This window comes from Coffea arabica, chromosome 2c (genome assembly GCF_036785885.1).
Source record: "Coffea arabica cultivar ET-39 chromosome 2c, Coffea Arabica ET-39 HiFi, whole genome shotgun sequence".
Lineage (NCBI taxonomy): Eukaryota > Viridiplantae > Streptophyta > Magnoliopsida > Gentianales > Rubiaceae > Coffea > Coffea arabica.
In genome coordinates this window covers 20,082,589-20,134,498 of record NC_092312.1, presented here as the reverse complement: position 1 = coordinate 20,134,498, position 51,910 = coordinate 20,082,589, and the positions used below count along the sequence as shown (strand labels likewise).

At 36.2% G+C, this 51,910-nt stretch overlaps 4 protein-coding genes and 1 long non-coding RNA gene across 18 annotated transcripts; 3 read left to right on the top strand and 2 right to left on the bottom strand.

The window, feature by feature from the left end:
* Positions 1-5,029: 5,029 nt before the first annotated feature.
* Positions 5,030-9,200, bottom strand: LOC140035179 (uncharacterized). 2 transcript variants are annotated; one of them, XM_072075078.1, is made up of 3 exons: positions 7,078-9,200; positions 5,560-5,721; positions 5,030-5,467 (listed from the first exon to the last, which is right to left on the bottom strand). In XM_072075078.1, exon 1 carries the CDS (start codon positions 8,857-8,859, stop codon positions 7,207-7,209), a length of 1,653 nt encoding a protein of 550 aa, XP_071931179.1. In that variant the 5' UTR covers positions 8,860-9,200; the 3' UTR covers positions 5,030-5,467; positions 5,560-5,721; positions 7,078-7,206. The 2 variants fall into 2 exon arrangements, with proteins under 2 accessions (XP_071931179.1, XP_071931178.1); XM_072075077.1 differs by having other exon boundaries at positions 5,601-5,721.
* Positions 9,201-10,204: 1,004 nt separating this feature from the next.
* Positions 10,205-18,177, top strand: LOC113726708 (probable helicase MAGATAMA 3). Of its 6 annotated transcripts, none has more exons than XM_027250568.2 (20): positions 10,208-10,455; positions 10,572-10,725; positions 11,097-11,224; positions 11,407-11,604; positions 12,179-12,370; positions 12,719-12,754; positions 13,040-13,128; positions 13,291-13,341; positions 13,927-14,038; positions 14,114-14,219; positions 14,886-14,983; positions 15,064-15,177; positions 15,247-15,339; positions 15,660-15,713; positions 16,074-16,132; positions 16,201-16,285; positions 16,414-16,782; positions 16,960-17,082; positions 17,195-17,281; positions 17,633-18,177. In XM_027250568.2, exons 1-20 carry the CDS (start codon positions 10,354-10,356, stop codon positions 17,852-17,854), a joined length of 2,472 nt encoding a protein of 823 aa, XP_027106369.2. In that variant the 5' UTR covers positions 10,208-10,353; the 3' UTR covers positions 17,855-18,177. The 6 variants fall into 6 exon arrangements, with proteins under 6 accessions (XP_071931176.1, XP_027106369.2, XP_071931174.1 ...); XM_072075071.1 differs by having other exon boundaries at positions 10,210-10,458; XM_072075075.1 differs by lacking the exon at positions 17,633-18,177 and having other exon boundaries at positions 10,205-10,458; positions 17,199-17,268.
* Positions 18,178-25,134: 6,957 nt separating this feature from the next.
* LOC113726707 (uncharacterized) lies at positions 25,135-29,949 on the top strand. Of its 6 annotated transcripts, none has more exons than XR_011839175.1 (7): positions 25,136-25,473; positions 25,551-25,606; positions 26,113-26,236; positions 26,837-26,902; positions 27,272-27,350; positions 29,295-29,396; positions 29,477-29,949. It is a non-coding gene; the product is annotated as an uncharacterized lncRNA (long non-coding RNA). The 6 variants fall into 6 exon arrangements; XR_011839173.1 differs by having other exon boundaries at positions 26,837-26,949; XR_011839171.1 differs by having other exon boundaries at positions 25,135-25,473; positions 26,118-26,236; positions 26,837-27,350.
* Positions 29,950-32,182: 2,233 nt separating this feature from the next.
* LOC113726706 (bZIP transcription factor 12) lies at positions 32,183-37,275 on the top strand. 3 transcript variants are annotated; one of them, XM_072075069.1, is made up of 6 exons: positions 32,183-33,721; positions 33,820-33,891; positions 34,621-34,650; positions 36,581-36,658; positions 36,815-36,891; positions 36,968-37,275. In XM_072075069.1, exons 1-6 carry the CDS (start codon positions 32,849-32,851, stop codon positions 37,008-37,010), a joined length of 1,173 nt encoding a protein of 390 aa, XP_071931170.1. In that variant the 5' UTR covers positions 32,183-32,848; the 3' UTR covers positions 37,011-37,275. The 3 variants fall into 3 exon arrangements, with proteins under 3 accessions (XP_071931170.1, XP_027106368.1, XP_071931171.1); XM_027250567.2 differs by lacking the exon at positions 36,581-36,658 and having other exon boundaries at positions 32,186-33,721; XM_072075070.1 differs by lacking the exon at positions 36,581-36,658 and having other exon boundaries at positions 32,189-33,721; positions 36,815-37,275.
* A 4,532-nt stretch (positions 37,276-41,807) lies between these two features.
* LOC140035178 (protein ROH1D-like) lies at positions 41,808-44,074 on the bottom strand. The gene is made up of 2 exons (XM_072075068.1): positions 43,934-44,074; positions 41,808-43,830 (listed from the first exon to the last, which is right to left on the bottom strand). The coding sequence occupies exon 2, from the start codon at positions 43,236-43,238 to the stop codon at positions 42,063-42,065; it is 1,176 nt and encodes a 391-aa protein (XP_071931169.1). The 5' UTR covers positions 43,239-43,830; positions 43,934-44,074; the 3' UTR covers positions 41,808-42,062.
* Between the last annotated feature and the right edge of the window lie 7,836 nt (positions 44,075-51,910).

Sequence of the window (51,910 nt, the reverse complement as noted above, 5' to 3'; positions counted from 1 at the left end):
GTGTCCATATTTTACATCTCATTTACTTTTGACACTGTAGAAAACTTGCTCTACGGCACCGAAGAGATTACCTTCATTCTCCTAAGGTCAATTAATATGAGATCCTAATAATAAGCAGCTAACAAATTGATCCCTTATTAAGTACCTCTATTTTACCAAATATGGAAGGCATTTAGAGGCAAAGGTTGCAAGGGTTCTAAGCGTTATAGTAGTTGATAAGCCAAGCTATACACCTTTTAACCAATTACTCCACAAGGAATAAACCATGTTAATTCTTGCCCAAATGAGAAGTAGCAAAGCTCCTGATCATACTATAAAAGATGGTTTGTAAATGATAATTGCATGTCTTAGTGCTAATCTTTCGCCCATTATCCAATATGTCCAATGCTGCTCTTTTTTTTTTTTTTTGTCAGCAATAATACATTTATATAATTTACTTTATCCTAATCTAGGGGGAAGGGGAGTCTAAGGAGGCTGTGGCAGAGAGCTAGTGGATATACATGTTTTTTCGGTCATTGTGTATTAGAGCTTATACAACACCAAGGAAGGTAGCAAAACTGTCAATCACTTGTCCCGATGGATAGTACTAATTAAATAAAAACCACTAATCACGAATACCATATCTAAAGGGCTCCACAGGCAAATGAACGGCGAAGAAAAGGCATTGACGCTTTCAACAACTCTCCCCAACATATATATGAATCTTATTCTTGATCATATACATTCGGGAAAATTTTCTCTATGTTTCTATGAAAGCCTGTGAATGTATAATACTCTTTCCATTCCAATATTAGAGTTGTTTTTTAGGAATTCAACTTTTTATATAGACACAGTAATCATTATATCTAGATGAGATGACATTGACAAATTTACACTTGTACTTTTGAATTCTTAATATTCTCTTGATAAATGTATATTGAGATTTTAAAAAATGTATTTTTTTTCAAATTACAAGATTGGAAAGTATGTATTAAATTTGAAATGGTGATTTTTATTTTGAGACGTCAATAAAGTGAAATATGACAATAACAACAGGACGGAGAGAGTAAAATTATAGCTTTGCGTCAAGTCAAATGTTATTATTGCTTCTTCTGGCCAACTCATGACTAGGACTACCGCTAATTGTACTTGATTAATATACTAGTCGTCTTTCCCTAAAAGATACTACAAGTACAAATTAAACGATCACTCCAAAACAGGGCTTGTGAGTTATCAAGAAACTTGACTGCCCGAATGATTTAGGGCATCAGTTTGTATATCATTGGCAAGTAATAAAACCAATAAAGGGGTCTTGGATCCTGACTTGATTGATGTTGCATAGGCTACTTCTTCATGCATAGTATAACCAGCCGCCCAATATTCTCGAAATATTCTGTTCAAACTTCAATTGTAGGATTCAATGATGCCCTGCAGAGATTATGTGGACAATTTGACCGAAATATCAAGTACTACTAATTACAAAGCAATCTACCGGGAGGGGGGAAAAAGGGGGGAAGAAAAGGGAAGAGGACATGTTGAAGACGTGATTGGAGTGTACGTCACAGGAATGCGGACGAAGTCTTTCATAGTGGATTATGGTGCTCTTCATCACATCAGCCCTAGCCCTTAGCATGCGGGAGATTGAAATTGTGCAACTAGCTACTCGGCCTGTTCCATTAATACTGAAGATTAACAAATTCTGTAGCAATGTTCAAAATTTAATTCTGTGGTTCATTATCGTTTGGAACGATATTTTCTTCCCCCCCCCCACCCCCCACCCCAAACCTTTTTTTTTTTTTTGATAAAAAACAAATTTCATTAATCAATTGCTGGAAAATCGTCTAACACAATAATATGATTTACATCGCTGCCTGCCTTAACAGGAGGTTAGACATGACGGAACTGGTTAAACATTTTCTTCCTCTCTAGTTGGTTGTATAAGGTTGTGTTTGGATTGCATTTTTCGTCATTTTTTATGGAAAAATTACTGTAATGATTTGATATATGTGAGGAAAACAGGTGATAGAAAAATGTGATCACGGAAAACGACAATATTTTTCAACGGAAACAAGCAATCCAGGCAAGGCCTAAGGATGGGATTCTGCACCCAATAATCATGGCCCATCCCAAAACAAGTAGAAAGAGCAACAATGGATTATAAATATTAATTTGAATCCACATTGATATGATTTCAGTCAGATTATGACACTGGAGTTTGGGATTGAAATATAAAGACACTAATTATATATATATATATATATATAGATATACTTTATAACCTTTTCCTAATAAAAATCTACCAGTAGTATACAAACAATTACAGAAATCGTTTACATGAATGGATGGACGGACAAACCAAAAAAGAAGGCTGCATACGATACATCTCTAATTCATTCAACAATAACAACGAATCGAAGACGTCCTAGCTGGCCGCTTTCTTGACCAGATTAGGCTTGGTATTGGCATAGAGATCAGCAATGGAACGAAACTTCCTCTTCCTCTTCCTCTTCCTCTCCATCACGAATGAGCAAGAAGCATCTATTTCTTCCCAAACAGCAAAGTTTTCTCCTGTCTTGATGGCAGAACAGGAACTGGAGGAAGAAGATGACGACGACGGGGAGGACGATGATGATGATGTGGAGGCTACGTCTTGATCATGAATCGCTTCGGCACTGCACTTAGCAGTCATGTCCGCTCCATAGCTTTCTACGGCAAGATCACTAGGCGCCACCATCATAATTACCAGATCATCATCAAAAGTACCACTACTAATAGTACTGCTGCCGTCTTTGCTGCTGCTGCTGCTATGACCATCTCCGCTGAGTTGAATCAGCTGGTAAGCCGCCTCCAATTCCGGCCCCGTCAGCCAGCTGCTGCTGCTGCTCATCATCATCATCATCTGGGCCGCGCCTTTCACTCCTTCGTGTCCTCCGCCAGCTGGTGTCAATTTCTTTATCATCGGAGACAATTTCTAGAGAAGAAGATAATTGGGAAGTAAGATTTCGATTTTGTGACGGAGGGATCACGAAATCTATTACCATACGTTTGAGAGAGAGAGAGAGAGAGAGCGGGCTGCAAAGGCGAACCAAAATATTATATATGTGGTTCTTTTCAGCTACGCTACTTAATAGTATAAAGTCTTGACCACGTCGCTTTGGTTTTTTATAGTATTTAGAACTCACCGCCTTAGTCCTTCCTTACTAGCACTAGCAGTGGTGGTGACTGCCCTCAAAGGATGCAGCACAAGAAACGAGGACCGACCTTGGCTCGCCACCCTCCAGATTTATTACTACTTTAAAATTCATCCCCAGTAGATATATGTAATAAAAAAAAATACCCTTTTATTTTTTCTTTCTTTGTGGTGAGGGCTTTGCTTTATTTCACAATCCCTCCTATTAGCATTCCATTCTATCCTCCTACTCAATAAGAGATGGAGAATTGTACAAGGGATTAGAGAGAAAGCAAGTCCATTTAGACCAAATGCATGCATGCATGCATGCTTTAGTACAATCCTTGAATTCATCTGTTTAGGTGTAAATCGAACTTGTAAAATAGGTTATGCAAAATGTTATCGTTGCTAACAGAAAGGAAAAAAAAAATCTCACTTGCAATCTTGACAGATTTTTAAATCTCAAAAACTTTTAGAGGCCAACTTCCCTAACATTATGGCTCATAAAATAAAAAAAAATAAAAAAAAAAGAGTCAAGCCGGTTAAATGTTATTGGGCTACGTCTTCCACGCCTGACCTACTCTTGCTTTTCTTGTGCCCATCACTACTGTTATTCTCTATTTCTGGCGATTCCAGTTTTTTATTATTTCTTATTTCTATATTTTCTGTCAAATCACACTTGCATAGCCTCTAAGATTTGTTTAAATTGCACAAACCAATCATTTGTTTCCTGAATTAGAGTCTTATTTTTGTCTGCTATTCTATTCTATGGTTTTTTTTTTTTTTTTTCACTCTGGCACTCGTTATGCATAACAGGACACTTTAGATTAATGACCTAATAAGTCATAGCAAATTGTTGTGGAGCTTGAGTTTTGACCAAAAGCAACCCATTCCTGTTCATTTGCAGAGGATGCACTGCACTCCTCCATTTAAGTTTAACAGGTAATTGACGACCAGTTTTCCAATCAAGCAGCCAACAACACCACCAAAGAAGGCCTCCATTGAAGTTTACTTCTCTATTTTTTTATCATCTGATTCGTAGTATAGCTTTATCCTAATCTAATCCCGTCTTGGCTTTCAGGCCCCCTCCCTCCCTCCCTCCTCAGTAGAACCTCTCCTCTATAAATACACTTACCACTACTATTTGCAGGATATAATAGCTTTTACAACATCACAGCTTCCAGGCCCTGAAAGGAAATATTCCATTCTGCCGGGTGCAGAGTAGATAAATTCCCCGTCTTTCGATGATAACAGCCAAAAGATCCCGGCATGCGCCAGTGCAGACTTCGATTATATTATATGGAGTTGACTGACCACACTACTAGATGCGTCAAATAATCTTTTGTGCGTACCTTCACGACAATACCTACTACTCCCTCAAAAGGGAACTCAACCGTGTACAAGTAACTGCAACTCTTCTGGTACAAGGAATTAAATCATAAAAAGAATTTTATGATGCAGGAACCCATGTTTAGTTACCAGTATCTCATACTTTTCAAGTTCCGTTCTGCATTGCTAAACTGATCCTCTTTTTGTTTATTATTATTATTTTTTAAAGAGTCGAGCTAACCTTGCTAAACAAAACTGAATGAGAAAAGGCCGGAAAGTCATTTGAGGTACGGTCCAACCTGTCTTCTTCCCCAGAAGAGAACCTTTGCCTCGGTAAGGTCCATTTTTAAAAAAAAAAAAAAAAAATGCAGGGCCTTTGGACTGCCATTGCAATCTGGCTGGCATGGTGTTAATATGGTCTAATCACTGGTGATTGATTAAAGTCGAAGAGGTGCAGGTCGGAGACGTATATATTAATGGGAAATGCAATTGTAGGGCTGAACCAGCTTGCTCATCGCCTTTAGCAGATATTTGAGAAGGTGCAATTCCTCCTGGCAACTGAAACTTTAGTTATCACTTCAGATTACTTCCACACCCCACCAACGTCCAATCGGGCCACAACTACTAGAGAGCTCAATGAACAAGAAGAACAGAAATATCAGAAGCAAGTGCTTTACTAGAAGCTACCAGAAGGTGCAGCTATGGGGGTTTTTATCAATGTTGAACCAATTTCATATGCTCGAGGATGACTGACCAAACCAACCGGTGCCAGCTTAACAGTTCTGGCCATATTTTTTGGCCCTTTGGACCAGACCCGACCAAAGCTTGAGTTTACTTTAGCAGACGTATCAAACCACATCATTGACGTCGACCATCCTCGGTCCAACAAATGTTTTTGACGAAATTGCAATTTCTGCCTCAAAATTGGCACGCTTACCCGACCAGGGACCCTTGACTACCGCAGAAGGAAGCACTGAAATCTGTTCTTACCTGAAAAAAGAATTCAAAGTATTGGCATATATCAATAACAAACAAAAAGCACCTCAGGTAAAAGGAAAGCCAAAACAGCACTTTCAACGTACCCAGAAGACCAGTGAGAAGAAAAGTGAAATGGGATGCTGACCTTCAGGAAACAGCCTTCGAGAATTAAACTTCACAGGTAGGTCAACAAGGCTATCAGAATAGCTGTATATCGGGCTAATGCCATTCTTGTCCATGCCCCTACCCATTCTTCAACATGATGACTGTAACAAAAGATGTTGGAGATTATTACCAGCAGTGAAGAAATGAAGTCTTGATTGAACATTGGGAATGGGAAGACAGCCGACAATAGTCAAGTATATACTTCAACAGCTAAGCATCAGAGGCTTGGCCAGCCTTTACCTGACCAACTACCTAATACTACGCCGTTTCACCGAGACATTCCCGAGTATATTAAACCGAACTAAACAATAGATCTTGCCAAAAGGGTAAGCTAATTTAGCTAAACACAAAGTAAATGCAAACTCACAACTTTCAGTTTACAAAGCAAAAAATAGCCACATGCCAAAAGGGTTATTTAGCCATGTTTCTGTGAATGAGGGTGGTACCATATGAGAAGGAAATTTGGAAGTATTTCGCAACCAACCCAATTGCTTTAATTGCAGATACTATAACTGTATGAAGAGAGAAGATATATGTTAAAGAGGTAATTTTCCAGTCAGAATTTCAACAGCTAAGGAGTTTGAATGGATTGCTTACCTACAAACTTGGAATTATTTGCCACCTATTAACCTATATCAACCTTTGGTAACCAAAGAATTCTAATGGCCAGTTGTAAAGGACCTAGAGATGAATTCTGAATCTAATGCAGCAAGACAATTTCACGAGCTTCTTTAGTACTTGCACCAGTAAGTCATAATAAGCTGATGAAAACTAAAATACATTTTTCATGATGCCTAAATGAAACTGATAGGGCACAACAGCATGCGCAAGTCAACAGGTATGAGTACATTAAAGTGATGGACCAGATAAGACTACAGATGCTTCTGTATAAACTAAAGAGAGATTTAAGAAACATGCTATAAAAATTTTGCCCATTAAATATTAGCATATAAGATGGAAGTTTCCGATGGATTCTAAAAGCCAACTTCAGTCATTCAGGCATCCTGTAAAATACTGTTACGAACTTTTGTGCACAATGTATGTTCTCTAAGTGGACATTTACACACATCCTCTCAGCAATACAGCTAGCCATAAAAATCCTCACGTATCACTAAGCTTTGGTAGATGTTATCCGAGAGCAAGAACCTAAACTGTCCTCCCAATTTCCCGCCTTTGGACTATGAGCATCCCACAATAACTAACAATTAAAGTTTCAGGAGAGTAAAATTGCTACAGATGTTGCCAGCACAATATCATTGGAAGATAGGGAGCTTATAGTTTTCATACTGCAAGTTTAAACAAAACTGCAAACCCAGAGATGTTACAAGAAGAATTACTTAGATCTTTGAAGATTGAATTACAACTCGATGAAGAAATATTCTTGGCATGTCATATTTAGTAGTTAGAGCTGATATTTCTTTAAAAACATGAACAAAGTGAATAAAGATTATGCTCACCCCCAGCTGATTTATCACTCTAGGATTCTGAAACTATATTCCTGAAGATTGAAGCATGATGGAGAATGAAAAATATAGGCAGCCAAACTGCTTCCAAGGGCAGGAGCAGGCCATTGTAACAAACTTCACTTATAAAGCCACTGGGATACCCATATTTTCCCTGATAGGCTCAGGCTGCTTGGAAGATGTAAATCCTGACTGCAATTGCTCAGATGCAGCTTTCTTTATCCTGTAAGCCTCATTCACCATCCCTGCCTTCAGAAGGCAAGATACCAAAGAGTTTACAGTGATCTGATCAGGAGTGCAACCTACGATTAACATCTTATTGAAGATGTTAATAGCTTCATACATTCTTCCTTTCATACAATGCCCTAAAATGAGAATGGTAAATGTGTATTTATCTGGAACGCATTTTTTTGCATCCATTTCTGCAACAATTGAATTTGCCTCATCAACATTACCCGCCTTGCAAAAACCATCAATCACAGGGTTGTAAATGAAAGCTTTGGGGACAATATCATCTCTCCAAAATAACTGCCTTAACAGATCACGAGCCTCATTTAATCTATTCTCCTTGCATAGAGCACTGATAACAACAGAGAAAGTATATACATTGGGAAACAACCTTTTTGAATTCATTTCATCCCAAAGCTTCAAGCCCTGGTCTAGCTCTCCAATCTGACAATGACCACTGATGAGAGATGTGAAAGTAACTAAATCAGGTTCACAATTGAGGGTATGCATCTTGTCAAGCATCTTAAATGCCAAAACCATCTCACCTGACTTGCCAAATCCATCAATAAGAACATTAAAAGTAATTAAATTCGGTCTTATCCCACATTGCACCATCTCATCCAGAAGACTAGCAGCCTCCTCCATCTTTCCTGACTTGCATAAACCAGAAATAATCGAAGTATATGTGACGACGTCAGGTGCAACCCCAACTTGTGATTGGATATCTCTCAGTAAGCATAATGCTCTATCCAAATTACCAACTGTGCACAACCCGTTTATAAGCGAATTGTATGTTATCATATCAGGCGAACAACCAAAACTTCCCATATCGTAGAATAACTGAAAGGCCTTATCAACTTGGCCTCCCTTACACAATCCTCGAATCACAATATTAAAGCTACAAGTATCTGGACAAAAGCCCCTTAATATAAGAATATGATCTTGAAAAAATTGAACAGCTTCATCTACTCTATTTCGCTTCACTAGCATACTTAAAAGAATGTTATGTGCAAAAGAACTAACAACCTCTTCTTTCTCACTGCTTAAATTAGCCTGAGAAATCAAAACTTCTTTACATATCCTAAACTTGCCTGCATTCGCAAAACAAGATACCAGAAATTCTACTACTGAACCGTCAAGTAAGAGTCCATCAGTAATAGTATAGTCAAGCATTAATTGAGCCAAATCAAAAAAGCCAATTTGACAAAGTGACATCAAAAGCAAATTAAAAGTTGAAACGGAATGAACGAGACTCAAATTCAGCCGTGTGAATTGGAAAAATTCAAATGCTAATCTGGGGTTGCTGAAATGGTTATTAATGTGTTGAATAACAAAGAAAGCAATGGACGGATTCAAATGCTCCCGAAAATAATCTGAGCTGAAAACAGATAACTTTTCACAAACAGATAGAGTACATACTACTTTGATGAACCAAATAGTTTCAGCTTTGGGAAGGTGCGATTCAAATTGTGCAGGGGTACCATGAAAACAACGAGTAATGGATTTCAAGGCAATTTTTTTGGACGCCCTTTGGATCCACAAGGGCATTATTCCAAGAGATGGGCCACTGCAAATGGGGTTTGTCGTAAACTTGATATTATATTTTTTTTGTGGAACACCAGAGTTTTTTAGGCCATAGTTTGTAATATCAGGGAAGGGGGTTTAGGGTTTAAGAAGTGAGAGATTTAGGAAACGAAGGTGGGGTCAACTGATATACAGACATGAAAGTGGAGAAGGCAGTTAGAGGAAGAAGAACAGTGAGATGTATTGTTAGGGTTGGGGAGCAAGAAAGAGGAGAAGACATCCCAGACCCAGTCTCCTCGGCGTTGGTAAATGGTTCGCAATAGCATTAGCGGAACCAGGCGAACCAAAACCGAGGACAGACGGACGCTGAGGGTAAACACGAGATTTCACGGGTGTTTGTGTGTTACTCTCTGATTAGTACACGGAAATGTTATTTACACTCCTTTTTTTTTATTATTTGTTCTCTCATTATTATTTTTATTATATAATTTTCTGTATTAGATTATATAATATAACAAATGGTGGGAGTGTAAATAACAAAATATGAAATGCAAATAATATTTTTTTCTTAGTGCAACAATAATAATTACTTTGCGCTTTTGTTTTCTTTTTCTTTAAATCTTTTCTTTTTTTTCTTTTTTTTTTAAGAAAAAAATCTTGTTGTTATAACAGCAATTGATAATTTATGAGTTAGTTTATTATAGAACAATGACTAATCAATGAAACGTTTTGTTTATTCAACTTGGTCAAGGAAACCCTCAAAATGTGCCACAATTTCCTTGAATATCTTGCTTTTTGGAATTAATCTTAGATGGAAGTAAGTACTTGATCACAACAACAAAAAATTAAAATGAGATATTCATGAAAATTATATGACAAATTAATGAAGGTCGAAATGAAGAATAGCGTACAAAACATGATAGGAGATCCTTACTCCTATTTAATTTAACAATCCATTAATATTAGAAAGATTTCTATATTCTATTAACATTTCACAATCAAACAATGAATTCTTGGTAGTGATCTATATTTCAATCATTGTTTATATTTTTTAAATTTGTTTATATATTTTAAATTATTGAAATTACGATAATTTAATTATTATATAATTAAAAACATCTATTTTTTTCGATATGAGGGTACGTAGTAAATTAAGATTCTTCAATTTTGACAATATTTCATGTTAACCCCACAAATTAGATGTTTTGGGTTATAATCCTCTCCCTGTTTTTTAAATCTCATTCATCTATTGCTAAATTATTTTTTAACAAATATTTATTTATTTTAACCCTTGATTATATTCTCTTTAATTAAGAATTTTGACGATCTATTTTGATGTTTTTACAATCCACACCCTCTAACACAGTGGAAGATGAAACGTGCATTTAAAGCCCCACGATCTCTCATTGTCTAAACCCCCACTTTGCCAAATCAAAAGGTTAAAACCCTCCATTTTCTTTACCTTTTTCTCCCCGCTTTTCATAGGGGTGAGAGACTGAAGAATTGAGGAGGAAACAAATGGCTTTGGACAAGAACAAACTGGAAGAAGAAGCTTGTATTCTTCGCTTCTACAAAATTGTCCTTAGCTGGGACTATATTCGCATTCTCAAAGAATCCCAAGTAGTTAGTTATTTTCTCTCTTTCTTGATTTCTTTCTTTCTTCCTCCATATTTCCATGTGTTTTGGCATTGATGAATGAATTATTCCTTTTTTTTTTTTAATTTATCTTGGAACAGAAGGACAAGAATAATAGAGGGGATGGGAGCAGCCAGGGTCTACAGAAAGTGAAGGACACATACAAAGATATCGAAGAATACCTTGCAACATTTGAGCCTCTTCTTTTTGAAGAGGTAAAAGCACAGATTGTGCAAGGGAAAGACGATGAAGAGGGTATTTGACTTTTCTGGATTGCTGTTAAATGTCTAGGAATCCTTACATTTTATTTTTGTCTGTTCAAACTACCATAGTACCAGTACTGCATATTATTTTGAGGTGTTTAATTTGTTTCAAATTAATACAGATGTGAATGTTATGTATTTTCGAGCTCGCAAGTGGATTTATTTGTTTATACTTTGTTTCTTTGCTTTGTTTTGACATTATGCTTTTGGATCAATGGAAACAAAGTTCTGTGTTTGTGGTCTGTGTGTGTGAGTGTATGTGTGTGTGTGTGTGTGTGAGTGTGAGAGAGAGAGAGAGAGAGAGAGAGAGAGAGAGAGAGATGCACAGTTCATACACTATAACTTGTCCTTTTGCGCTTACAGCAACTGAATGGATGCAAGGTATAATAGCAGAATGCAGTGAAGTCAATGGATTTTACATGCCAATGGTTATATGTGTGGATGCACAATCGATCTCACAGAATGATTTGTTATTGCTTTCAAACCAGAAGGTAGTCCAGTTGCATCCATTAATTATATACCTAATATTATCAGACTTCAAAAACGTAGTTATGTCGAAATTATCAATGAAACCTTCAGGGATGCTAATAAATTTCAAAACCATATGAGTTGATATTACTGTATTATTCCTAGATGTTTGGGTTCTAACAATGGATCTCGATGTGTTCTGAAGTTTGAAGATGTTAAAGGATTCCCAACTGCATATGCATTTGCACTAGTTGAGCATCGTCAGCATGATAAAATGAGACTCAGGCTGAATACAAGTGGAGAAGTCAAAGGATTGAACACAAATGACGTCCATTCCTGCTCAAGGCTGTTAAATATGCAAGCCTTAGTCACCGAAGTACAAAGATATGTATTCATCATGAAGGTATCTCTGGATTTTTTATCACTATAGGAGTTATTTGAGTGATCTTCCTCTGATATTGCCTAGATGTCATTTGGGAATCAAGGTCAGAAATTTAAGTTAAACTTAGTGGGAATAGACTTGCCATTTTCCTTTATTAACATAGGTGGAAAGGATAATCTTGAAGTATTGTTTTCACTCTTCCTCTTTTCTTTTTTTATTTTTCTTTTTGTTTTATTTTGTATAATTTGATGCCTAAATCAAGGTATATGTTCTTCCCACAATGTCAAAGAGAAATAGGATGAGGATATATTTTCTGTTGTAGTATTGTTGCAACATTTCCTGGTATGATTTCAAGCTGTATTGATTAAGCATTAACATTATTATTCAGCATCCTTAGTATATCAGCAGTTAACTGTGAGGGATTTGTTTCCCCTAATGATGCAATATTTACTGGAAGCAAGTTTTGTACAGAATGTTGAACTACTATGATGTAGCTAAAGTTTCTGATCATCTGATCTATGCACTGGACATAAATATTGACATAACTACACATACTTGAATATCAATTTTCTCTTGTTTCATGTTCTATGTACAGATTTGCAGTTTATCAACCATTGTCCGTGAATATGTAGCTTTGCGGTCAATTAGATCCCTTCCTTTCAAAGATTTGATATTAATGGCCGCTGAAAGCAATTATGCTGCTGAAGACCGTGCCTGGAATATATCTAGACCCCTAAAGCAGTTTATTGAAAGCAATCATAACCTGTCTCAAATTGAAGCCATAAATGTGAGTTGTTGGGGAATCATGTATACCCTTTTTCAATATTTTGCCGATTTGAAGCAATGTATCATTTTTCGGCAAGCCTTGATTCAGCATATGAGTGCTCAATTGGGCTGGAAGCGGAAGGGAATGATGCTCATGATCAGCCTTCCCTGCTTGAAAGGGTAAGGGTGGTCACATCTGCCCCTTTAGCCCCAGATGACTGGAGTATCATGCATTTGTTTGCTCTCTGTGCATCTGGGCTTTTCAATTGCCAATTCACTTAAAACATCTTTCTATTCTAAACCAGATCTTGCATCAGTTTTGCATGTTTTCATATGGTTTATCTTATTTTGATCTGGTTGTTTACTGCAGGCAGGTCTTTCACGTAAGAAATTCATCCTGATTCAGGTTTGGCATAATACTCTATGCTCCAAATTTTTTAAACGGACAAGATTTCTTTTTTCTGTTGGCTACTCTTCATGACAATCTGGGTTGTCTCAGAAAATCCTTCATCTTTTGTTGAACAGAAAACAGTGATATTGCTTCCTTGTCCTGTTACTAATTTAATATATGCGTTACAAGTTCTAGGAGTTTCTTTCTTCCAAGTAATGGACATATTGACTTCACATACGCCTAGAGGAGACAATTGCTTGAGCCATTAGGTGTATTGTCTAATCTGTTGATTCCTCCCAGGGACCCCCAGGAACTGGCAAAACACAAACTATTCTTGGGCTTCTCAGTGCCATTCTGCATGCTACTCCTGCTAGAGTACACTCCAACAAGTAATATGTTTGTTTGTTTCAGCAACTTTTGTTGAGCTTGCTTTGACCGAAAAATGATTACATACGGCATGTGCTTGCTTAAAGGTTGTTAGGTTGTGAAAATAACAAATGAATAGCATTTTTTGGTAATTTATGTTGCGTATGCATTCTCTACTTCTGCAGGGGGAAATTAAGCGGAGTAAAGCGCGGACCAGAACTAGCACTTCAGGACAAGTATGTAGTCCTTCTTTGTTTGTATCTCATTTTGAGTTTTTATCATAATCTATTCCCACTCTCCTCTCTCCTTTTTCTGCTTTTTTCCTTTCAAGGGTTTTTTTTTTGGTGGGGAGGGGAGTATGTTAGGAGATCTATCTTAGTTCAAGTTTATCAGATATGTTTAAGTTAGCAATATATACACTTTTTGACTTTTTTAGTATGATTGAAGTACCCACAGTGAAGAGGCTTGTAATATGCTGGAGATTTAACAGTTAAACATCCTTCTATATAAGAAAAAGCGGGACATTTTGATGAGAGACATCATTTAAAAGGAAACTGTCAAGATATTTAACATTTGAATGCTTTTTTAGTTAGAAATTATGGAAAGCCCGGGATTCGAGAATGCTTTGGGAATTATGTTTTTGCACTTCTCAAGGACTTAAGAGTAAGAATGGGGAATCCCACAGAAGCTTTCTGGTTATATACATAAGTCATACGCTTCTACATTGTATCATTTCCTCTTTGTACTTGGGGTGATATTTCTTTGTAATCATTTTTTTTGTGGTATTGGTACATGAGATGAGGTATTTGGATATTTTGCAGATACGCTCACTGGGAGAAGGCTTCTCCATGGTTGGTTGGGATAAATCCTCGAGATGAACTGATGCCTATAGATGGTGATGATGGCTTTTTCCCCACTACTGGAAATGATTTGGTATGCCTGAGTTATTTCGTTCCTAGTAGTTCTGATTTTAAACTGGAATTCCATATCTGACTTGCTACTATTTAGAAACCAGAAGTGGTTAATTCCAGTCGGAAATATCGTGTTCGTGTTCTGGTATGTGCTCCATCAAATTCTGCCCTTGATGAAATTGTATTACGACTTCTAAATACTGGTCAGTCACTCTTCTTTGTACTGTTATCTTCATACTGAGTATTGTATTTGACAGTGAGAAGTTTAGTTCCTAAACTTTTGAATTAGGGTTATTTCTGGATCCAGATTATAGGGAGCTGCTGAAGGCATTTGTGTTAAATGTAAAAAGTAAGAAACCTGTTAACCACTTCACGGGCAAGGAAGAAAAACTCCTGAAAAAACTCTCTACATATGGCAAGTTATGCATTTTAAATTTGAGGGATGCCATCTGGAATAACATGGCTTTACTGGTAGCTTCTGCACATATTCATCATGCAAGATCTCTATTATAGTTTAACTGATTGTAAAACATTCCACGTATGAAACTCTCTGTAAAAGAAAAATCCTAGTAAAGAAACGGGAGGTAGCATCTTACTTTCTATGTAAGTAAGTATTGTCTGACTTATGTCTTATGATGCCTCTGGCAGAATTAGCTCATTTTTAGCTGAAAATACAAGTCTCTGTTTAATGTGTTTTGTACTGGGGTCATTGAACAACCCATCAAGGTTGGCACCCATACATACTCACAATTTTGTTTACCAGGTAGTATTTCTTTATATTACTCTACAAGTGCTGAAAATTTAGATTATTAACATATAAATCTTGCTTTGGACTAATCAGAATCGGAGTTGTTTATTTATGTTGGCAGGTATCCGTGATGAAAATGACCATGCTTATAGTCCTAAAATTGTTCGAATTGGTCTCAAACCTCATCATTCTGTCCAGGCAGTCTCTATGGATTATCTAGTACGTACCTTGCTTCCATTAAACCTAATTGAAGTACAATCCAGTGCGATTTAAGCATCACTGGAATCTTGTTTTTGTAGGTGGAACAGAAACTTGCAGGCGTGGACTTTCAAAGTGGTGACAAGCAGAAGCAAGGAGGGGCTACAAAGGATAAAGATGGCATCCGAGCTTCCATTCTAGATGAAGCAGTAATTGTATGTAATTTCGGTCCTCCATTGGCACTTAAGACCAATATCGGTTTGTAATTCTGGAACTATTTGCAGGTGTTCTCCACCCTCAGTTTTAGTGGTTCAGCTCTTTTCAGTAAATTAAACCGCGGGTTTGACGTTGTTATTATAGATGAAGCTGCTCAAGCTGTAAGTCACGATACCCTATTGTTTTACCTTTATTTAGTTCCCAATTTTAAAGTACCAAACAAGTTTGTGACAGGTTGTACCATTATTTATACTATATTGGCGGCAAAGGCATTTTAATAAGTAACTATAGCAGTCAGGATCCTTGATCCTTGGAACTTTCACATATGGAATATAACCTTATTGAAATGTAGTTGGTTGGTTCGGCATAATGGCAAACACATTTGAAAGTCCAGAAGCTGAAGTCATTTTTTTTTTGGTTTTATTTTTAATAACAATGTCAACTCTTGGCATCTTAATGGCAAACTTTATGTCTCTAATAGGTTGAACCAGCCACACTAGTTCCATTGTCCAATGGGTGCAAACAAGTATTCCTGGTACATCTTTCTTTGAAGTGATTTTACTATAGGCTTACTGTGATTTACACATCTCAGCTGGCCAATATTTTATTGCGATAAATTGTACTTTCACCAGTTTGAATGGTGCAATCATGCAAAGCAGCAGAAGAAAGCATTGTAATTTTAGCTCTTTATTTTTTGGGGCAGAAATTCAGAAACTTAAAGTGGTTCATCAATCTTCTTAAGTAGTTTATAAGCAATATGCTTCAGCAGTAATGTATTACAAGTTAGAAAACTTTAAATGGATAGCTCTTGCATAAGTGATTTTGAAGATTTTAAAGTATGATTTTGTTCTTTTCTGAGCTAAAATTGTATTATGATCTTTCCCTTTCTTCCTAGGTTGGTGACCCAGTTCAGCTGCCAGCCACTGTTATCTCTCCCATAGCTGAAAAGTTTGGGTTGGTGCAAAAATCTTCAGCTTGATCACCTTAATGTCTTCTTGGTTCTAACATTTTCTTTGTGATAGATATGGAATGAGCTTATTCAAAAGATTCCAGAAAGCTGGCTATCCAGTACAGATGCTAAAGACCCAATATCGCATGCATCCAGAGGTTTGTTGAAGTTTGCTCCACTTCTTGAGGCTCACACATTTCCTCACAGTTTTGGTTTCTTCATTTAGGGAGACAATTACCGCTCTGGAATTAGTCCTGGTTTGTTGTTTACCAATAATCTCTTGCAGATAAGGACCTTTCCTTCAAAAGAATTCTATGATGAGGCACTGGAGGATGGGCCTGATGTTATGGACCAAACAAAACGGTCATGGCATAAGTTCCGCTGCTTTGGACCTTTTAGCTTTTTTGATATACATGAGGGAAAGGAATCCCAGCCCTCTGGAAGCGGCTCTTGGGTTAACGTTGATGAGGTTGAATTTGTCCTGGCAATGTACTGTAAACTTGTGACTGGATACCCAGAACTCAAGTCGAGTTCCAGACTTGCAATCATATCTCCATACAGATATCAAGTCAAACTCTTTCGTGATAAGTTTCGAGAGACTTTTGGCGTAGGATCTGAAAAACTAGTAGACATAAACACGGTTGATGGATTTCAGGTAATTGGTTTTTCCTTTCTATCAAAACCTTGAAGGTTCTGCATGTTAGCTTCATCTGCCTGAACTAGATTTGCATCCATAACTCCTTTTGGGACCTTTTATGCTTGATGCTTCTTCAAAATTAGTTTACATAAGATCTGAAGGCACTAAGAGATTCATCTTTCTGAAATGTTCTAGGGGCGTGAAAAAGGTGTTGCAATCTTTTCATGTGTTCGGGCCAGCAAGGATAGAGGCATTGGGTTTGTGGCTGATTTTCGACGAATGAATGTTGGAATCACTAGGGCAAGGTCTTCAGTCCTGGTATGGGTCCATTCTGATGAAGATGGTGGCTCGCAGAAGCATGATCTCAAATTTATTTCTGAAAGTTTCCTCTCAATCACAAGCTTTCTTTTTTCCTTATCTATCTTGCTAGGTAGTTGGTTCGGCAACCACACTAAAAAGAGACAAGCATTGGCAGAACTTGGTAGCAAGTGCTGAGACCAGAAATTCACTTTTCAAGGTACAAAAATGTTTAGGAGAAACAACAAGTCATTCTAATATTAGTATTGCCATGGGCAGTAAGCAGTAGTCAGCATTGACGTCAAAATTCCAACTCGACAATTGATTCATCTATTGTTATAGGACCAAAACAAGATTCCAGAATCTATGGAAGAGGCGTTGCTTGTGCTTTATTTCCTTTTCGGACAATTTCTCGTTTTTGTTTGTTAATAATTTTGGTTAATTTGACGCCCAAACTATAATTGTGCCTTATCAAGGATTCATAATGCTATGTTTCCCTTGTGCAGATTGTAAACTTATCTATGCGATGCATGCGGTGGAAAATCATTATGCTTAATTATTTATGCTGCAGGTTTCCAAGCCCTACACTGAGTTCTTTAGCGATGAACATCTTAAATCACTAGAAGCAAAGGAGTCTATGCCGGAGAGAGATGAGGTACCTCTCGAAGATATGGAAATTAGTGTGCCTATTCATGGTGCTGCTGATGATGCTGAGCAAGGGCAAGCTGGAGATCAGGATTGGGGAGATGCTGGAGAAGGAGAGGGTTTTGATGGGGGATTTGACGAAGATTGAAATGTCTCATTTTTTTGCCTCCCCAGGGGGAAGAGCTAAACCATCACTTCCTTTTGCTATAGTGATTACGCGCAGGGTTCCCACCGGGAGTGGATTTTTCATCATTTGTCCCTCTCACTTTCATTCTTTTATAAATGTACTTTAACCAGGATCATACAAAATATGGACAAAATGTTAGAAAGCACATGAACCTCGCACGTCAGCCTGTGCAAGGATTTGAGCTGTAAGTATAAGACTTCGGATCATTAGTTACATTCTCTTTCCTACTTTTGGATGAGGATCTAAAATCTGCCATACTTAATTCTATTAATGTACTTTTTTTACTCCCTCCGTCCCACTTGAATAGTCTCGTTTTCCTTTTTCGTCTGTCCCAAATTATAGTCCACTTTCCAATTGAAGAATGTAGTTGTATTTTAATTTTCCTAAAATACCCTTATTCAATGTAAGTTGTTATTACTATAAACCTACCCCATTTAATGAGAGTTAATTCTTTTTTTACCATCAATTCAAGTTTCCATAAAGTTGTACCATATTTAATGTGAGGGTATTTTAGAAAAATAGTAATCTAAATTTACTTTTCCAACAAAGTTAACTACTTTTTCTTAAACTGTGTGAAAAAAGAAATGAGACTATCAAAGTGGGACGGAGGGAGTATTCATTATGAAATTAAGCTATTTTTTCCCCTTAAAGCAAACAAACAAAACAAAAAACGAAAGGAATCTTAGAAGGTTATGCTGTAAATTTCAAGATTGCTGTCGACTACAATTGCATTCAAGAACGTCACCATATCATATAAAAAAAAAAAAAGAACAATCGAATCTATTGGCTCACATGATGACCTGTGGTAAAATAAATCGGTACCGAGTCTGGGGGAAAAATTGGGAATGGATTTTACAAATTCGTCTACGCTCAGCTACAAGACATTGGGTTACGTGTGTACACGTAGCCAGGGGAGAAGCTGACATGGTCATATCCATTAGTCACTGGGCAGTCAAAAGCGGCCTCATCTGACGGCTGAGATTTAATCGACTCTGCCATATCCTCTGGCGAATTCACCGGGAAGTTGTCGGAAACTGGACTTCGCCGTCCATCCTTTTCTATGAGCGACAGCTCGTTCTCGTTGAGGGAACCTAATTCTGAGTCTGTAGCCACCATATGAGAACCAAGGTTTTCAATCGCATCACCCGTCGACGGTGGAAAAGCCATGGGATCATCGTTTTCTGAGAATTCAGGCGGTGGCAAAGGTTCACTGCTGGGAGCAAAATGTGGAGAAGTTGGAACTTCTAGCCATAGATCATACGCTGGAGAAACCTCTGCTGGAAACTTAACTTGTTCTGCCGGTGAATCGGCTGGAGAAAATCCATGGCTAACAGCTGGTTCAGGTTCTGTAGAAGTAATCGAATCTTCATCGACATATCCGGAACTCGGGGACAAAACGTGATCAAAGAAATGAGAAGGCAAATGTTTCTCCTGACTGTCATTGATGAGGGGCGAGTTGAAACGATCATCATCAGGCAAATTCGACGGAGAAAGAGATGGCGCTTCAGTATCATCGGCATCTATCGAACTCCCCCAATCAATTGGAGAAGAGAAATTCGACGGCGGTGGATGCGCTTGTCTATCATTGTTCACCGGCGACGGAGCCGTCTTCAATTCTTGATTGGATGCACAGTTAAGAATTCCTCTCAAGCCGTGAACTGCGAGACTACGGCTATAAAACAGGCCAGGCAACAGAACACCGACGCCATCGATGGTGACGGCATCATCGGATGAAGTCGGGGAGCTCCTGCTCTCGACGCGGACCGTTGCTCGACGAGCAGCAGTTAGCGTAGGGAGTGACGATCCGGAAGTGAAGCGGCAGATGTCGGAGAAGGTCATGCGGAGAGGGATGACGTGGCAGCGGAGAATGGAGATGTAATCCGACGCCATATTAGTCATGTCAAGAGTGAAGAGAGAGGAGTCAGTGGGAGCAAAGAGGGTGAAGGACTTCCCGGCGAGGACCTCGTAGATGAGGTCGGAAGTGGCAATGGCGTTGCTAAAGAGGTTGTAGCCTCTGGCTCTGAGTACGTTAAGCATCGACTCTAACTCGTCGTCTTCCACGGCGGTGACGGTTGTGTTGGTGATGGTGAAAAGAAGGAGAATTACGGCGAGGAGGCGGAGAGTTGACGCCATTGATTGCGGTTACACAGTTGTGAATTTTGGCGGGCTTTTCCGTTGGAAATTGAAATGTGACGTCGGTTTCTGGACAATTGCGAGTGCAGTTGAAACAGATTCTTTGGCAGGCGGTTATTTATAGATAGGACGCCCGTTAGGCAGGCCCAAATCAGTTGGTTTGGGCTAGTCCTTTTTATTAGTTGGTTTGTTGTTCATTGACGAACCCATAAGACATCAGTCGAACTGACTGAAAAAAAAAATCATTTATAGATTAAAAAAAATTAACAAGTACCGTATAGGGATAGAACTTTATTTTATTTTTCTTTTTTTGGCATGATCTCACTTGCCTGAGTGAGTCAGTAGCAATGAGGAAACTATGGTTGAGAAGGGCTTTGTGCCCACATAGACAGGGGAAGGAAAGTGGAAATTGACTGAAAAGCCCAGTTTATTTGGTGACGAGGATACAAATTGAGTCATGCCTTCTCAGTTTATTTAACAAAATTTCATCTACTGAAAAGGAGAAATGGATGAAGCTATGTTGAATGGGTGATGAGAGAGAAGAAAATTTTGGCTATAACTAGTTAGCATAAAATGCTAGTTGCAGTGTTACTGCAGTGTGCATACCATTACCCAAAAACAAAAGGAAAAAAAAATTGTTAGTGCCTACCCACTCTTTATAGGATAGAAGGTGCAAATTGTCTATTGTCATTGCTAATTTCCTTGTACATCTTTTTTTTTCCCGCAACAGGGACTAAATTACTATCAGACAAGACGAGATAAGATTTGAACCCTAATCTCCCACCTCACTATTAATGTGGTAGCCAACTCCTCTATTGGGAGTTGGTTAATTTGCTAGTATATCTCAATTTTCAGAATTGGTTCGAGCCTAGATGGCTTTTTATTCCTCCGATTCCCATCAGAACAAGGTTTGGCTATAGTCGTCCTCATCCTGTACCCCTTTCCATGTTTTTCCCCCTTTTTGTCCAATAGCAACAATCGACACTAATTCTATCCATGGAGAAGAGAGCCCAACTAAGCTGGTACGGAGATTGGATGGTATACCTCTACACCAAACAAGTGCATTACGCACTTTCTGAATTTTTTGAACAAATAAAGCACGATACTTCTTTGTAATACAAATATACAATACATTATATGGAGTATGAACCCCCAATTTAGTGCATTGGACAGTTCTGAGAGGCTGTCATTGGCCATTTTAGAGCTCTCTCCTGTGGTTGAATCAAAGCCTAATAGTTCTTTCCGCTATTTGTTTACCAGCCCTCTTTTCTCCCTAAGAAACTGCTCCAATGACTTTGAAAGCTCGAGCAAGAGTCCTAGTCTCTACAACGTGTATAGACTAGCATTAGGCTAAGATTCTTGTCCTTTATTATTATTATTATTTTGTGATAGGTATCCCAAATGCGAAGTTTGATTGCCATCGACTTTTCTATCGGTACAAACAGGTTTCAGAGACGGAAACTATTTGAGATATTTTTACTGTAACACTTTTTTGATATGATATATGTGAGATAAAAAGGTGATTGAAAAATGTGTTGATGATACAATTAAATCAGTATATATAAATAATGTGTAAATAAAGTGAAATAATCTTCAATCCAAACACACTCATATAGATACTAAGGATAAAGTCCTCAGCAGGGTATTTCAACTTATGAGAATTACCTAGAGGAGGTTGAGCCCCCTTTGGGGTTGTACCATGAGTTTGAAAAAAAAAATGCTTATTAAAAGTATTTTTAAAGTGTTTGATAACTAGTTTTTAGTAACTTAAGGAACCCAACGTTTGGCTCCAACCACACTTCTTCAAAAAGCCAAAATTTGGTGCTGCTTGAATTGCTTTTACGCTCAAAATATGTTAGATTTAAAATTTGAGATTTTATCCTAGATTAGTAAAATGCTTTATCCAACAATTCTTAGAAATCCTTTGGCATAAAATGACTATTAGTTTTAGGGCTATGTTTGTAAATATACGAATAAAAGTGCTTTTTAAAAATTAAAACCAAACACAAGTAAATATCAAAAGTGCTTATGTAATTATACTTTTTAAAACACTTTTGTTAAAAAGTACTTGTATCAAAAGTGTTTCTTCATAAATCACTCAAAACGGGTTTAAATTGGATAGTAAGGTGAGAGAAACTATAAATAGGAGATTCTGAATTTCTTTAATTTATTTTAAAGGAAAGAGATTTTGAATTCGAAACCTATTATTTGAAAAAAAAACTTGTGATAATTAACTAATACTGCTCATGTTACATCTTTGGAAAAACGTGAGGACTCCTGAGCAAATGCGCAACGGATCTTCCGTCCCACACTGTGCCACTCTTTGTCCCATTTTTTATTATATTGTTATTTCTCCTTCATAAATATCATGTTTTAATTCTTTTTTGTTTCCTTAAAATCCAATAACTATTAATTGAGTAATACACAAAGTTTAACAAACTCAAAAAATCAAAATGCATAAAAAATGAGATTTTTTATGAATTTTCTGCTTTTTTTAATTTTCTATTTTATGAATTTTCTAGTAAAAAATAAATACAACAGCTTCAAAAAAGCAATATATAATAGAAAATTAAAAAAAGCAAAAAATTCATAAAAAATCTCATTTTTTTATGAATTTTGGTTTTTTGAGTTTGTTAAATTGTGTGTATTACTCAATTAATAGTTATTGGATTTTAAGAAAACAAAAAAGAATTAAAACATAATGTTTATGAAGAAAAAATAACAATATAATAAAAAGTGGGACAGAAAGTGACACAGGGTGTGGAACAGAAGATCCGTTCCTAAAATGCGCAACGGATCTTCTGACCCACACCTTGTGCCACTCTCTGTCCCACTTTTTATTATATTGCTATTTCTCCTTCATAAATATCATGCTTTAATTCTTTTTTGTTTCCTTAAGATCCAATAACTATTAATTAAGTAAAAAATAAATACAATAGCTTCAAAAAAGTAATATATAATAGAAAATTTAAAAAAATACAGAAAATTCATTAAAAAATCTCATTTTTTATGCATTTTGATTTTTTGAGTTTGTTAAATTTTGTGTATTACTCAATTAATAGTTATTGGATCTTAAGAAAATAAAAAAGAATTAAAATATGATATTTATGAAGGATAAATAACAATATAATAAAAAGTGGGATAGAAAGTGACACAAGATATAGAACAGAAGATCCGTTCCTGAGCAAATGGGATTGGAGAAATACGGTTTAAAAAAATAGGAAAATGAAAGGAAAAAGTGAAAGAAAGCGCTAACCACAACAACTATGCTAATAACTCCCATTGTTTGACCTCGACGCTTTTCGCATAACGACAAATGCAGGTAGTTTAATAATAATAATAATAATAATAAACGGCAGGGTAAAGCCTAATGGATAAGCATAAGATGCATGCGGCTCAGCATTTGTGGTGAACGTACTAGTTTTTTTTTTAAATAAAAATTTTGAGTGGTTTCATATCCTGTGTGTACCTATTTAATGAGAAAATTGAGGCATTTTTCCTATTTCATTTCAATTCCAATAAGAAAATTATTTATCTTTTGCTTTATTTAAAATATTCAATAGATATAAGGTGTTATTTCTCATTAAATTTGTATCATTTTCTTTTTTCAATTGGCTAATAATATAATAAAAGTGTTATTTTTCTTCTAAATTCAAGTTCTTTAATTTCTTCTTATTCAAAATTTATTGTCATATTGTTTTATATTTCAGTTTGTAACTATAAGTGATTACATATAATTATAAATAATTGGAATCGTAAATGAAAAACCAGAGTCAGATTTGGTTTCATCTTTTAAAGAAACTAGAATAGACAATTTTTGAATCGAAATTGACGGTTTTGAAACTATGACATCCCTGTCACCAATGGTCAAGACATACTTGCAACATAAACTGATGAATTACTTACCAACTTAATTTTTACATTAATAACGAGATTCGAATACTTGATTTTTTACAATAAAATGATTCATCTTTACTAACTAAGCTAATGTATGTATTGGTGAAATTACTGCTAGCTTGCCACAATTATTGTATCGTCAAAAACCCATAAATCCATCTGGAATGTATCTCATTTATTTGGATTGGAGTGCTTTGAATTTGGAATTTTTACTTTTGGAGTCTAAAATAATGCACCTCCAAAACACCTTAGAATTTTGTTTGGATTATAAATTATTTGAGATAAATTTGTGAAAAAGTACTGTAGCATTTTTTTGATATGATGTATGTAAGATAAAAAGGTGATTGGAAAATATGTTGATAATGGAAGCAAATTAGTGTGTGTAAATAAGGTGTAAATAAAGTGAAATAATTGACAATCCAAACACAATATTCCATACAATCTTCCAAATACACCTAACAAATATTTTTTTTAAAAATCAAATAAATAAAATATATTCTACCATCACTTTTTTCTCCCACTCACCACCTACTACCGCCCACATCTCTCATCCTCTTTTCTCTCGATCTGTCATTTCTCTTCCTTTTCCTCCCTTCCTCTTGCCCCTCCTTTTTCCCCTTTCTTGCAATCTCGCAAGAGTGGTAAGGGGTTGTGAGGAAGAATTAGGAAGGGAAAGAAGAGAGGAGAAAGAGGAAGGTAGAAAGGGAGGAAAATGAATATGGAGGAGGAGAAAGGAAAGAGTGGAATAGAGAAATAGTGGTGGTGTTACACGTTAGAGGATGGTTATTGTAGGAATTTTTTAAATAAAATTTTAAAAATAATTCAATAAAATTTTAATTTTAAAAAATACTTCATCAAATATCCAAATTATCAGGTTTTTAATATACAATGTACTGTAATATAATGCTAGAATATAGTATTTAAAAAACACCTAATCCATACAAAGATAATCAGTATGTTATGCGCAACATCCAAAATTATAATCATAAAATTCGATCCAATCCGACGGTTGAATCATTCAAATCGGTGAACTGGCATAGAATCGGGTTGAATCACTAATTAGATCAAACAAGTAATAAACTTGTTGACCAATTAATAATCTGACGGTTCAATCAGTGAATCAAGAAAAAATTGTCGGATAAATTGCCGAATCAAAAATTTTATTATTTTTCTAATTCAAATATATCAACATAAGTAGATAATGTGCCAACACCGTTCAGCCAAAAGTTTCATCGTCCTCTCACGTGCTGCGCATTTGATTGAAAGCGTTATGTTGTTCGCGTATAGCGCTTCAGTTTCCAATCTGGTCTCCCATGTGCCCGTGTTTCCTTGTTTCTGTACTTCTGCTGCATTTGCTTTCTTTCCACTACCTTTCTCTCTCTCCCTTTTTTTGGACAATGTTGCTCTGTCGCTTACCCAGACATATCCTCCACTTCTATCATATCTATTCACTTTAGGGTTAGATATACAGAACAACAAATGCCTCTCCGCCGCTTCTCCTCTCCGTCCCTTTCCTCACCAAAATTATATGACCAAAATCTTCAGCAGTGGTGAGCCTCCTTGCTCTTAGCTTCTTTTTTTTTTTTTTTGTCAATTTGTAACTTCCTTATTTTTTGTCAAATTGCAGCTTCCTTATTTTTGTCAGTTTGCAGCTTCGGTAGGCGATGGCGATTGGAGAAACTGGTAATGAAATTCTCCAAAGTGTGTTGTGGGCATCATTTCTAGCTCAAAGTTTGAGATTTTTGGTAGACCTTTGCATAGCTTTTGGGTTAGAAAATCTTTTATTTTATCCCATTTACTTCTCTTGGTCGATTTCACCGATCTTCATGTGGCTTATGGGTTTTTTTTTTTTAAGGATTCCTTGTTTCCGTCGGGTATGCGCTGATGTTTTGAGCCTTTGGTTTTTGTTTCCCCGATCTGTGTTTTTTCTTGTTTTTTTTTATTTCGTTTCTTCTTTTTAGTTGTAAAGATGGAGATACTGATTTTATTGCTTTTCGCTTTTAAGTTTTATTACTGAATCTGGGTTTTTGGTTGTTCCTTTTTTTTTTTTCCCTTTAGAGTCTTCGATTTTTGGCTCACTAATAAACATGCCGTAGCTTTTTTCTTCTTCTTCTTCCCCGTACTGCGCTATTCTTTACAGACGCTTGTAGATCGATAGCTGATTGTGTTTTGTGTGTGAAATGTGCAAGATAAGGAGGGAAAAGGTAAGAAGAATCAGCAGCGATAACGGTTCCTTTACTTTCGAAGAAGACAATGAAGAAAAGGGTTAAGAATTTCAAGCAACCCCAGAGTGACCGAAAAATCTCCATCAAGGTATATCACCGTGATTCACTTGAAAAAAATTGTCCTTTTCAGCTTTTTTAATATTTTAGGAAATGCACTATATAAGGCATTTGCAGATTGATTGCGAAATGGGAAAATAATTGTGGAAGCTTTAAAGAAATTGATCAGAAATGTAAAGGAACTAACTTGGAATCTTTGGCTAGGTTTAGATTTTATTACATTAAGGATGATGCATGTAATGTTAAAATACTCCAGGAGGGAGGCACAAGGCCAAACACATGGCAATAAACTTGGTGTTTTATAATTTTATAAACTTGGTACGGGATGAGCTACGAGTGTAGTTATTAGCATTATTAAAGGTAATGGATTCGGAGTTTGAAGTAGTTGATGAGAGATTGAAGATTTTTTTGGGTCAGCTGCAGATAGAATTTGGAATCCTCGATAGAATTGTCTACAAAAATAAGAATCAGCATTGAATGTGCTCTTATTTTCAATACCTGCTTAAGGTTGGTTTTTTTTTTGCCTAAAGTTTCAGTTTTTACTTGCTCAGTGAAAAGCACTAACATGTATGCCTTCAAGCATTTGCTTATTGGTTTTGTTGGTTTAAAATTAATTGTGATTTTGTGACAGGTTAGAAGGGATTTGAGGCTTCTGCAATCAGCAAAGTTGGAGGAAATCTTGAATTCCTGCTTTCTGGTAATCTATGGCAAAAGGCCTAAACAAAAACTGTAGCTTTTGGAAAGGTATAAACATAAAGAATGGCATATTTTCCATCATTGTTGTTTACCATATGCGTTGATTAGTGATTCATGCATTTTTTTCTGGAGAAAATAGCAAGATTTCATTGAGTTTCATCAGTAGATCGCAAAGCCATAAATTCTTAACATTTTCTTAGTAATTTGATGTGGAGGCTTCGAAAAGTTAAATTCGGAGTTGAAAGTTAATATTAAAAAAAATGATTAAATGACCAGTCTGTGAATGTAATGTACAATTAGTAATGATTAGACTCTTGCTTTCTGTCAAATTGCACATACCAAAATTTTTGGCCTTTCATTTGGGTTTTAGTCTGAAGCGGAGAAGGTGTGATGGTGGCAAATATAACTTTTTGGAAAGGCTTCTTGGAGTTGTATGTTTACTATCAAAGGTAGTACATTTATTTGTGATTTGTTGCTCACAGTTGTTTCTTTAAATTGTTATTCTATCTTCAGTTTTCTACACGCCTCAGTTGAGCGTATATTGCGAGGCATGCCATAAACTATGATCTTACATCTGTGCTTTTAAAAAATTTCCCATTATTTTGATGTCGAAATTAGTCCAAGTCATTGTCCATCAAAATCTTTGGACCTTAGAGGATTAAACTTGTGTTGATTTCAGTTTCTTCCATTGTTATTGTGTTATCTTCCTGTAGCAGCAAACAATTAACAAATCACTGCTACCTTCTTTCTTTACCATCCTCTTTCATCTACTTCTCTGGTATCGTTGTTCACGAGAGAAATATAATTAGCTGGAATCTTCGTTCTTTCCTAAGGAAATGTATCTGCTCTTCCACTTTACACCACAACCAGTGGGAGAGCTAGAGTAAAGATGTGGTTATTTTCAATTTTTTCTGGGCTTTTTAAGCGATTAGTTTCCTTTTGGTCTATTTACATCCAACAAATACCAATTTTCGATGTAAGCGATTGGAAAGATTCTCTCGGATCCACTTCTCGATGTAAGCGGTTGGAAAAACTCTGTCAACCTTGGTAAATTACCAACCTTTAAAATTTTTTTTTCCAGTTGGAGATCGACAGATTCTTTCTTTTCCATTCTTCCTATCATCCTCTCCTCCTATATAGAATTTCTCATCTATTTTTCCCACCATTTTCTTCTGCTAGAGACACGTCTTTTGCATTACATATAATAATGATGTTTATTTTTTAGTAAATTTAAGTCATGACCTACATTTTCTGCATTTTTTGTACATTTGGTTTCTTGAGGATCTCAGGTTTTCTTAGTTCAATTTCTATGGGTTCTGTGAATAATATGTTGGTCTTCTGCTTTAATATTGTGGGTGGGAGGGAGGGTCTCAACTTTTGTTATTTATGTGATTTTATTGTAAAATTTTGTTTCTGCCAAGTTTAGGATTGATCTCAAATTGGCTATGGAGGTTTTCTTCCTTTCTTTCATGGAGTCTAATGTAAATTTGGAATTTCAAAATTTTCCTTTTAACTGGTGTAATTTTCTAATTACTATGGGATTTGACACATAAAATCAAGGCGGTGTTAGATTTGTTCATCTGTGTTTTTCTTTGGTATTGATGTGAGAAATTCGTTTCTGAAAGTGTAAATTTTAATTTCTTGAGTTAATTTATTTTGTGGAGTTTGAAGAGGAAAAAATGTTTTTGAAAAGGCATGCTTATCTTAGTTGAATTTGTTGACTCCCTATTGTGCTGAATTGTGATTGTTTTGATTCGAATTGTAGATGATGGTGGCCAATTGTCATACTTCTTTAATTACTAAACATGGCTTTGTTCTTATATGGAGTAGCAACTGTAAGCTAATATTGGTGAGACTGAAGCTGATAAGGTTGATGAGGCTGCCCTCATTGGCAATGAAAAGCATGAATCTAAGTGTATAACAAGTTACTTTTAGAATATGTTTCTGTTTTATCTGGTGCTTCTTTCTGGTGTCCAAGGTAGAGATGATGCCTCTTTCGGGCATCATCTCTACCTTAGAAGTTGCCAAATTAGTATTTTCTTTGAAATGTATTTTTCCCATGCTTTCCTTCGAAACAGAGGTGACTAAAGAAAAAACATTACATCTTTCCATTACATGTTTGTCATATACTTTGTTTTCTCTTTTTTTCCTTTTTTTTTTTTTGAATTTACCATTGTCATTTGCTTCTCGTGTTTTATCCTTGTGTTTTGATCATATGTGACTTCTTTGCACATTTTTCTACAAGCTTTTTTGCTGCAATGGCGCTTGAATTGACTTGGTTGGTGAAAATTTTTGTATTACATGTATTTTATGTCCCTATGATTTTGTTTTATCCATATGTGATATTTCTTTATGTCTGTTTTCTTGACCTGATTGCTAGTTTTGTTTTTTAGTAATATTCATCTTCATTCCAATGGGAGCTCACTGCTCTAAATTAGGCTTTTGCTGGTAGCCTTCTAACCTCAGATCCAACGTCCCTTATTCCTCTGATCTTGGTAATTCTTAAAACTCTGTTAAATGTATAAAAATGTAATATTTGTTCCCTTTTTCTGATTTTTTTCTTCTGGGATTTTAGAGAAATGTGGAGAAAATCAGAGGATGAAACTGTCAGCATTTAAAGAATACAGTTTAGATGAGCTGAATGTAGCACTTTCAAGATTCTCAGTTGAAAACATTGTATCAGAACATGGAGATAAAGCTCGCAACGTTGTCTACAAAGGGCAGCTTGAAGATGACACCTCTTGGATTGATGTCAAACATTTCAATAAGTTTGCTTGGCCGGATTCTCGGCAATTCCTGGTTGTTATTACTTCTTTGAAGCAAGTCCCCAGCTATAGTCTTCACAAATGTGATATTAGCTTATTTATGTACGTGCTTTGATATCAGCCATAGTACTTAGTTAACCATGAGTATGGTGGATGTTATTCAGATTTAAGATTTGTTGTATGCAATTTGTAGGTTGATAAGTGAGGAAACTTATTGCAAGCTGATGTGATTTGAGACATTGATTGTACGATTGTTATGCCATATGAATTGAAACATTGATTATACGGCTGTTGTACATTTGTTTCCAGTCAAATGGGATGAAGTATTTTGTTTCTACCAATAACATAAAGTCGCTTTCATTTTTTTTCTTACTCACTTTGGCTTTTACTATTTTGCATTTTCCTGCGTACAACCTTATTAACTCTCCTCATTCACTTTTTTTTTTTTTATCTTGAAAATGACCTGAGAGCATGGAAAGTAAAATCTAAGCTCTAATGATGCTTATAAGTAGCTACATCATTAGGAAATTATTGGACCTTGTAATTAAATCATAATGCAATATAATCTTGAAATAGCAAGTGCAGATGACAACTTAGTCGAAGTCTTATAATATTTTGGTTCTTTAATGAGAGTAACACTTACTATTTTTTACATGATTACATACTTAGCTGAAAGTTTACTTTAATTTTGGTTTAATATTTTATTTAGATTTATTTGTAACTAAATTCCATCAAAAAACAAACATATTTCATTAATAATCCATTTTGAATTAGTACAAATTATTTTATTAAATTGGGCATCCCCATCATTTTTTCCACCATGCGTGGCACAATGCTTAGATTTTTTTCGCTGCTGGTGAGATTTGAACCCTCATCAACAGTCCAAGGAGGGGCTTAAGTCCCTCCCTGGTGGCCACTGAGCCATTGATCCAGTGGTTTCTTGGGGATTTTATAACTATGCCCAAAATCACGTGAAACACTTCTTCCACGCCCTTTTCCCTATTCCAACGGAGTGTAAATTTGTCGGATTGGAGGAGAAAATGTACAGTACTGTGTAGTTGGGCTTGGCACGAGTCACGACACAGGACCCAAAGATTCTCTTGAAGTAGTACAAAGTCCCTCGGTGTGAGTTGAGTGATTTTATCCGTGTTTGTGTTTGTATTTACTCTTTTGTTTTCTGGGTCCCATCTAACCGGCCCAGACATGGGGCCGGCCCGGATGCGGATATATTAGTATATTACTCCCTTACTTTACCACTAGTAATTTCTTCCCTCATTTAAAATATTTGCAAAAAAAAAAAAAAAAAAAAAAAGTCAAACTCAAAACGGCAAATGTCACGCAAGGCAGACCCGGTTTTCTCTGATGTAGTGTTGCATAAGTTGAGGGGGTGTGATTTTTTGACCTCAGACTGAGGTCAATGAGTTGGAACAACCAACCCATCCACATCCAGAATTACAATGACTCCCATTTTGATCCATTTATTAGTATCAGTAGTTCTCTAACTTTTAATTAAACGAGAAGAAACTTTCATACCATTATTTAGGCGGCTTTCAGATGTTTGCCTCTTCATGAATTTTGCTTTATTTTGACTATGGAGCAGTCAGTAATTTATACGATAATTTTTTTTTTTTTTTGCTTCCGTGTTGAAAATACTAAAAAAGAATAAATAAAAGGGCACAAATCTTGTTAATGCTGGAGGGATCAAAAAATTCTCCCCTTGTTAATCCTGTTGTAAACAAACACAGACACTATTATAGAGTAGTGAGTAGCAATTGAGTGTCAATAAAATCGGTAATTGCTTGCTGTAGAGTATAGATATGGTATGAGATGACAACATTGGATTACAAGGTAGAGTGTGATCATGATGGACTGATAAATGATTAGTGTTTGTTGGTTGGTATAGTAGAGAGATCAATTACTACTGTTAAAATGTTATAACCAAGGATCAAGTCTTTGGTAGGGGACTTTAAATTAAAATGATGCTACTCGTCGTCTTGCAACAATAGGACATGAGATGAGTGGTGATATAATTGCTAATTCTTCTTTTTCTTTTCTTTTTTTTTTTTAAAAAATAATTTCAATTCAAAATAAGGAAAAAAAAATGAAAGAAGCAGGTAGATCGCTATATTAAGTCTTTGTGTTTTGATTGTATTTTTCTGAATCTTTTGTAAAAAAATTACTGTAGCGATTTCATATATGTGAAGTAAAAAATTGATTGAAAAATATATTCACAAAAAATATTTTAAAAAAAAATTTGCTGTCCAAACAATGCTTAAATTTTGGCATCACAACTTAAAAAAGGTTAAAACCATCCAAAATCCACAATGAATTGACTTCATTCACACGAGACAGAAAAGGAGTATCTATAAAGTAATGCCACTGAATTGTCAAAAAGGAGGAAAAGTAACGCCAGTAGCAACTAGCAAGTACTCCTCCTACTAATTTAAAAAAAGAAGAAGAGAGGGTAGGAGTACTTTAAATCCTCCTATGTTTGGGAAATTATGGCAGTAGTATGCCTCCATTTTCACTTTTTCGCCTTTAAAGTACACTTTTCCTCAATCCAATCACTAAGTGCACCTCTCCAAAGCAAAGTCCTCAGAGCTCCCCCCAACGTAGAAAAAAGGGGCAAAAGATGTCTACGAGAAGATGACGCCACCGGCCACCAACCACCACCACCAGCACCACCATGGCCGTCGCCGCCACTAAATTAGTAGCGGTGGCTTTCTGCCGTGGAACTAAAAGGACAAATTTAACCCCACAATAACTGACATGCCTATCCCATGCCAATAAGCCTGTCCCCCAACTCCCACTTTACCTTCTCTCTCTTTCGCTGAGAAAACCAACCCATTTCTTTCCAAAACCACCCTTGATCCTGATCCTGATCCTGACCGTGAACCTGACCGTGACCGGCTTCTCTCTCTCTCTCTCTCTCTCCTCATCTGATAGTAGAGAGCAGTCCAATTTTCAACATCACCATAAATTCAAGCAACTGTTGAACGAGACTTGCGCTCTCTTTCATTCGGGTCCGGCTCCATGGTTTGAGCTCAGAAGGGAAAACCCAAAAACCAAAACAAGTCCCGAAAAAGGAACAAACAAAACCCAAAAAAAAAAAAAAAAACCAAGTAGTCCCACTCCTACTACTAGGGATTAGTATAACAACATCAGCTATAAAGCCGGCTGGAATGGCGTCGTCGAAGGTGATGTCGTCTACATCACCGGCCAATCCGGATCTGCCACGCCACTCCACCTCCACCGCCACCACCTCCTCCACTTGTTCTACTAGTACTACTGGTCTTTTACAACATTCTTCTGCTGTTTTCCATCCTCCTCCTCCTCCTCATCAACAACCCCAAGCCCACCACCATCTCCTCCATCACTCTGATGATCACTCCTTTGGCTCCATGAATATGGAGGAAATTCTCAAAAATATTTATTCCGACCCTGACACTCTCGCCTCCGCCGTCGACGGCGACGGCTCTCTTCCCGCCGTCGGAGCTGGGAGAAATAATAATGTCGGGGAAGTTGGGAGTAAGACGGTGGACGAGGTCTGGAAGGAGATTGTCAGCGGCGGAGGAGCAGCAGCAGGAGGAGGAGGTGGGAGTCATGAGCCGAGGATGACATTGGAGGATTTTCTGACCAAGGCCGGAGCTGTGAGCGAGGAGGATGTTAGGGTCCCCGGGGTTTCTTCTCCGGCTCCGCCGCCGGTGCCTGCTCCGGCAGTTGGTGTTGGTGGAGGAGGAGGTTATGGAATGGAGGCGATCATGAATGCGGCGGCCTCTGGGGTTCAATTTCCCCCCGTGGTGCACATGCAGAATGCGCCGGGGGGTTTTGGTATGGAGTCACAACTGGGGTTTGGAAATAGGATGGTGCCAGCTGGGGCTGCGGGCCAGATAAGAGCAGGTGCAGGAGGGACTGGTGGTGGTAGTGGAAGTGGGAGAGGGAAAAGGAGGGCGCCACCGGTGGAGGACGTGGCGCTTGATAAGGCTACGCAGCAGAAGCAGAGGAGGATGATCAAGAATAGAGAGTCTGCTGCAAGGTCTAGAGAACGCAAACAGGTACTTTTCCTTAAGTAAAGTATTTGATTTTGTTTCCCCTTTGAAAGAAATTGGTTGGATTATATGAATGCATGTCTGAATTTTTTGGAAAATTTTAGGCTTATACTGTGGAGCTGGAGGCACTAGTGACGCAATTGGAGGAGGAAAATGCAAGGCTTTTAAAAGAAGAGGTGCCATTTTTTAACTTTTTGTTGTTAATGTGTGAAAGTTATCTTGCGCTTGTGGTCATATTTGTGTTGAGAGCATCACCGGAATATTGAATTAACTCAGTTAGCTTGGTCGTTGGTTGTTAATTAAGAGTGTACTGATCTTGTCTTTTTTCCCTTCGGACTCCAGTATGTGAAACATCCAGAGGCCATTCCATCTTAGTTTTAGAATGTGTTGATGATGGTTGAAGGGCTTAGTTATTGATATACACAGCCACGTACTGCACTCAAACACCGTACATGTCTATGACCGCTTTGTCAACGATGAAGCTTCGAAATAGTCGTGGCTTTTCATGATTAGAAGAAATTGTGACTTGTTTCATTGAATGTTTGTAAGGTGGTCTTTGTTGGCTATTGTACGTTTTAATTTTATTAGGTAAAAGCATCAATCAAATTTCAGTATCCTCATTTTTAACTGCACTAAATTTAGATTGCTTTCCATGTAATGCACTGTTGGGATTGTGGCCTTTGGGAGCAAGTGGTCGCAACAGCCGGCCTCTCAACTGGTAGTTTGACATTTGTAATTGCTCTGTTACTTGGTGCTGAAATTAAACTAAACCGAAACTTGAGGCATGTGGTGTATGAGAACAAAATGTTTGCAACCTGTTTTTCATGTTCTTTTGAATTTCATTACCTTTGCTTAAGTGGATCAATTATTGGCAACTTCACTAAGAAGATATCCTTTTAATGCAGGCTGACCAAAAAAAGAAAAGGTTTAAGCAGGTACAACTTTTACTCTTGTCTTTTTAAGTATACCATTCTTTAGGCCTGATGCAATGACGTTTATTTTCTAACTTGAACTGTGTAACTGACCTTTTATGTCCTGTATATTCTGATTTAACATTTTCGTTTCTTTATACTTGTACTTAGTTTTGCCACTGGTTCTAGAGATTGGTTTCCTTTTCAGGCTTCTATGTGTTTGTTGGTTATGACACATTTTGGCTGTTAAAGTTTTGAGATTAACCCCTGCTTATATTCTTGTGTCAATTTTGCCACTATACTTTGATATTCGAATTTCTGTTTGTTTGCATGTAACTACTTTTTGACGTTGACCATATTGTTGTGACACATGATCAATTTTGCCCGTTAAACTTTAAGAGAGGTTTAAATGCTTTTTCCAATGTATGTGGTTTCTTATTGAATTAATTGTTGCTGCTGCCCTTTTGAGTGGTAAGTAGCCTTGGAGATTTGTATTAGGTAGGTGGCACAAATTTTGCCATTATACTTTTGAGAGCTAAAGTACTATTCAAATTCCTGCATTTGTTTGCATGCGACGACATTTTGACTGACACATGATCAATTTTGCCCATTAAAACTTTAGAGAGGTTTAAATGCTTGTTCAAATGTACATGATTTCTTCTTGAACCAATTATTGCTGCTGTTCTTTCGAGCAGTCAGTTGCCTATTAAGATTTGTGATTGGTTGGTGGCGAGAGATGCATTTGGAAGCATATGCTGTGTATTGATTATTTCTGCGTGTTCTTGCCTGTGCCACCAGACAAAATGGACATTACACGCTTGTGAACGCTATGGAATTGCGCTTCATATGGTTGTAAAGTTTTTATTCAACTATACTTTTCAGTCAATGACTAACTCACAAAACAGATATGCCAATTCATTTGCCCCCAGCCCTTCTGTCTCTATTCCAGGTATTTTCACTATTTCTAGTCTGCGTGGCATACATGCAATAAGACAACAAATGCAGCCAGAACTTTTATTTTGTATAAATTTTCTGATCCTCTGGAACTAGAAAACATTCACATTTTGTAGCACTTGTCTTGTCCATCTTCATGAAGCCGACAAAAGAACTAGTTGAAAGAGGTCAGAGTTTCTCTATAGACGGGAACTTTGTGCTTCAGTAGTCATGACTTCACTATAGCTGCGTAAAAATCTATCTTCTTCATACTTCCGTCATTTTTTGACATGAGCTCAAAATGCAGCACGAATTTGTATATTATGATGAACCATGTCTGATGTGAATCAACAGAATCTTTTTGAAACTTTTGTCCAACTTGACATGAATCTTCATTGCAAATTCCAAAAATTGTTGTCAGGAGGAGGTGGTGAGGTAAAGGGACAAGTGATTCCCTTTTTCCTTGTTATTCTATAGTATATGCCTAGATACTAGTGCTGCCATCCCAATCATACCGCTATTTTACATATTTGAAGTGTTTATCTCATCATTATCTTGTTTACTCTATGCACCGTTTATAAGAGGTATAGTATACGCTGTAAACTGGTTTCAACATGCTGGTGGAGTTAGTAATACCCTGTTTCTTCAAAGTCATCTCAAGTTAACTAGACAAATTTCTCTGGCAATTGCCCTTCATGCCCTTAGGGTGGTAAGATCAGCAACCTGATTTTGTAGCCTTCCAGCAGTTACATCCACTGTTGTCTGTTTTCTTTATCTGTAATTCAGGCAAGATGGATTTTAATGAGCAATAGTAAGCTTACTAAGACTGGAATCATGTCCTTATATGGCTGTTGCTCAGGCCTCTTCCTTTTTTCTTGTCCTTTGAACACATCCAAAATTTTTATTGAATATACTTATGGAAGGCAAAGTTTCTCTTATAGGATAAGTAAGCTTTGCTGTGCTTCAAGGTTTTAAACCTTGATATCCACACTCAATCAGAATCTGACTTGATTTGTTATAGATGGCGTATTTTACTCCTTTGTTGCTTGTGGAGGTGAAATGCATATCTGCGTTGGTTTTCATGATTTTCAGCATGCAGGTTGAATGTTACCATCAACTGCTCTAGTTTCTTATTTTATTTTGTTTTTCCTCGCACTTGTAACATTTTAGATCATATCCTTGTTTTTTGGTTTATGCACGCGGAACTTTACCACATATAAATAAACACAAATTCTTCTCTGTTGTTTACATGCAGCTTATGGAAAACTTGATTCCAGTTGTGGAGCAGCAAAGACCACCAAGAGTTTTGCGGAGAGTGCAGTCAATGAGCTGGTAGGACGGCTTTTAATTATTCAGTCAAGAACAAATGTAGAAATGTTTCATGACCAGTTAAATGAGGTGGATACAGGATTAGTAAGAAGAGGCGTTCTGGTGCGGGGGAAATTGCTTGATGGGAGCGTTTGCAGATACAAAGTAGAAAAAGAGCGATTAGACATCTAGAATTTTCTCATGGGCCCATAACGATCAAGCTTGAGAACTATCCCTTAGTTCTGCGTAGTTTAGATGTTGTAGAGAAAAGGAAACATTTTCTTATACAGGAATTGTAGCTTCTCTTTTTCGTCATGCCGGTGGCTGGGAAGACCATGATCTTCGGACTAATTTATACCAAATATTTTTTTGTTTTGTAGTTTCAAATAAAGGCTTTATTTGTTACAATCTGTTAGGTATTTTATTGATTTAGATCGGCTTGATTACCACGTGTTCTGCATAACATGAAAATGTACGGAGCGTGCTTTTTAAAATACTAAATGAATACTTCTCTGTTCTTTTACATTATAAGTATGACGTGTCAGTTTAAATTAAAATAAATGGACTCAATCCACCAGAAAGTATATCGGCTCACGTACTCACACCTATCTACTTGCGGAATGGTCTATTGATAAGCCTGGTGTAAGGGTGCAATCAAATCAACTCGCGAGCGGCTTGGTAAAAGGCTTGGCCCGAGCTTGGTCAATTCGAGAAGCTTGATCTCGAGCTCGAGCTACTCGTTACATTCAATGAGTCGAGTTCGAGTTTCAAAAATAAATATTCGAGTGCTTGACGAGCTTAATCGAGTTTTCATATTATATTTATATTATATATTTTGAGAAAAAATTTATAGGTTTATTTCAAAATTCAAGCTTTAAGCTCGAGTGGATCGGGTTTGACATTTACTCAAGTTTAATCGAGTTCAAACGAGTTGAGGTCGAGTTTAATTTTATTTTATCGAATCGAGCTCGAGTCCAAATTTATTTACTCGTTCGAGCTCAAGTAGCACTGATTCTAATCGAATTCGAGCTCGAATATGATGCTTCTTGAGCTCGACTCAGCTCGATAGTACCTCTAGCCTGGTGCATATAATACGTACTCACCTACCCGATTATGGTAGGGTGTATTGATGGGCCTGGTGTATACTATTATGGAAAAACTCCCAAGTATTGATAATTTCAATTAGACCTTAAAGAGATGGATGTGAATTTGGTGGATTGTTTTGAGGCGGTAATAACATCAAAACGTGGTGCAAGTGCGAGTTTTTATAGCAACTGCAGGGCATAACTCTGAAATATTTTTTACCTTTTCCACGTCTGACTAATCTCATTGAAATCTTAATGCTGGTAGCTATAATTTAAGTTGCAAGACAGACTGCTGAGAGAATGGACGATGAAGACCAGAAATCGCAATAAACTAATAATTTCGATGACTGCTCTGGCAAATTTTTAAGCGCGGGCGAGTTACTTGTGATGTACAACAAATTACTTGGGCAGCCACTAAATTTTTACAATAGTCAAGATATGGCCATTCAACTATTAATATCATATTTTTATCGACTAAATTATTAAAAGTGTAACTTTTAAGTTATTTCATCTGATTTCACCGTTAACTCTATCAGATCTAAGAATCTGCACAATTCACGACTCAAAAAAATTTAATATCTACCTGAATAATTTGTTGTTAGCTAGTGCCAAAAGCTAAGAAATAAGTATATAAAAATATAATATCAATTAGTGCTTAATAACTAGGGTTGTAATCGAGTCGAGTCGAACCCGAGTATCGCCATACTCGAGCTCGACTCGACATAGAGATAGGGGAGCTCGAGCTCGAGCTTGAGCGAGTAGTATTATTGGAGCTCGAGCTCGAGCTCGAAACTTGCTTTCAGTACTCGAGCTCGACTCGCATGGGCTCGAGTCCATTCGAGCATTCGAGCCTTATTGAGCTCGAGTTATTAAATTTCATTTTCTTCATAATTTTTGAGTGAAAAGTCATTATTGCCCTTTTAAAATTTTTATATAATTTGAAACATTTTGTAATTTTGATAATTTTTTTGGGTATAATGGTAATTTTATATATTAAATAATATATATAATTTTAATAATAATATATTAAATAATTAAATTTAATATGCTCGATAAGGATCGTCGAGCCTCCGAGCATCTCTTCTGGATGCTCGAGCTCGACTCGATAGCCTTATCGAGCTACTCGAGCTCGATTCGAGCTCGATTTGACTGAGTTCGAGTTAAGCTTTTGACCGAGTTGCTCGCGAGCAGTTCGGTTCGATTACAACCCTATTAATAACGGTAGTATTGATATTTTTTAATTGTAAGTTTTTTTTTTTTATATACAAGTGAGAGATCTCGAATACTATCTTTCATTTACAATCTTTTTTCTTATACTATCAAATCCATCCCTTTTCCCAAATTATATAAGTGTTCGCGTGACAAATAATGATTAATTTTTTAATATTTCAGAATTCCGCATTACAGCAATTATGGTAAGACTCACAAATCAAAATAATGAGGGGAGTCTGGGTTGTAGGGCAAGCTCCGGCGAAGACCTGGTTCCGGATTGATCTCAAAGTTGATTAGACAGCCCAACCCCCAAACTCTAATGGTTGGGTCGGACATTATGGACGATACATGTGGCATGCGTTGATTCTTAACTAACAGCCTCATCCACGCCAAACATAACTGAACTGCCATCAATATTCAATAATACCAAGCAGCAGTTACTGAGGGCCAGTCCTGTCCTGTACATTTGTCCCATCAGCATCAAACGCAGCATAAAAAAGAACTTCGAAATGACTGATAATAGGTACCATGTGCATTGGAATTTGGATGAATATCCGACCGACAACACATACTAATAATTTTGCCGTGATTTTTCTCGATAACACTCTACTGCCTTGCTGTTCCTAAAATTTTGTAGGAATATGGTGCTATTGCCTTTTTGAGAAGGGGGGGGGGGGGGATTGCAAGAAGCATCATATTTCAGGAATCAAATTTGTATGCAGTGCATGCATGCATTCTCTTTTCTGTTCTCTCCAAACCCTGTTTTCACGTGGCATTCCCGCATCCTATCAGGCAAACATCAAAGGCCCAGAGAACGAACTGTCAAAATTAATGGCAGCCGCTATAATTGGGCACAGTCAGGAGCGGGATTCAGGCAGGCATGTGAGGGAGGAGGTCTTGGCTCACACAAAATGTTTTGGTCTAATAATTGAAACAAGAAATGTCACATCAAAAGTCAATCATTTTCGCCCCACAAAGCTTATTCTGAGTTATGCACCAGAAGCTTCATGAATGGACAAGCAAAAACTCCATTCAAAGGCACAGTCCAAGACACAGCAAAACGCTCTCAGTATCTTCAATGTAACAGTTCCAGGCAGAAGAAGAATTGTCATTGTGATCTCTAGCTCCTGCAACCCGATGAATGTACCAAGTATCTGAGATGACGAACAAAATCAAAGCTATAACCTCTGTGTCACAGCTCATTTAACATAGGGGCGCAGTGAAAATCGACAGCCACAAACTCTATTAACTTTTTGTTGGCAGTAATATTCCGTTGTTCGCACAAAACACTGACTGGAATCATGGGATACACAGGGATCCTCGATGTTTCTCAATACAGATGAGAGACAAAAAGAGAGTGTGTAGAGTTAGTAGCACTGATTCATCATCCTTCAGTGGTGCAGCAAAAACCTCAAACATCACAAGGTACAGCTATCGCACACACCGTAGGGTAAAAAGCCCCCAAGCACCCAAACCATCCACCTGGAAGGTAGTCCCTTGAACACTAGATTTGTATATCAGGATATCGATTGGACGAGGTCACCTTAGCAGGCACCAAAGCCAGAGAGATAAGAACCAAAGGATTACTAAGAAAACGTAACAAGTGTGTGTGTGTTTTTTTTGTGGTGGGGTGGGGTGGGGTTGGGTGGCGGAGGGGAGAAGAGGATCATTCTTCAAACCGATAAAATGCTGCAAGTACTGCGGTCTCAAAGTTCACAGATGACTTTGGATTGCCATTTTTCTTCCAAAAAATATTTACGATTTCCGTGAACACACTTTTTAGTAACTTTTTTATCTCACCTACATCAAATCGCTATAGTACATTTTTCTTTACAAAAACTCCAGAAAATATCAATCAAGACTAAGGGTATTCTTTACAATGTCTAAAACTCAGCAAGCAATTTGCCGGGATGCTGCAATACTATCAAAACAATCTTCAACAATCACAATCCCATTCTCCTTTCTATCTATTGACGGGATGCCACAATACTATCAGATACCCTCTCTGAAAGATAGCAATTTGTGTGGAATGAGGCTTAAGCTCTTCAATGCATTCAACCCGCCTTAACATAAGAATACCTTTATGAACCAAGCAAAGCCACCAACATACTACTGCCTTCCTGTCTCTCGGTTCTCTATTCCTGCTTTCTGGTTAATTCATCTATTTATCGAGGGCTGAAGAAGACAGCAGAAGTTCCGCAGCAATGGAGACCAAACATTATAACCAGGAAAAGACACAGGGATAACAAGGATTACCAATGGCATCTTCTTACTTGAAACAACGTGAATTTACCCAACTTTGTTATATGGCCACAATTAAAAATGCAAGTTAGTGCCAAAACACCAACAGATCAGTCATATCAAACAGAAGCACCTTCACACAGCAACAGTAGATAATTACTAATTAATGCATCTTTTGCTCTTTAGATGTCATGGCAGCGATTTTGATTTTGTTATTTTCAATTCAAGTTGATGCGTATTCATAAGGCTGAAGCGGCAAGAAAGCAACTGACCACCATCACTGTTATAAAAGTTTGACTAACGATTAATAACAGAATAGCTTGATGGCTTTAAACATGGGCATAAAATATGACAAAGAAGACAATTGTCCTTTACTGGAAATACAGATCACGAAAAAAAAAGTTAAGAAACCAAAGCAACTTTGGAGATAAACTATAAAACAACATACAAAACATGGACATGTGGTTTTTCTGTTCTTTCTTGTCCTCCTCCCAAACAGCATATTAACAAGTACAAAAGGTTACCTAGTGAATTCATTTACATCCTTCAATCGAACATCTTCCTTCCATTCACCAGGAATAAAAACAAAAACATTTAAATTATGTATACTCCATTCAAACTTCTTTAAATTTCTTCTTCACCCACCAAGTCAAAGCATTATGTTTGAGCAGCCTTCCCCAAGAGATCAAGACCCTCTGTCCGGCAAGACATTATCTTGCGGAAGACTTCCCTCAAATGGCGCTCCAGTGGATCAAGTTCAGCCTTGCATACTTCACAGAACAATGATAACTCTTGCATACCATCTCTGGCATCTTTCCTCTGTTCCTCTGTCAATGGGCTCTGAGCAGAATCTACCAAGTCTGTAATGCGATTGATACATTTCTCCATCTGATAAATTTCCTTTAACAAACCATTACTATCTCGTCGTCCCCGCTTCTTGGACTCATCTATAATTCGACTATGAAGCAAAAACAAGGGAGTGCTCCAGGGAAATTGCCTCGGTATGGTGAAGTGAACTTGATGGCCTCGGTCTTGGCAAGGAAATGCAACAACAAGAGTCCAGAAAACAAACATGAGAATAAAACTCATTGTAAAGACACCAACAGAAAGACCATTAGCAGCTGCAAGTTCAGTCCCACGAGGAGCAACTAAGTTGTTTGCCATTGATTGGAGCTGCTTGGATGCAGACCAAGAATTAGGTACACTCCAGGACAAAGACCTTGAATGCCCTGACCCACGACGATTGTGATGATCCTTGTTCTTCTGAAGGCGCCCAAAAGACCGGTTGCGGTGTGAAAACACAGATCCAGTTTCTTTATCATCCAACATGAAAATAGCCAAATCCATCAAAGCTTTTCTTGCTCTACGGATATGGCCTTCACTTATCATCTTCTGATCACTATCCAATGCACATAGAACAATCTCCAAGTGATTCTTCCACTGCCGAATCTTCTCAATCCCATCACGGGTTGCATTGCAAATATCAAGAGCCTTGATGCTTCTATCAAAGAACTCAGAAAGGAACTTATCTAGTGGTGGCTTTGAGATAAATGCCTTTTTGTTGCACAAGATGACCCTGAATTCCTCCTGACAACAGGCAAATGCATCCAGTAGCCTCTGGATCCATGAAATAGACAGCAACTCATCATCATTAGCCACTGAAAGTTCGTGAAATCGATTGAAAACAAGCTTTTGAAATGATTCCATTTCCGAGTCCTGGGAATCAAAATCGTGACTTGATCCTACTGAATGAGCATTATCACCTCTCGTCGTTAAAATTGAGCGACGGAATGACACAAAAGGCATTGGAGAAACCTGCTTATCTGATGGCATTTCCAGACCATCAAAAAATTCTCAAAAATCTGAGAGCTCCTACGTGAAAAAATCAATGCAACCAACCACCAATGCTCACCCAGCTCAAAAAGAATCCCAAATTCACAAATCAGCAACAACACCCATTCAGCTCTCAATACACCAGAAGCCAACAGATAAAATCCAAACTTACCACCCAGTTAATTCCTTAGCTATATTAATCCTCCACCCAAAAGTTCTTAAACCAACAAACCCGTATATAAATAAACAACCCAAAGCAACAACAAGTTTCTATTAAGAAAGAAACTTCAAAATCCAAGCCGCAAAAAAGTATCTAGTGATTCAGCAACGTTGCTTATTTGAACACCTTTGGAACCCATATTTATCCCAAACCATACCGATAACCGTCGAAATTACTACATTCAAGAAAGATCCAACATCAATCCAAACTAACAAAATCCTGAAAACCCTGAACAAGAATCCAAAAAATATTGAGAGCCCACAAACTCAAACAGCAACATTAAGAAACGGCTTTAAGATCCATAGGCTTCCACGTCCACATGCATGACCCAGATCAAGAAACCGTCCTATGACTGATCTGAATCGAAGGACTCTGCAAATTAAAGAAATCAATCGTTTCAAAGGAATAATTCTAGAAAACACAACATTGCTTCGAGAAACGGAAATACTTTAGTGTAGTTTACGAAAGATTGTACCTTGAAGAATGCACAATAGCTCCAAGAATATGCATAAGGAACCCTAAGCAAGGACCAAAAGCTCCCCCCGCCTTTGGCCTCACAAAAATTGGAGAGGTTACTTGGAACGAGGGTCGATATAAAAAGAAGTGCAAAGACGCAAATTAATTTAATTCGAGTAACTCTTTCGAGTTTCTTCCGTTTCGGAAAAAATGAGCAAACATATGTTTGCTGGGGGAAGGGACCGCCCGGCGGGGGGGGGGGAGGGTTCGGGTTTCGTCCCACATCGCTTGTGTGGGATCTTTAACTTGGACTTAAATTTCATGGGACCTCGTCCTGTCACTAATTGGTTGGACGAGAATTTTACGTGGATCCTGTTTAATGGGTGCGCTTTCTGTTTAATTTAACTTGTGTTTTCGGCGTGCTTTGTTTTGGCCTTCCTATTGGAAAGATTTTTCATCACCTCTTGAAACTCCTACTCTACCTAATTAAGGGCAAATTAGTAGAAAAAACTTCCACAATCACCAACTTGTTATAAAACTAATAAACTACTATAATATGAATAGAGATATTAGAGGAAAAGTAGAGCAATGGGAGAATGATATCCTTATATTTCAACAAGATACAAAAGTCCACACCAAATGGTGTCAATGTACCTCTATATATAGGTACTATAAGATTAAAGGTTCATTAATCCTATTAAACACCCACTACTACAAGAATATGAAGAAACCTATGAAACGGTTCTTCCACTACATGAATAGATTTATGGATTGTAACTTCTATACATAATGTTCTTCCACTACATGAATAGATTTATGGATTGTAATTTCTATACATAATGTAGCCATAAATCATGAATTAATCCTCTTGAGAATACAAAGGGACATCCATACTTTTAATTGTTTCATAACACTCTCCCTTGGATGTCCATTACACAAAGAATATGCCTCGTTAAAACCTTACCAGGGAAAAATCCAGTGGAACAAAAAACCCTAGTGAAGGAAAAAGAGTACACTATTCTTGTGTATTAATTTCTCCCCCTGATGCAAACATCATTTTAAATCTTTTAATCGTCGCATTCCAATATTCTTTGCCAATTGCACTGAGATATGGTACTTCAGGACCAAGTATCTCTTCATCTTCCTCTCACGATCTAAAAGGATCTTTATTAGGATCTAATGATCCGACGATCATTGGAATACTTAATATATGTGTCTTATCCATATAAAACCGCTTTAATACCTTCCGGGTATAAGCAGTTTGGTGAACAAAAATTCTATCTTTCAAATGCTCAATTTGTAAATTAAGGTAGAATTTTGTCTTTCCAAAATCTTTGATCTCAAATTCTTTCTCAAATATTCAACATTATTTTGAATCTTTTCAGGAGTTCCAATCAAATTTAGATCATCAACATATACAGCAATTATCACAAAATTTGATCTATTTTTCTTAATAAAAACACATGGACATATTAGATCATTGGTATAACCTTCTTTTGTCAGACATTCATTGTAACGACGTCCATTAGACACATATCTAATTTCTCATGTACTGCAAAACTTCACAAGATATCGAAATGTAATAGCATCCACTACAGGTGAATACGTTTCATTATAATCAAATCCAGGCCATTGTGAAAATTCTTGGGTTACAAGTCTTGCTTTATATCTCACAATTTTATTTTTCTCATTTCTTTTTCTCACAAATACCCATTTATATCCTACTGGCTTTACACCTTCAGGTGTTTGGACTACAGGTCCAAAAACTTTTCTTTTAGCTAGTGAGTCCAATTCAGATTGGATCGTATCTTTCCATTTTGGCCAATCATTTATACACCGACATTCATCAACCGATCTAAATTCATGATTCTCATCAACTTCTATAATATCAAGTGCTACATTTTATTAGGCTCCAATTAAATTTTTTTTTTATGATTTCATTCTCTTCAGAAATTAGCTCTTCAGGAGCAAGCTTTTCAAGAGGTTGAATTTTGTCATGACATTTAATCTCCGGAGATATTTGAAATCAATTTATACCTTATTTAGGTAGGCCGGCCTTAAATTTATTTGTAGCACTTGTGCATGTCCTTCAGGGACATCAATTTTAATCAAAGTATTTCCTGCAGGAATAGTTGGTTTAATAACTCTTCTGGAGTCGATATATATCTGACAACTGGTTTGCAATTTTCTGCAAATGAATAATTTCTTGAACTTTCAGTTCACATTATTTTGTATGAGGATCGAGGAAATCCAATTTTTCAGGTGATTTTCTTTCGGTTGATTTCTTCCTTCCCCTAATGTCGGGAATCGTAACACATCAGAATAAATAAATCATTTAATAGATCACTCATCAAATATTTTACGATATTTAATCGTAAAAAGTGATTTATACTCGACATAAATTCTAAATTTCTTTTGGAGCCATATATAATAGAAAGGGGGTATGTATAAATACTTGTCGGCTCTCAAATATTCTCACTTTTGTCAAATCATATATCCATTGGGATCAGTAAACTTCTGGTTTACAACAGGTGATAATTATAAATTAAATGAGAATGAAGACAACTATATCGATAACCATTTCTCTCTCGAATGGTTATTATGATATAATTAACCTTCATCTCATTTGATTTCTAAACATGATCTTTATCATTGTTTCATTTAGTGTCTCAATTTGATATCCATTTCAACGGATATTCAAATTCAATAAATTTTTCGAGACATGGTAAAAGGTAGTACTTTATTCATGATAAACTTTTCTCCTACATGGAGAAATATAGTAGTGGCTCTTCTGGAGTTTTCAATCACTTAAGTACTAACACTAATTGTGTTTGTCTCTTTTGTTGAAAAATAATGTATATAGTAACACTTATTAATGAGACACATATCATTATCACCATAATTCTTATGGGACAAATATCATCACTATAATCCTTTAATCCCAAATGTTTAACATATATTTCTTCTTCGAGAAGAAAAACTAATTAAATCAATCATCATACACTTTCAGGGTGTTTAAAGAAATTGCCCATGTGAAAATGCTATTATAATTTTGATTCGTCAAATGTACTTCGGGACATTTATCTTTAGGACCTTTATTTTCGTGTCCTTATCATTATTATCCCACTTCAAGTGGTAACTTTTTTTCTTGTCATCGTAAAATATATATTTACCAAAATCATAATCATGGCAACAACCATAACTAAGAAATTAAAATTTAGTCGCATTCACTTCTGGAAATGGACTGGAACTAGCATGCAATAAGTACAGAATACTTCTCAAATTTCTCTTAATATTGCTACTACAGGAGCATATTCGAGAAACCAATTGTGGAGAATATCATTTTCAATTAAGAAATAATTCTAAACATAGTAAAATTGTGTACTTGCAGCCATAAGTAAATTTATCATATCAGATTTTGAAATAATGACCATTTTCTGGTGGCCAAATATTTTCGTTAAAGAACGACCATCTTCAGGTGATCGAATCTTTTTCTTTAAATATTTCAAAGAATAAGTAGATTCTCAAATATAATTGATTTTCTATAATAGCATTTCTAAAACTCAATGCATCAGAATATAAGTATTTATAACAAATAATTCTAAAGATAAATAAGTAGAATTAAAGGGAGAAATATTACCTCAAAGATGTCAAACAGTATATATTTGTGTTTTCATTTTTTCCTCAAAAGTAGAGACTCGTGCTGATAACGTGTTGTAAAACTAATAAACTACTATAATATGAATAGAGATATTAGAGGAAAAGTAGAGCAATGGAAGAATGATATCCTTATATTTCAACAAGATATAAAAGTCCACACCAAATGGTGTCAATGTACCTCTATATATAGGTACTATAAGATTAAAGGTTCATTAATTCTATTAAACACCCACTACTACAAGAATATGAAGAAACCTATGAAACGGTTCTTCCACTACATAAATAGATTTATGGATTGTAACTTCTATACATAATGTATCCATAAATCATGAATTAATCCTCTTGAAAATACAAAGGGGCATCCATACTTTTAATTGTTTCATAACACAACTAGTTATCCCGTTCCGATCTAATTGCAACAATAGATTTTTCAAATAAATACATATGATATGTAACCTAACATGCAAAAAACTAATATTATATTTTCCTGAATAAGTACTCTGTCTAGATTGTGTTAATAGTAGGGATGTAATTGAGTCGAATTAAGTTCGAACTCGACTTGCAGGAAGAATACTTGAGTTCGAACTCAAGTTCAATACATTGTTTATAGAACTCGAACTCGACTTGCATGGATTCGAATCAAAGCGAGCCTTATTAAACTCGAGTAAAAAAGATTTGGAAATTTTAATTTTTTTGACAAATTTGGAGTAAAAAGACATTATCACCCTTCAAAATTTTTCATACAACCCAAAACATCTCCTAAATTTAACCATTCTTGCGAGCACAAGGGTAATTCCATAATATTAATATATTAAAATGTTAAAATTAAAAAACTAGATAAGATTCGATGAGCTTTCGAATCTTGCTACTGGATACTCGAACTCGACTCGTTTGGATCTATCGAGCTATTCGAATTCAGTCAACCCGATTCCAGTTAAGTTTTTGACCGAACTACTCACGAGCTAAATTACAACCCTAGTCAAAACCACCAGACCCTTCTTTCTCCTTTCACACATACTATTTATATATAGTATAGATATAATATATATAAAACTTGAGGAAGGGATAGGGGTTAACATTGAAGTTAACACTTTATGAACTTTTTTTTTGTTCTTAAAAAAATTACTTTTACTTTAATTACTTATAATAATCCATGACTATTTTTACTTTTAACTATTTAAATATATGTTTTCAACATAGCTACTCCTAAATATTATAAATACCAATATAAAATTATTTTATGAAATATATTTAAAAAGATTAAAGTTTACTTCAGTAATGAAAATTTTATTTAAAATATATAACCATAAATATTATGTATTTTTTTATTGCACACACATTGGGTGTGCATTGAACACTAGTATATATAAAGGGATAGAAAAAGGTTTGGTGTAAACATTTTTGTACTTTCACTTTTGCCCTTATAAAAAACTAATTTTATTTTGATTACACAAACATCTGATGTTGTCAAGATAGCTATCTATAACCATTTCTTAATTTACTATTTAAACGTATTTTTTTTCAATGTAACTATCCAAAGCAACAACTACTAACATAACAATCATTTCGTCAAAGCAATTTAAAAGATTAAGATTTTCTTTAACAATAAAAATTTGTATATAAAATTCGTTCACCATCTTACTATATATAAAGTGGGAGGAAGGGATTTGATGTAAACAAATTCTGACATTTAATGTATTGCCTAATCTATGCTTATTTCTAAAGAGAATTACATCATTTTACTAATTACCTCCCTATAACCGCTCTATATCTATTGAATTAACTTTCACTGATCTAACGAAAAACTATTTTTTTAAATACTACAACAGTTTAATTATTTTAAAGTACTATTTTTCAACAAAAAATAGTACTAATTATTTTTAATATCTTTTTATTAGTAGCACACACATTGACATTGGGTGTAAATATTTTTTGTCACTTTATGGGTCCGTTTGTTTCGGGTGAAAATGTTTTCCAGGAAAATATTTTCCTAATTTCCCATGTTTGGTTGCACAAAAGTTACTGAAAACATTTTCCTATGTAAAATATTTTCACTTATCATATGGAAAACAACTTCCCTTCCAAACTTACTGAAGTTGTTTTTCGAAATGCATGCATCCCGCTTGTAGTATGTTCCAAACTTACTGAAAACATCTTATAGTATGTTCTTCTTTTTTTTTTTAGTGTAAACAGGAGGACTCGAACCCAAGACCTCTTCCTTACACTCCCTCCCCCGTACCACCCAACCCAACCCAACCCAACCCTCCCCCTAGTATATTCAAAATAAAAAAAAAAACCTCATTCTGCTCATCCTATGCTAGAAATTAATTATGTATAATAGGGACATTTTTTTCTAGAGAAACTTTCAGCAGTGAGAGTGCAAGATATATGTCACAATAAGTATTGCATGTGATTGATATTTGACACTAAATGGCCAGCAATTTGTTTATTGCTTAAGAAGATATTTTTTATTCATATTTACATTTCTCCAAGATTTTTTAAAGTTAAACAATGAGATAAATTTTCTTATTTTGCATAGGAAGAAGTATGTAGTTATAATGTGTAGAAAGTAAAAATAGAGATAAAAGTGAAAATATTTCAAAAGTTAAACAAACACCAGAAAAATGAAGTAAGAAAATATTTTCAATAAGCTAACCAAACACCTGAAAATTATGAAAGGGAAATGATTTTCATGGAAAATTACTTCCACGGAAAATATTTTCCCAAGGAAAACATTTTACTTCCAACCAAACAGACCCTATATGTATTCAGTTTTACACTCAGTAAAATCACTTATTACTTTACTATTTAAACACAAATTGCTAAATAGCTACCTATAACTATTTTTAACCATACTTAATCTAAGCACATTTTGACAAGGTGACTTGCTTTAACTCTCTAAGTAGTATAAGTGTATAACTACTACAACCATCATTTGATGGGGACAAAAAGTTAGCATACTACAGTTTGCTTTAGTAATAAAAATTTTACAAAAAAATTAATTCGCAAAAAGCATCTGAATTGCACATAGATCGTTTGTGCCTTTAGCACTAGTCTATACAATATATAATGTCTAAGTAATGATAGATGGTATACACTGTAAAACTCATGTTTCTTCTCAATTTTTATTTTACTCAATTAATTAAATGGTAATTTGCCTTGGATAAAAGTAAAAATAATTGTAGGATAGGTTAAAGGGTTAATTGGGGGATAGGAAGGAGATAAAATAGAATAAGAGTTCACAACAAATTAAAAATTTTATCTGAACTACCAAATAGTGGGTGGTTATTAGGGTTTAAAACACTTATCAAAACAACAAAGGGAAAATAACACTGTTCCTACTTTTCATTTGTCTGCTTCCCTTAGAGCAAGAATCAACTAGGAATAAAGGAGAAGAAGGGGACGTCGTCGCCGTCGATTGTCGAACAAGCAGGCAATTAAGTGTCTAGACTTGTAAGTTCCAAACGAGCGTTAAAATTTTTCTCTTAAATCTTATTAATTCCACGAACTATTTTAGAGTATATGCCTATTGCGATATATTTATGCCTACATGAAAATTTTAGAAAGATTCATGTTCAGATTTGTGAAAATGGTATGTTAAATTTTAGTGTGGGATGGAATAGAATCTACCCCAAATCTATTGGAAAGTTGGGAAAAAGAAAAAGAAAAAGAAAAAGGGGGCCGTTGTGGTGCACCGTTGAAACTTCAGCAACGCAACAGGAAAAAAAAAAAAAGGGAGGAAAGTTCGCCAGCAAGTGCTTGGTGCTGGCAACAATGACCGAATGGAAGGGTTGGCAAAAAAAAAAAAAAAGAATAGTCAAGAATTGTGGCGTAGCTTTAAGCAGCGGTAGCTGCCGTTGTTGTACCACTGCCGAGTTGTAAGGTAAATTGAGGTTAGAGTTTTAGGAAAAAAAATGGCAAGCATACTTGGACCAAAACACTATAGGTTTAGTGAATGTTGAATAGATAAATTTTAGATATAATTAACTCATCTTTATAGACTATCATGGTATTAAATTTCAAAACCTAACCCAAAAAATATTGGCTTGCCTCCACACCAGAATAAATAGAGTTTTCCGAAAAAACCTGCTAGTGGAGGCAGGCCTCCTAGGGATAAGACATAGGGCTAAAGCGAGAGCCAAAAAAGGATCTTTTGTGTATAATCCTGTATAATCTCGAATGTTATCTGTTCCGGTACGTAGATCAAATAATACAATGCAAGCAAAAGCTCCTAGATTCATGGAGATATAGAAGAGCATATAAGTTATTATACTTGCATATCCATCATTTGAGTTTCCAACGATTATTTCAATAATTACATATCCGATTTGACCTA

Bases quoted from the DNA above. Each gene is read 5' to 3' on its own strand.
- LOC140035179 (XM_072075078.1), bottom strand. From the start codon at position 8,859: ATGCCCTTGTGGATCCAAAGGGCGTCCAAAAAAATTGCCTTGAAATCC.
- LOC113726708 (XM_072075071.1), top strand. From the start codon at position 10,354: ATGGCTTTGGACAAGAACAAACTGGAAGAAGAAGCTTGTATTCTTCGC. The intron at 15,340-15,659 runs GTAAGTCACGAT...TGTCTCTAATAG, and splicing joins TAGATGAAGCTGCTCAAGCT to GTTGAACCAGCCACACTAGT. The intron at 17,083-17,194 runs GTATGGGTCCAT...CTATCTTGCTAG, and splicing joins GGGCAAGGTCTTCAGTCCTG to GTAGTTGGTTCGGCAACCAC.
- LOC113726706 (XM_072075069.1), top strand. From the start codon at position 32,849: ATGGCGTCGTCGAAGGTGATGTCGTCTACATCACCGGCCAATCCGGAT. The intron at 34,651-36,580 runs GTACAACTTTTA...GATTTGTTATAG, and splicing joins AAAAGAAAAGGTTTAAGCAG to ATGGCGTATTTTACTCCTTT. The intron at 36,892-36,967 runs GTAGGACGGCTT...AGGTGGATACAG, and splicing joins AGAGTGCAGTCAATGAGCTG to GATTAGTAAGAAGAGGCGTT.
- LOC140035178 (XM_072075068.1), bottom strand. From the start codon at position 43,238: ATGCCATCAGATAAGCAGGTTTCTCCAATGCCTTTTGTGTCATTCCGT.